Below are 72089 nucleotides of genomic sequence, written 5' to 3'. Positions count from 1 at the left end.
TAAGCTCGCACCCTCTCCTCTTCATCTTTTTCCCCCACTTCTCCGCTGTCTTGTTTCTTCACGTTAGGCCGCGTTGTTTTCGCTTTCCCCTCCCACCTTCCCAATAAGATTAACTTGTGAGAAACGATCCATTTCCACGTTTTCCTGCGAAGCCCGGAGGAGACTGTGGCCTGACCTAAATTTACATGTTAGTGAGGGAATCTAGATGACAGCACACGGAGGAGAGAAGGAGGGAGGGAGAGAGAAAGAGAGAGAGAGAGAGACCAAGAGATGAGGACTGTGCGTCTGTCCATCAGGGACTTGGACAGTAAGATAAGTTAAATTAATGTTTATTATCAGATGGGGGACATGGAGACAGAAAATTATCATATATTCCAAGTTATAGTTTTAATTATTTTAGAGATTCAACTATTAGACTACATGTATTGCAATACAGACGGAGAAACATAATTAAGAAATTATCAAATTAAGGAAAAATTACAATAGTATTAATTTAGCATGGTTTTTATCTAAATAAATTAATAAATTAAATTGTTTAATATTTGTTTAATAAGAATTTATAATAAAATAATGATTCTGTTTTGTGACCACAAAAAAAAAAAATTAGTTTGAGGAAGCTGGCATCCCAGTTATTAATATAAGGCAAGAAACTGTGGAACAAAATTAAATGTCGGAGGATAAATACGAGACATTTTATTTCTTTTTGTAGATTTTAAGTGTCCTCTGTGTTTTACTGTCCGCCCGCCGCCACATTTAACTCAACACTAGTTGTTTTGAGATGTTTGAGGGATCGTCTGCTGCATTTGATTGTATATTTGTTTATCTGGAACGGCAGATTAAAATAAAAGAAAATACACAACATCAGCACAAGACTACTTAGGAGAAAGTTAAAACCTTTATGCAACTGCAAACCAAACCATCTGTGTAAAATGAGATCATGTCTTAAGTTTGTATACATTCTTGCTAAATTTCATTGTTAATATTACGGTACACTACAACATAGTAATGCGTAATTTAGTTAAATGTATTATACGATAAAACAATGCACTCTCAGTCAAAGTGGCAAAAGAACCTCTGAATGTTTATACATTAAAAAAAAAAAAAAAAAAGCTTTTCCAACTTTGTGCTGAACCTGTTGCTCTGCAGCTGAACAGAAGAACTGCTCACTAAGAAAACAAAATATATTCATTAATTAATTTTAATATCGGTTGGCTTAGGGCACATACATTATCCATAAATAAATATACCCCAGCTCCGGTAAACTCCATCAGTGAAAGAAAATCCATATTCATAATGGATACATATTTATTACTGCCTGCAACAATAACATGAATGGATTCTGAGTGACAGGAGAACTGAAAAACAAATTAAGTACTAATCTCAGCATATGTACTGTATGTATGTGGGACATAACGGTTGTGATGCTTACTTCTAGTGGAAATGTTTTTGTTGGGTGATTTTCTCCTCATTTTTTTCAATGCATTATATTGTTATTGGAAATTATTCACAGGAAATTATTATTCAAATAATATACAGTAATTATATATTGTATATTCAGAATAGTGCAGGGTAACATGAATTTTTATGTGGTGTTTGTTTGATAGTTTTTTCCCTCCTCAGTTGTGAGGTGTCGTGTGTACATAAAGAGAGAATAATTCGGAAGTCAAAGTTTATCCAGGAACTATGTCTCTGTTTGGCTTAATCTGTTCATCTCGGGCTCTCCCTCCTTCTCTATTTTTGTCTGCCATGTGTTCTCCACAGAGAACAGAGGAGGAAGACTGCTTCCGCATGCATGGGTGTAAAGGGAAGATTCAACACCCCTTCGCTCACTGAGACACACATGGATGGCTTAGTTTTGGTGTGTGCAAAAAAAAAAAAAAAAAAAAAAACTCTCAAGCAGTGGCACAAGACAGTTTGTCCCAGAGTCTTGGCAGAAGGATATGGGCCTTCCTCTTTCTCTGTGTTCACTATTTGCTAGCATGGAACTGCTTGTGCATTTATGTGTATATGTGTTGTTTTGTTTTTTTTTTCTGTTTCAGCGTGGTGCCATGAATAAGGCCTCTGCGTTCGCCAGTGTTCCCGTATGTGGGATGGTAGCAGCTTGCGTGATCAGAACAAAGCAAGAGAGCATGACAGAAAATCCCTCAATACCCGGCCTTTAAAAAATGCAGGAGGCAAACGCACGCAGAAGCAAGTAAGGTAAATGTATAAATTATGGACCAAAAAAGTCTGCTTCAAAAAGAGGGAGAGATCCCCCACATGAGGCAACAAACTTTATTGCATGTGAAGACAGAGCAGCGACAGCTGCTGAGTGCTTGCTGGACTTCCTTCACTCCGTCCTGCTAAATAATGAGCCAGCACCTTTCTAATAAATGAACCGTGTAAAGTTCCGCTAGCAAAATTTTGGCAAGAAGCCAGTATTGTTCACGTACGGCCTGCAAAAAAATGTTGGAATAGTAGGTAAGTATTTTTACTTTTTAAACTTATTTTGAAACATGTCTTGGATATTTAGTCTTAATTAATTATCTTATGTGCATTGTTTTATCAGCAGGAAGGCACAAATGTGAATGAGTACAATAGTTGAGTAAATTATTATGCCATTTTACTGCGCCGAAATAATATGTTTTATAAATAAAAGCTAAGTAAAATAGAGTCTAAAATAGGTATTGAAACAAAAATAAAACTGTGTGCAATTTATTTCTGTTTATTAGTACTTTTTTTATATTTTATATATTTGTTTTGCTACTCATTTAATGTCTGTTTTATCATTTTTTTTACTCAAAAGTATCACTAGTACTTAGTATGATATGTCTGAACAGAGGTCCAGCATCACTAAAAAAAAAAAAAAAATGTTTTTAAGAATATAGTAACGAGACAAGATATTTTTTTCTTTCTTTAAGTTCATTTGTTTATTTGAATATGCTGCTATACTAACATAAATGAGTTTAATATTAGCACAAGTCAATATGAAATAGGATGAGTGATTTTCCATACTATTCTGGTTTCAGAAAAAAAAAACTTTAAATAATGCTTTCATAAATTTATCTGAAGTTTTTTTTTTTTTTTTTTTAAATGTTCCCTGTTCCTGGCCTACCCTAATTACCTTAACCACCAATTTACCAGGATCAGTGCTTTTAGAAAACGTTTTGTGCATTAACTGGAGGTTAGGCATGTGTGTTTTAACAAGGTTTGTACCTCGTTTATTACACTATTAAAAACCAGAACAGGAAACAAAGTTGTGAGAAAGAAGCTTTGAATTTTTTTTTCTTTTTAAAAAAATAAATAAATAAAAAATCATAATTTAGACGTGTGATTCTTTTTAAATTTATGTAAAATATCACTAAACTTAAAAGTGAAGAATCTTCACAAACAACAACCATCAACCATTGTGTGTTGGCTTACAGCGCGACACACATTTTAAAAGCCATCTCATAAATAAAACAGCGCAGTACATGATGATAATAATAAAACATGCTATTTAATTTAGAGCCTGTAATTTTTCAGGTTTTGTTCCCAAAATGTCATGAGTTTGAGTTGTATTTTTAAAAAAATAATAATCAGAAACAGTTAAAAAAAACGGCTCTAAAGTCACCATATAGCTGCAACACACGCCGAATGTATCATGTCAGACTACCGAATGATCTGCTTTCCTTTTATGCACTCAGGGTCTGTGTGTTCTTGTGTGCAAGCGTGCAAAAAAAGTGTGAGTCTTCCGCGTTTCTGTGGTGCGCGCATGCGCTTTGTGCAGGCTTCCCGGAGTCCTCTTTAAACTGTGCATCAAAGCATGACTAATAAGTCAGCACACGAGTCAGTCCTCGCCCGCCATGACATTGCGGCGTCATCGCTGGGATTTAGATGCCGCCTATCATCGCTCGGGCAGCGTCTGAAAATCTTCACCGCACAGCGTTTGCGTGTATTGTAGCAATTCACTTTGTCATTGTTACTGGAGGTGATGAGAATGCTGATCCCAGCAGCTGGTCAGCCCAAGTCAAACTCCATTTGTTTCACTTCCAGATAGTAAACACACTTTATGTAACTGGGCTATGCTTTGAAGAGCACAAAAAATGTAGTGCAAGCCTCCAGTAGATGTACAAATGTGTTAAAAAACACAATATGCAATATAGACAGAAGCCACAGTGGTTTGACATGAGCCTATACATAAAGAATGTTGCTGGATAGTATGCAGATTAAAAACAAAAATAAACAATTGTTCCCGACGCCATCTTCCACAGTACTGAATATTTGTCACTAGTTCTCCCTTCACCTATTTGTAGGTGCAAGTTGCAAAAATATTTGTTTGATAGGAAAGTCAGTGAATTATTCAGGGTTTATTTAATAATGCAGAGAAGCGAGGGGGAGACTCAAAACCATGGCACTGAAAACTGCTCAGCCTGGCTGCCTGCGAGCTCTTGCCACAGATTCAGAACACAGCATATGCATTGCCCTGTTTGTTTCTAATTGGCAGCCATACCTAGTCTTCCCAGATGCACAGCCGTCATCCGCACTTCATTTTGCGCTCTTATAGTCTCCTGCACATGTCCCATTACTGAGCAAAGTGGAGGAAATGCAAATGCACTCATTTGCATTTCCCATAAACTGGACGTCCCCTGGATGCACCCGGAATAACACATAACTCAGTAACTAAGTGCACAGATTCTGTTCAAGTGTGTGTGTTTGTGTGTCTGTGTTTGCATTAATGTGGGGATCCTGCAGACTTCAGTTTGATGACAAGTGCTATCGTTAGAAAACAGCTGTACTTGACAGCAAACAGAAAAGGGCCCAGAAAAGTAGAACTGAAGCCGAGATGATATAACATTCCCACACACACTCGCGCGCACACTGGCCTGATCTGTTTAGGTGAGTCACCACTTCTTAAAGCAGCAGTGGGTGGTTATGGCAGCTGCTTTAAATAGATGCCATACAGCACGGAGTCATTCGGTAGAGTAACAGAGACTGACAGAGAGAGCGAGACCGAGCAAGAGAGAGGGAATAAGACAGGGAACACAGGAAAAATGTGAGATTGGGAGAGTGTATTTGAGTTGTGCTGAGTGTGTCGTGCTGAGCTGGAGGGCTAGGAATCATCTCACATCCGTCATGGAGGCTGGTTGCAGGGTCAAACTCGGTACTGTGGCGAATGGCCCTGTTATCACACAGCTTTACATTCGCTGCGCTGCCTTTTCTCAAAGGCAGCAAAACAGGGCTGGAAGACAACCAAAAATAGAGACGCCCAATTAGAACTGTTCCCAAAGCTTTGATGGAATTAGCAGTGAAAGGGGGCTTGCATAACCCACCCTCCCAGAAAACGACAAAATGTGCAGACAGCATATGCAACGCTTGTCCTATTTACTGGAAACGAGTCCTGGGTCAATTTTCTGGTGCCGTGAAAATTACGTAAACAAACTTCTTCTTTCTCGTCATTTATTTGTGTAAGGCGCGTTTTTGCCCTTTATTTTGTTAAGTTTCTCCCCATGTGAAATCGTCCAGGAGTTTGTGTGTACCCTTCATATGTGAAGGTATGGATCCTGGTGTACTGTATAGCCCTCCCATCAGCAGAAGACTGCCAGCTTGCCCCAAGCGATATAGCCTCACACTGCACAAGGAAGGAGCTTAAACATATTTCATCAGGTAACTTTATATATAGCGCTTCTTACCAGCCACTGACAGGCACAACTGTTGGAGAAATCCGATTTATGAATATTAAAAATAAATACTGGAAGTGCGCGATGAGGGCCTTAAAATTTTAGTTAAAGGATTAAAATGAAAACTGACTATGACTCGCATGAAATGTGGTCCACGGTGCAAGACTATTTGTGAATAATAAAAAGTTTTCAAGATGGCATTGTCAGCATGTAAATGCTAATACTAGACTTGAATGGTTGTTTACAAGTTTGACTTTGACTTGAGCATTTTTTTAAAATGTTTTTCTCTTGTTGTTGGTTTGAATTTGTATTTTTCTTACTTCCTAGAACAATAAGATACTTGATTTACTAGATGGTAAATCTAGTATTCTTTAGAGTTGTGATGTTCGCTAACGAACCGAGTCTATTGACCGGCTCTTTAAAACAAATGATGGGAGCCGTTCGTTTTTTTTTTTTTTTTTTCTTGTTGTTGTTTGTTTTGTTGTGTTTTTTTTTGCTGTATTTCACACAGATGCGCACAAAGAACCTGCTTTGCTGCTCCACTGAGTGAGATGGTGTTGGTGATGGAGATGGTATAGTGGTGAGCACGGCAGTGGACCAGGGATTGATTCCTAGTCAGAGAAAAAAATAAAAGATAAGTGAAGAATGTGTCTTTTTTTACGTCTCTTTGAAAGGAACGGATCCACAAGATACGGCTCCCTTCAAAGAGCCACAAATCCCATCTCTAGTATTCTTCTAGCTTAGTATATAGACACACACAAACACAGAAACACACTCAGACACTGGTACTGGTGTGGAGACGTCCAAGACTGGATCGTATCTCGAGGGCCAGCAGCTCAGCTGCTGACTGGACTGATATCAACCGTAGAAACACATCAGCAGTCCAGCTGCACTGGAAACAACAAACACGCCTATCATCGCTTGAGACTTTCCAGGACTTCATCGCAGACAGAATGATGAATGTGAAACAATGTATGAATCAATATTTTACATCATCTGTTAGCATTTTACTGCAACAGAAACATTTGTGGCTTTGAAGAGCTGCCATATTATTATAATTCTTTTTTACATCATAGTTCAGTTACAGTTTCAAATCAAACAGTATTTGCAGTGGGTTTAAAAAGCATGGATGTAACTTTTTCAACTCATGGTAAAGAAATTAGAACAAGACATACCTCTGATTTTCAGCTGTGTCAGATGTGATCGTGAAGCTTCTTGTATATGGCTGTGATTATTATTTGATGTACTGGGGATTTTTTATTTTTTTTGGAATATTATTTTACTGTCAGCTCCAGTATTCTGGTCTACGCCACCACATCGCTCACCCGTGACTTCGCACGGCATCTGCTAACAGAAACACACAACCAATCGCATGGCTGGCTGGGAGAGAAAATATAGAGCTCAGCTAATGTAAGCTTTTCAGGCCATCCAACATGATTAATTCTGATAACATAGCTAATGTGAAAGAGGCTAATATTAATGAACCGTATATATATGTGTGCTCATATTAACTTGCGGGGTTGAGGAAAACACCTGATAGGCCCGGGCCGAGACCAGAGACAGAGACAGAGCGAATAATGGGTTAATTTGAAAGGGCAACTCCCCTCCTGCTCCCTACCCAAGCAGAGAGAGGGGCAGAGAGAGAGTGGAGATTTTTCGTCGTCCTCCCCTTCTCACTAAGTAAGGAGTCGGACGGGGGTGGCGGGGTGGAGCAACTCAGGGGGTGGCGGAGAGCGCCACCAAGCATGCCTAATCGAACAGGACAGTTCCTGCTTATTATAGAACCAAGCACAGATAATAAAATCTGAATCAAACTGCCAGCTGAGAGCCGCGAGAGGACCTCCTCTTCTTCAATTTTTAAAGTTATGGAAGCGCTTGACACTGAGGTGGATCCGATAACACCGCTTTGCGTGCAAATACTTACTTAGTAAGCCAGCGCGGCCCAAATGAGCACAGTCGACACGCAGGTGAATGTAGGTGCCAGAGCTCCAGCTAGCTACACCACGGCCCCCACGGCACTCCACGGCACAGCCGCTCGCCCGCCACTTCCCCGGCCCCCCTCCAACTGTCACAGTCACCTCCTCGAGTGGGCACAGTTTATTTCTTTCCATTAGCTTGTCATGAGAGCAGTAAGCGCGATGACAAATTCATGTTTTGGCTGCTGGGAACTGGTAGCAATCACGGAAACACGGAAACACCCAAACATTCAGGAGAGAGACACAGAGAAGAGCAGGAAAAGAGAGAGCAGCAGGCACATCCATATTTTTCACTCCACACTGGTTACGGACCTTTAAAGACTCACGTGTTTTGCACTAAACTGAAATACAGTGCAACACACGTAAAAATCAACCAAAATGCCACAATACCAGTGTATTAATAAACGGGCATGACAATCGGTCTTTCCTGCAGATTTCAGTACAGGCATCTTTTCTGGACCACATACATTGTGTTTAAACACACACAGCACATACAGTATTTTCCATGCATGAACATATACAAGAACTGCAACTCATTGGGACTGTTTTCCTGCAGGAGGCTACATCCTAGGCATCCAGCACACTCCTCAGTTCAGCTTTTGCTAACGGCTAACGTTTTTAGAGCTCGTGTGGGGACTTTGGGATCTTCAGCCTTGACTTTGATCCAGAATGTAGACGGAGATATATTATGCAAAACATGGCGTCCGGCCCACCATCATTTGCAGGCTCAATGAGCTGATATTCTTGTTGCACTGGACATTTCACCGGGTCAATCGCAAATGGCTCACGGATCCATTCCTTTGCATTTCTTGGCTCGTCTGCCATTTGAGGTGGTGGTCAAATTCTGTCTACAGCTACACTAGGCAATGACGGACCAGCCTCAATGTCTGACAAAATCCCAGCTAATGTTCAGAAAGTTGTGAAATACGCTCCTGTCCACTTGCAGTCTTCACTGTTCTAGTTTCGGGCTTTGAATGCGTACACTTTATCTGCCAACTTGAAGAGAGTTCCCCCAAAGATTTCACAAAGGTAAGCGAGTTTTGCTGCCAGCTCTCCTTGACTGAAATCTCAATAGAAGTTCAGAAACCCTCAGAGTGGAGTAGTTTAACCTATCGCCTCGCTGCAGTGATGCACTTCATCACTCTTCAGTGTGATTACAGGACAACACAATCAGAGAAACTGATCAGTGGCCAGAGGAAAGGCACACTTCTCCCTTCCAAACAGAAGACAGCTAAAGATTGATTTTGAGTTGGTCTATATATTTATGAAGTTTTAATAATTTTATATTTTCCAATTTAGCATTTGTATCAATGTCCAGGTCAGAAAGAAGTCCCTAAAATCAACATCTCTAACCAGCCTATGTGAGTTGATAATTACCCCCAAATGTAATAGATATTGTGTTATGTGGTGAATGTCTGTTTGTTTTAACCACTATATCACCAACTCTGCAATCTATACATCCACCCCGTATGATGTTGATTAAACTTTGCAGGTATGTTGTGGGGGAATAGTTAGTACTTGAAATTAAACCTTGTAAATCTGTAAGACCCACTAACCAGACCACAGGTATTTACATTAGATCATTTAGATTAGATTATTTCCGCACCAGTGGAGTGTGGAAACAATCACGCATCACCAACTTCTGAAATGTTTACATTTTGAAGTGAACACCTGATCCGCATGGGTTGATTAGGGTCAATGTTGAGAGAATTTAACCGCTCCAATAAAAACTGAGCCGAGGGTTTGGTGCATATTATTGCCTTGAGGGCTTTCTAGCTTGATTTCTGATGCACGGTGAAAGATGAAAAAACAGTTATCATGAAAAGAACACCATGGTACATTGAATCCATTTCCACTTAATTTAATGCAAAATAGTAAAAAAAAAAAAAAAAGGAGTACATAATGAGTACATAATGAGTGCAGCAAGTGTCACAGAAAAAGTGTAGATACAAAGTATGGCATATGCACGTGCAGCAACTAGATGTATTTTAATTTCTGTTGGTCTTACAATATTCATAGTTTATTTGCATAAGGCTGCACGGTCGTGCATAAATTTGACAGCAGACAAAGCTGCCCAGTTTTGTTAAAATACCATCTGATGCACCAACACAACTGTATGTGAAAGAGTGTTGAGGGGACAAGGACAAATATAATGAATGTGCGTCCTATGTAACAAGCCAAGGATAGTAATATGAATAAATTCAGTATTTATATGGACCTGAATAGCAAATCACAGCTGCTACAACTCTTCACTAACTGCTTGGAATACATCCTGCACACTATGTCTTTATCCATACATTGAATGCACTTTGGATGGAAACAAATTTAACCTTAACAAGTAAAATGCTAACAACATGTTTAATGGGGAGTTCTGTTTGCGTGCTGTTTATAAGAAACAGTCACTATTAATTTTCTGAGTGCAATTTGTTGCCTCCATTACATCTATACTTCTCAATTGCATTCAGACAAACTCAGCCTTTACCTGCCTGACAGTAGGTATACCATCTGTGGCCGATGCAACCAACTGTAGTGGTTAGTCAGCCCAAAACCATGTGTTTGTTCACTGCTCTGTCCGTTTTCCGCATCTGATTCCACTCACTGCATGTTTTTCATCGAGTATTGCAGGATTTTAGGCCAACGACAGCTGCCAAAACGCACATAAGCTTTGGTGCCAGATCTTACCAATCACCCCTATCTGAGCTGGTAGTTTTGTGGATTTCATTTTGAGTCGCGCAGCTGTGGTGTTTGTTTTGAAAGGTTTGAAGATGAGAAGGGCTTTCGGTGACTCTTGTCACGTTTGCGCCATTTATAACAATAATGATAAATTTACATATCTAAAAGATAGACCTCCTTTCCTCGTGTCCTGCAAAATTCAAGATAAGACTGGAAAAACAAAACAAAAAAAGCTGGCAAACAAACAACAAACCAGACGGGTCATAAGGTGCAAATACAAGCCTTTCAACCAAGGACCCAGTATGTACTATAATGAAAACAGAGGTTCAGTCTGAAAGAGACACACAAATGTTTTTAACTAAATAATAGCAATAAAATAAATCCTATCAATCCATTCATTAAGAACAATGAAGTCTACTGAATAGCTCTCGACTCTCTAATACGAAAGGCTATTTTGTTTATTCGCAAATTGAACAAATAGGTTATGTATTATCAAGCTGCACTTGACAAAATATAACCTAATTAATATTTATGAGTCATGATTCATTTACATAACACAGCGATTAAACTCAACAGGGGCTGAGATGAAGAGTTGCAAGTTCCAACTCTGTTCAGCCTGCTGGCAGCAGACTGCTCCACGATACACTGCCATAACAATCCAAGTCCCATGCATACCGACGCATACCGACACACACAGGGACGTATTGTATGAACACACTCGCATTGTGTCATGTGGTTTCAGGAGCAATTTAGCGGGCTGTGATGACATCTGGCAGGACGGACTTGACAGGATAATGACGAGCATGAGCCATACACAGTCCAGAAATGTAAAGAGAGAAAGAAAAGAAAAAAAAAAAAAAAGTGTGTACGTGTACAGACAGACAGAGGGGGCTGTTAATTACTGTGAAAGAGAGAGTGAGAACGCTTCTCACATCAGCCCCAAGGTGGTATTGACAATAGGAACTGATTTACATGAAGGATATGATGGCAGGACATGGATTGCTCATCAGGTGATTATGCCTTGAAAAGCTTGTGTGTGCGTGCGTGCGTGCGTGTTTCCTACTGGATGTGATGCTAACCTGTCTTTGTAATGGTGTTTCTAACATTTCATTATGAAAAACATGGAATAAAACACATTGATTTGCACTTTGGTTATCAAGCTAAACCGTGAATCAAAATTTGAATAAAAACAGAAAGAGCCTGCCCGGTCTGTGAAGCATTACATTTAACTGAAAGTCTCCATATACGAAAAAAAATAAACATTGAATTAATCATTTAATTCAATTATAGTTTGTGCCTGGCTTTATGGTACAGTATATGGCTTTGAGTTTATCTCGCTCCAACAGGATCTCTCTACATGTTATGGGAAAGAGGAACTATGACAAACAACAATAACAAGAAAGAGAAAATCAACTGGAAAGAATTTAGATTGGAGACGATATAGCGTGAGATCAGGGAGCAGGAATCAAATCGTGTGCGAGATAAGATGACATGATCACATGACAAGTGAGCCGAGATGAGACGAGACAAAGTTTGAGCGATAAAACGGATGGAAACCAAACAGAACCCTGAATCAAGATTAGACGGGAGAAGGGGAAAGTTGAGACCATGCAAAGTGCGCGAGATGGAGTGAGATAAGATTGTATGAAATGAGGCAACATGAATCACAAGATTAAACATGACACCATATGAAATGTGTGAGACACGAGGAGATGAGATGGGGCAACAGGAATCATGATGAGACACGGCAGATTAAAATAAGATGAAGCAGGAAAATAAAAACGGGGGTCACCAAAATGTGACACAGCAAGATTTAAATAAATGAGAACAGATTTAATGAGAACAAATTAAGCAAGATGGTTGGATTGGTTCCTTCGTCTGTGTATCATGTTATTTGTTTCATATTTTTCTCTTTAGTCTTTGGCATGTTTTCGGACTCTTACTTCACACTAACACAACGCAAAATTAATCAAGAAGGATGCAGCTCTGGTGTTTCTTTCCCAGACGTTCACTGGCAATTTGTAAATCCCATGTGAGGGGGCCGAAGGGGTCAAGGCAGAATTAGACTGGATGAGAGGCGACAACTCAAGAAGAGTCAGAACGAGATGAAATGAGATCAGATCAAAGAGCAAAAGAGCACAGAAAGTGTCCTGCAGGGTCACTGATCTCTTAACCGAGATGACAAAATGAAACTAGATTAAACAAGGTAAAATGAAAAAGACAGACACTCTCCAAAAAGAAGGCGCTGCATGGAGATAGTCTTTTCACTCTCCTAATAACAGAGCGGCCTCCAAGAAGCCGGCAGATCCTTATCGACAAACCGCGTCCTGTCCCCCTAATCACCGCAGATGTGATAACTGAATTATCCGTCTCCTCTGATCTTTCCTTCTGATAGAAAAACTGCACTTCCTTCTCTCCGGGGCACAATTCAACTCCGGTGAACTGCCACCATTTCCCAGCCTCGCATCTGCACCCCAGCTCTGATCATATCTCCACAGTTCAGCGGGAGGAACAGGAGAGATCACACAGAGTCAATTGCCTGCCATGATACATTGGTCGGAAGCTAGCCGTGAAGAGCAATGGCTGTAATGTATGTCATGGCTCATGAGCGGCACACATTTAAATCTGAGCTTCGCAGCGGTAAACGGTCGGAGGAGATCAACGTAGCGAGCAGGAAAGGCATAAACAAGCTTTCGAATAATTTCAGGTCATAAGTAACAATAAAACAGAAACATTTTACATGTTAAATGAGACGATGGCCACCTATAAAGTTTAGTATCTAAGATAAGGATGAGAATAGTTAGGAAATAAAATGAAAACAGTTACTTGACACATGAGTCAGTGACCGGACATGACAGGGGAGACTTGTTTTCCTACAGCTGAGCCAAAGAACTCATAGTCGTAGCATCAGAAAGTGATTAAAGTTGAGTTAGCTACAGTAAAACAATATGAAAGTGCTAAGTCGTCATTCGTGAAGCCTCTGGAAGACCAACACAAACTGTTTGAAAACACATTTGATAACTTTATAATATACCTTTTACATTTTTGAGAGTTGAGGTTGATTCCCTCATTGGTGTTTGTTTGCATACCTCTCCATCTACAGTGAAGGATTATGGGAATTCAGGCAAATGTGGTCAGCAACGGAGACGCATTTGTGTGCAGTCCAACAAACAAACATCACACGGTGTTGATGCCATGTGAAGGTCGAAAGGTTGGCTTGAACCAGACAGGGAAAGACGACAGCAGAGTCCAGCACGGGAAGAACAAAGAAAAAGAAATAGAACAAAGAGGGCAAGTAATAGGTCATTACTTTGCAACGTCAGTCTATATTAAAACTTGGTTTTGCTGCTCTACAAAGAAATTCTTTGACCAGACTTTCCTGCGACAGGGGCAAAGAAAAGGCTCACAAACACCAACAACAGAAGAGTATATTTTTCTGAGTTTATTGTCCCACATAGTTGTGCCGCCAAGTGGTAGCGGACAGCTCTAGAAAGCCATAACACAACACCGTGCTGGAGCCTTCAGTCTGAGAGAAAATGTTACCTTTCCCACCTCCAGTTGGGGAGATTATAGGGCCCTGTGGAAGAGCTGAGGTACGGTGGACAGAGCGGTACGATACAGTGGACGAAAAGTGACAATGGAACACAGTATGTACTATCAGGGAATGTGAAGAAATGTGCACGCTTAATCTTTTATCGTTGATCTTTTATTTGACAAAATATTACTCTTTGCTATAAAAAATACATGCATTATCTTTGGACCTGAAACAGTGCTGAACCTTGGTCTTTTAAACAATGTTCTCAAAGACACTTGCCGATATGGGAAGGAGGATACAGTGACTGACCCATTAGTCCTGTGATCTGTGATTAAAGACATACATTTACTTCTTGAGGAAGAGATTTAGTCGAGTTTAGCTGTTTCAATAAACCTGGTCTTTCAGTAAAACTTTGGGGTGTACTGCTGTGTATGTCCACTTTGGCAGGAAACTTAACAACAAAATTACAAATAAAACAAAAACTAGAGCAAGAATTCAAGAGTCCACCTTTGGAAGTTGGGCAAAGCTGGGTAAAGGCTAGTATCAATTTTGCACAACATATTTATTCAAACTACAAGTTTTAACCAATCCTTATGCACAACCGTACTACTACTGCTTCTATGCAGATCAAGCTACCCAGATCCAGGTGACAATTCCAATATAGTTTACTCAAACATGATGACTGTCCTCAATCTTGACATAATTTTAACATATTTTTAATTTACCCCAACCCTGTAATACCTAAAACATTTTATCTTATGTTAACATTTTTTATTTTTTTCAAAATAAATGACGAATTATCGTTATTGTATGCATTTCTTTAGTTTTCTCACTGACAACATACAGAACCCTGTCTTCAAAACAGACCACAAACCACCTCAAACCCTTCAATTTCTTTCAAGCCTCTCTTTGTGTTTAGCTTGTTTTTTTTTTCTGTGCTCAGTGTGATTGATTCGGCGAACAAGAAAAAAAGTACATGGCAAGTGTGCAACAAATTAAGAAACAAAATATTTAGAAAGTAAAACATACTCTTGGTTTGTGCGAGGCAGGTTTTGTCAGCATGAGACCTCAGATTATTACCATTATTATTATTAGCGAAATAAAGCCAACATCAGCACAACCATTTGGTTTGCATTATCTTCCATGACTCAGGCCCAAATAGCTGAATCCAATCAGACATTCTGTCTCGTTCCACTGAACCTTTGATGCCAGCTCCTTACTTCTGTAAACAGGGTCTTAAACGATGAACTTTTATTGCTGTATATTCTATAATGTAAAGAGCAGCAGTTACGTCTAGATGTTTTCTTGTGTACTACTTGATCCAATCAGAGGTCAGTCCTCACTTTGGCACCAGTGTGAGTTGAGATTCGGTCTATTTACAGGTGAAACAGACATGGTCAGGGTTTACCAGTTACAATGCAATCATAGACTGTATATAAATATGGACAATGAGTCCCCACAATGATTCCCAGCGGTACGAGCAGCGCCATCTTGCGACAGTGGAGTTAGAGTCTGCACAGTACGGTCCAAGAGTGGAGCCGAGTGGAGCCACGCGGAGCCACAATGGCGATGAAACGACCACACTTCCGCCAGACTCACTCGCGTTTTCGTTCAATTAATACTGCGCTCTGCTCTACCTCCACCAGTTACAAAGAAATGCTGGATCATACACTGTACTATTTTTTTTTTTTACAACTGCACGGCCCCACAGGACTGCTTTATGGAGCGGTTGGCATGGCAACTGGTAGTCGCCATTATGTCACAACCTGTTTCTAAAGCGTCAAATAACTAAAACAAAAGTTATCCAAAATGACACTTGAACATGCATCAACATTACATTAACTACCTAAAATGACAGAAACCTTCCTTGGAAAATTTTTTATTTGATATGTATTTTGGTGTTTTAGTTTGGCGCAAGTCCCATCCACTAACATAGAAGGGGTGGAGCTTATACTATACTGCAGCCAGCCATCAGGGGGAGCTCTACTTGCTTTGGCTACTTCATACCGTCTATGGTTACAACCAATGTGTCTTGTCATGGTGCAGCATTGAAATATTTTGTGTAGACCTGTCACCATGGAGATCTGTCAGTGTGAGACTGAGTGATTTTAATAATCTCTTTGAGCAATATCATACAACGCTATTAAAACTATATAAGTTTTTTTATAATAAAAAAAAAAACAAAAAAAAAACTGATGAGTTGTGAATAATTTTCTGTCAATTAAGAGTTTATAGCTGTGGCTGACCGGTGTCATTTCAAAGCACTGCGACCCTCTGACCTGCTTTGAGATCCAGAAGTTTGCTTTATTGAATATTATTCTGCTCAGCGTGATAAAAATGCCACCGTTGTGTTGGGGGGGGGGGAATTGATTATTGCCACAGAAACCCTCCACCTCTCACATCCCCTTCAAAAGAGAGATGCAGAATGATAACAAATCGCCAGTAAATGAAGCATGAATGATTAAAGAGCCCCACAGGGAGAGGTTGTCAAACACTGCACACAGCAAACCTTTTTTTTTTTTTTTATCCAGCCATCCTCTGTTCACTTTCAGCTGGGGGCAAAGAGAAAAAAATAGAAAGGAAGGGAGACGTTATACCACAGGGTGAACTTGAAGGGGACCCGACTCATTTGTAAATAGATAAACAACCCGAAATAAAGTTTTTTGTCTCTATAAACTCCCAGCTATTGGGCACAAAAAAACAATGTTATTAATTGCACTGGCATAATTAAAAAGGCTTTGAAAAGTGACCTGTTCTAATATGAATTCAGAGTGGTATCGTCTTTGCTTAATACGGACCATAACACTCCTCTACACACACACACACACACACACACACACTGTTAACCTAACACAACCCTCAAGCACACACCTACAGTGACTCAGCTTTGCAACCCTGCAACTTCCCCTTTATTTCAAGCCTCTCCATCCTTCCTTTGATCAGGAAACCTTCATAAACGGGAGCAGGATTTACATCAGTGGCGGCAAGCTGCTCTCATCACTTTGCTGTGCCAAGGCTTTTTCTCTCAGCGAAGCATTTGAGGCACCCAACGTGGAGGAGAATTACATCAGCTCTTAGGGTGCAGCATTTCTGTCAGCTAGACTATGAGTCTTTCTCAGAGCTGGTAAATAATCCCTAAGTGCTCCTTATTTGACCTCAGATTGATTCGCTGGAAATAAATCTCATTGCTGTGGGCACGCAAAGTGAAACGCTGTAATGAAAGTGTGAAAAAGCGGTGTTGTAGCTTAGTAAGTTATTTTATGTCTACAAATCAAATGTCAAAAAACAATCAAACGCAAACACCAGATAATAAGTTACTAAAATATGCTATGTAGTTTAATTTTAAATAGAACTCTACGCGATTCCCTGTGATGTACAAAAGAATTTAAACAACAAAGAAAAAGAAACTTTATAGTCCAGTGCCAAGAGGCCATAGGGGGTTGGGTGCCTTGCTCAAGAGCACTTCAGCCACGGAGGCTGATGGGAAAGCGCAGCCCTTTCACTCCACCCTCGCACATTTCGTCCCATCAGTCCTGGGAATCGAACCTTTGACCCTCCAGCCAGTAACGGGCCCGCTAACAGTAGCATCCAGATCAAACTAGTTCTGTTCATACAGCGTGGCATGTGGGTGTTAATTTAAAGCTTCTTTCCTCAGTCTTTATGCTCTTATTCCCTTTGAAAACTGATCAAACATGCAGACTTGTGATCTGTCTTTGTAAACAAGACAGTTCTGGCAGGGGGAAACTAAACTTTTTCTTTTTGCTTTGGGTTTAATGTGTGCTGTTTTGTTGTTTTCTAAGTACCACCCATCCATGCATCAGTTCTTTCTTTTTCCCGTTGATTTAAAGTTAGGTGCACACACAGAAACAAACATTTGAAATGCACTCCTGCATGTACGCCCTCTGTACTTAAGAGACTGCTTTGTCATTAGCCAGTGTATCTTGGGAGTTTTCAGATTGATTGTTCAAATAAATAAGCTATCTCACAACAGCTGGGCTGCCTTTGCTGGACAGATCATCTTTTCACCTCCCCCTTACAGTTGGAGGGGGTCACACTGTGTGCCGATGGATGAGTATAAGTACATCTTTAAAAGTGGTGGAAAACTTCACATTAATAAGAAATACCCAATCAGTTGTCTGTATCACCTCGACAACCATCTCGTACAGTATATGTCAGTCATGTTGAAACTTTCCCCAAAAGTGGATTTTTGGCTATTCAACTCCTAATACTGTACATGTGCTACTACTGTTATATAAATAATATTCCGTATGTGTTCTTAGCGGAGCAGATGGTTGCAATTCTGCCGGCGCTAACTAGCGCTGAGCGATTATGTGCGATGATAAGTTGCTTCTCAGTTGAAAGCCTATCATTAGTGCTTTAATTAAAGCAGTAGCCAGGGCGGGTGACATGTCTGCCACGGATTCCTTGTGCCCACGAGGGGGAGAGGGGCGTCTCACACTCAGTTTCTTTCTGTCAGAGCCACGTGGTGCACATGTGTGCCACATGAATCTCTTTTTCCTTTTGTGTAAGTGGCTTGGGTATACACAGACTCAGAAGCTCACACACAGATGGCAGCGTCTAAGACTGGGGCCAACCAGTGTCGCCTTGTGTGGTCGAACGTCTAGACTGAGCACATGCCCTTTGGCATTTATAAAGAAGATGGCTGGGGAGAGGGCAACGAGGAATCCGATGAACTAAAGGAGCTCCTCACTGTTGTTTGTGCACACAGGTCCCTGTAATTACAAAACGACATAGGCACACTGGGAGAATGTGCACTCAAACAGTGACATTCAATGTCATATTCTATCTGTCGCGATGTTTTCCCATCCCTTGTCACCCTGAAAGACAATTTATTACAGACGATAGAGTAGTGCCCAGTGCATTTAACAATATAAAGAAAGTACAAAGAAAAAAATGTATTACCATCTATACAAAAGACAAGTGGATAGTCTGGGCTCTGTGTGACTGGCCTAGTTTTTGGGGGATGCAGATGGATTAATAAAACATGACTGGGAATAGATGTCATATCCTAGACCTGATTGAAGATTCAGAGGAGGACAGAGTCGCCTTTGGGCACGACTAATGTCTTGGCTAAGGACTCTTAGGTACTTAAGATCCCCATACCACCCAGTGTAAACAGATTAAAGCCCCCACGGTAACTCATCAAGTACTTAATTTCTCTGAATTTCATATTTTTTTTTTTACCTGACCAATGTGAAGACAAAACTGAAGGCGTGGCAGCACATGACCAAGACACGGCATATTTACTGATGCCTGGTGGTAAAACTTTATCCATCACAAAGGATCTACAGAACAGACTGAGTTTTCTTCCCATTTATGTCAGCTATATCAAATTGACAGAATGTGGATTTTAATTGAAGCTGTCAGAAAGCACTTCGCCCTCAAAGGTATTGTTTCATTACAGCTCTAATCTATAAAAATGTGTCACTGTCACAAATCCTGTTTGCCTGGTGAAAAAAGCCAGCACACTTCACTTACTTCTGACCTTCTTAGAGTCTCCCTCTCCTTCTGTGCATCTCAGTGTTTCATGAGACCACTTTGAAAGCATCCATCTCTAGCCAGAACCCCTATTAAGAAGAATATACAGTTAAATCAAGTGCCTTCAATACCACTGAACAACAAAAGCTGCATAAAGCACTTATTAATGTCCACGAGAGGCTGGTCATTGACTGCTGCTGGAACAAGCTGATCTAAATCCTTCTCTGTATTTTTTTTTTTATTTGTAGCCGTCAGTGCTTATGCAGACTCGAAAAAGAGCTCTTTTTTCATTTTAACTGATGTTCTGCTATCCCATTAATATATTAAAATGCTCTGCCGCTCCCAGTTTAGTACAATTAAATGCAAATGTTACTGAACCACGTACAATTGTAGGCTAACAGTAAAACAGTTCAGAAAAATAAACATAAATTGAGCAGGAATTAAGTTCTGTTATTGCAAGTTTTAGCAAGTAAAATATGAAGGGTCCTCTCTGCGGTTTCTCTGGATCCCTGGAATAATTTCCAAAAGGCCTGTCTGCACATTTTATGAAGCCGAAGAATGCGATCTCCGAAAGTTCAATCGCAGTAAGTGATAACATAAGTTACAGTAACCCGACCCCTTATTGAAACAAAGTTTGACTGATGGGTGTCATTTCAGACGACTTGGGTGTGTTTGAATGGCGCGAGCTATCCAAACACCTCGAGCTGTTGGAATTAATGTCGCGCAGCACAATAACCACCGGTGGAAAATGAAGATGGATGAGACGGCTACGAAAAACATTCCCGTGTCAAAGGTCACACATCGCCCCACGAGCAGGCCTGTCAAGCCATAACCCAGTCATGTTAAGTTTAAAGAGCTACAACTGGTAATGCCAGATTGTACAACATCCAAAAGTTGGTGTCAAAAATGACTGCACACCAATTTAAAATGCAGTTAAAGCTTGTTTGCCCCAAAGGCAGAAGAAAGCTTTATTTACTTGCATCTCATGGGAGGTAAACAAAATATCTAAAATGTTTTCAATCCAATTGCACGTAATGCAGTCATGATCATCATCTCTGCCATTACCGCTGCTGCTCCTGAAATGTAATCTCAGAGTCATCCTGTCCCCTATTAGCCGTGAATTACATTGCATCCTAGGGGAAGGTCAAGCCAACGTGTGTAGACTTGTTCAGCTCCGCTCCTTGACACGTGGAATTAATTCTTCACAAGTTGCAATTTCCTGTATTATTTCTGGACAACATGCTGCCGGGGACTTGTTCTCCTTCTGCCACTACTCTTTCTTAATTTCTCCCTGTTATCCCTCTTGTCTCTTTCTCTGGCTAAATGCAGTAGGGTCAATTATTGCCTGATGACAAGAAGCCTAGAAATGTTCCTCTGAGTATGAATTTGTTTTCCAAATGGCCAAGATATTACTGCTATTTCCTGGCTTTTAGTAAAGTGTTTCATATTTGCAGTGCACTTCCATGGCTAAATGAGGAAATCTTGTTCTAGTTACTGTCCAGACTATTACTATAAATTGCAGTAGCTTGGGCGGCATCATTTAAAAGTAGGGTTATTGTACAGTAAGTGCAGAGCATGGCTGAAAGGCACCATCTTTTTTTTTTTTTTCTGTTGCAGCATATGGACTTGAGGCTTCCATACCTGCTCTCCTATACGGGGTTTTCATATTTCCTGCAGCAAGGAGGAGACTTCTAAAGTATTTCTTTACAGTCAGAGCCTCACATTTCTCCCTTGTAGCTCCACACACAAAGATAAACCTAAATAATTCATGTGCTACATTTGTATTGAAGGTGCATAAACGGTCGGTTTGCTCTCCAAATCTGCTAAAATTGTTTTGTCGGTACAGCCGGGTCGGACACAAAGTGCTTACGTCTGCATATAGCTCCACCCGGCCGAGAGTCTCCCTGTTAAACAAAACAAACACCCCGCCCCTCCCTCACATGTCTGTTCATCATCCCAAATAGCTTTCCATCACAAGAACGGGAAGCACATCATGCGCTGCTCGAGTTATGGCCTACGGTGTGAATACAGAGTGTCCTGCAAAAGATATTCAGTGGAAAGAAATAATAATAAAATGGAGGCTGTTTTGCTGACACATCTGCAGCGCGTTACTATGCTGCCAACTGGCAGCAATGACGATGATGACATATTGACAGAGGCTCCACAGGGATACTCTCAGCTCTATCAGTTTGCTGTGCTTAGGGCAGGAGATTTCTGCTTTTGGGGTTTCATCGGGGGAAATTTGGACGGGGTTGATGACGCCTGCGAGCCTCTTGGATGAGGATGGATGAGGACATTTGGCTGTCAGCGCAGAGGAGGACTATCTGGCTCTGTCAGAGGTCCACAAGGGAATGAGAAAACACTTGGGGCCCGGTCTCAATAGGCAAATGCAGCCTTCCTCTCATGCACTTCTCATCATCCTCATCTTTCACAGGATGGAATTTGCGGGTCGTGCTAGAATACCAGGATATATTTCTTTAAGAGAAATTAACCTTTCTTCACTCTTGCTACAAAGTTGCATTGCATTCCTGAAACGAAACTGTCTTTAACAAATCACGCTTTTTTTCCAAGCGTAGCTAGGTGCAAATCGAAGTGCCAAGGGAGCCACTTTGGATGATTGGGGAGAACTTATAAGAGCCCTTTGAGAGACAGCCATTGATTTCACCGTCTTTCTCTGGCTGCCTGTCTCTGCCCGTTGTTCAGGGCCTTTAGGCGGCTGTCTGGTATCCACAACAAACACACTATGGGGGGTGAGCAAGCTACAGCCCAATCCGCAGGGTGCTTCATCAATCAATATGACCTTCTAGAGCACTGATTCTCCTCTTCTCTTTTGCCTAAACCCTCCAGCGTGCCCACCGGGTGATGTAGATTTTTAGCACCCACAGAGCTGATGCAATCGGGGCTCATTACTTGGTGTCCTTTAGAAAGATAGCGGCAGGTTAACATAATGATGTAAAGTAGCCCGGCTTGTCTGCAGGCTTCAGCACAGCCAGGAGTGCAGTATATCTGCAACCCACTAGCATGACATTGAGTTGTTGAGTCACTCCTTGGCGAACCATTAAAATCGCTTCTAGAAAATCTCAGGAAGACGGTGAAACGAGAAATGGATTTAATAAACGAATACAGCCACCTTGGGAGTTCGAGTCCGGAATGTTTTCATTTTCTCCGACTGAGGACTGGTTCGCTAATTGGGTTACGTGGGCTCGGCGAGGAAGTTGTCAAGCTTCAGGGGTTTTTATTTGTGCCTGGCCGTCAAATCACAGCCCGGGCCAGTGACCCTCATGGTGATGCCCCCACGAGGCCCTTTAAGGTACAGCTGTCTGATGAGTCAGCCCGGGAGCCCCGCTTTCCCAGAAAACCCCAGGTTCTGAGGTGATAGGGTGACAGGAGGCAAGAGGCCACACAGCTTGATATTATGAGAGAGTTTTACGGCTCCTTACAGATCTGCTCAGTGGCTGCTGAGGAGAAGTAGCAGCCCCACTTGGTATGTCCTCAAAAAAAAAATAAAAAAAGCTGATGATTGTACTGTGGGTCTAAAACAGTCTCAACATCCATGTACACACCTGGACACGTCTGGACTCGGCATTTGAATATTGTAGTGTTCTTGTGTTAAACACTTAGATAGTTTATTCAATGCGGGCTTTAGCTAATTATGCTACACTGACTTAATGGAAAGGGTTAGCACACAAAAGCTCGAAAAACGTATCGAGTCAAAAGTAATAATACGGTTTGACACAGATTTTTTCCTTGCAATTCTCAGCCAAGTCTCTGGCACTTAGGAGGCCGCCCTACCAGCCCAGATGTTGGGACTGCACCAGATGTGGTCCACCTGCTGATACAAGGACACAGACTCACGAGCAGCAGGCGAGAGCCACTTTCTTTTCCACCCTCCGCCTCGGAGAGAAAGCAGCTGAGGTGCAAAGCGGACGCGCAAGCCACAGCTGCTAACGACGTACAAATGGACGGCCACCGATGACACAGAGAGATACGATGTGGGTGTGTTCGCAGCTGGTCTTACAGTAAATTTGATACATGAAGCCAACGATAATTAGCACTCCCACAGATTCAAATATAGTGCACACCTGAATAGAAAAAAACGTTTATTACTTTTGTCTTGTATTGTGAATACAGGTCATTCAGGTAATAAAAAAGTTTAACAAATAACTTCAGGTGATGGACATGAAGTGTAATATTTAGATCACTGCCCAAACACACCCCTCCTTCCACTCAATGGCAGCTATTACATGGCTAAGTGGGAGTACCAAATGAGTTCAATATGTTATGAATAAAAATCTCTTTTAAATACACCAGTCAGCCACAACATTATGACCACTGACAGGAGAAGTAAATAACATTGACCAACTTATGACAATACAGTGTTTTGCTGGGAAACCTTTGGACCTGGCATTCATGTGGATGTTTCTTAGACATGTACCACCCACCTAGACCAGATCAGGCACTAGTAAACTAGTAAAAGCCTATATTTTAGCAAGGCATCTAAACACAACGCTCATTAAAATAAGAACAAAAGGACTGTCGTCTCTACTCAGTCAAGCAATTGTCAGCAATGGAGCCCAGCATCACTCTGCGACAGGTCAGGGAAAAAGGGCCCACACCTGAATTCCATCCCCTTTTACATGCTGCTCATCAACCTGCCGATATCAAGCTCCTCCACACTCCTCCACTTTCAAAACGTATGCTTTCTTCACCGCTCCTCACATCAATACATATATGTGGGAATTGGTGCATGTCTGCATGTGTGTGCCTGTCTAAAGCTAGCTGCGGCGGTAGTGGCTTCCAGGGGAATTGAAATTAATGAGTGTAATCAGAAGCAAACAGCGAGCCAGGCAAGGGCAATTAATACAAGCATAGCGAGCAGAGCTGCTGGTTTGCTCGGCCAGGCATGGCTGGAGCTGGAGAGATGGAGGATTAAGATGCAACCGCAGACAAACTCTTTAAACAGCTTTAGTGCACACAGCAGATGTCCACGCGGAGGGTAGGCACCGGGAGCCTGGCATCGACGCGCATCCACCAATCGGCCACTTGGTCAGCAAGGCCCAACGCAGGCTGACAACCTCCTGGCAGCATTCAGATAACACCATCTTCTCTGTTTAGACTGAGAGCCAAGGGAAGGAACTCACAGGAGCCCCCGCACTGCATACGAAAGGGACTCATTGCAAAGCTGCACAGTGGAGCCACTATGTGTGAAAGAGAGCGATAGAGGGACATAAAGAGATAAAGAGAGAGAAGGGGGGGAAGGGCATTGTGTGCGAGCTCAAGTACATCTCAATGTGAGGGACATTTTGGTTACCCCATGTTTTTCCGATTGAAACATCCTTGAATGCATGCATTCCTTCAAGCTTGCATATTTGCCCCAGTATAAATAAACACGTCGGATGCAGCTGGCTTCAGAAACGGCTCTGCTTGTTGTTTTCTTTAATTGACGCTAAACGAGAGTGTCACCGCCCAGGATCTTTTCACTCAGCCCCCGCTTTGTTGCCCTGAATGGCGCTTCGTTCCCCCGACGCTCTCGCGTTTCCACTGTTTACGTGAGATAATGATGCATGTGTAAGGATACACCGCCAGGCTGAGAGAGGGGCTGATATGAACTGTGACGGCAGCTTCGTCGGTCCAAAACAATTTGTGTTTAAGTGCAGCAATGATGTCAGCGGAGGGCGTGGGGAATGTAATAAAGACAGATGCTACAGGGGTCATCAGAGATGCTCACAGAAAATGAAGTACACTCCCAGCAAGGCCTGAAAGATCATAAGGTCAAACAAACATGGTTCTAGAGATACCACTTAAAGTCCTTGAAATGTAAATTGTTTCACTTTGTTTGTATCTTGAGTCTAAATGGAGTCAAGTTTAGAGGCACAACATTGGAACTATTCAAGTAAAAGCTTTGCGATAGGTCGTAACAGCTCCATAAACCCAACAGAAAATGAAAACGGAACCACTTCTCAGAAAAAAAGAGAACGTATTAGGTTGGAGAACTGTGGATTGCGGCTTTAACACCAAACACTATTGACCTCATTTCCTCCTCCACAAGTTATGTGCTTGTTGCACTGCAGTTTTAGGGTGTAGGGGTTTATGAAACACTACTAGGTTGGAGGGCAAGACCAACAAAATGACCATAACAACTCTGTCAAACTTTGATTGAATTCTCCTCTGACATGTTTTGTCAGCGCGAGAAATATCAGAGCCTATTGATCGATTCGCCTCCCATTCATAAATCCTGCTCCGTGTTGTCGTGGGGATGCAGAGCAGAATATTGTTTTAAAGCGCTCCCTGACACCTTCACCAGCACAGATGAATTACCGACACTTCAATAACTTGTGAAATACGTGCTCTTGTGCCTATGAAAGCCAACAGTTTAACGTGCCTCTCTTTTAGAACCCCATTACTTTAATGGAGGACAATTCAGGCTTGAAAAATTTACAGTTTTCCTCACGGATGTGGCCAGATAGAAATTGCTCGGTAACATCAGCTCACTCAGATTGCTCTTATAAATTGATGAGTTTCCTCAATAGTGTTAAAAGGATTTTTTTTTCTTTTCTTCATGAACGGGATTTAATTCTGTCTTCTTTCTGATGCAGCTTGTCTGCCCTCTACTGGCGCTATGTTGTCATGAGGTCCAGTCGCGGCGACTTAAAACTGTCCAAAATACCAATTAATGAATGAGAGAGAATAATACTCTCTGTACAAAGAAAATGTCATTCCAAATCAGACTGCAAAAGAATAAATAACAATGTCTAAACTCTAAAAACAAATCTATATGTAGCCACTTATAATAGTATTTAGTATATATCTGTACTAAGGTGGAAGTCTTTGTAAAACCCTTCCTCATCGCACTCTGTACATATTCTACTCATGTAAGACTCTATTAAGATGAGACTTATTACTTATTTGGCAAAAAAACACTGTCTGGAACCACTTCAAGGACTCCTTGAACTGAAGGCGAACGCCCTTGTATAGTTTTAAAGCTCTAAAAACACACACTTTAGCATCAATAGATCTGTAAAGCCATCAGACTGTCAGCATGAAGCGTGAAGTGTTTAATAAAGTCATCTTTGATAACTAATGAGCCTGTTTCTTGGTGCACAACGGACATCCACTCAGTCACAAAGTAAGTGCACAGTGGAAAAAATGGATTTACAATTAAAGCAGCAGTTTCCACGGTTCACCACCCATACGCTATATCAAAGAGTCAAGGATCTAAGTTTTAGCATGTTTCTATATGAGAAACACACTTCCCTATTAGAGAAAGGGAAAGAAAGAAAAAAAAAAGAAAAAGAAAGGACTCTCTGGAGTCAAAACCATCACCAGACGCCACTGCAGCGGTATTTTTGAACCAGTGCGTCAGAGCTGCGCCCGTGGCCAAACCGCTTATTAAAACGCAGGGAAGCCAAATGCCATAAAGACAGAAGGCGAGCAGCTTGTTATTATTCTTTCTGAGAGGTGAACAGGCTGAGATCAATGGCTGAAGTGGTTTCCCCTCGCCACAACTATGGGTCTGTAAAGCACAAAGGGCCACGCGGCTCCGACCCATGCAGTCACCGATATTAACTATTCCAGGAGCCTTTGAAAGGGGCTGCCAAGAATAATTTCCCACATGCAACATTTCCCACCAAAGCCACAGAGTCATGCTGGTGAAGTATGTGCGCCACCAGGCTGTACATGCCCCGACTAGGATGGCAGAATGGAATCAGCGCACAGCCAGATTCACTTAACAAAGAGCCAGCTTGGAGCTTAGGCAATGTAGATATATTAGTTGTTTACTTTAGGCACGTACTGCGCAGAACATAATTACAAATAATGTATTGTGAAGCTGAAATGTGGCTAAAAACTTGAGCTAGAGAAAGACAAAGCTGCTATGAGGATGTCTGTGAAGGTTCTCAGTCATCCAGGTCATGGTATATCCAACAAAGGTTCAAAAAAGGCAACTGGACTTGTAGAGTTTTTTGGAGAAGACGTTTCACCACTCATCCAAGTAGCTTCTTCAGTTCTAGGGGACTGTTTTTTGACTGAGTTTTGCTATGAGGATCAAGCCAATGATGTCCTCTTATTGGTTGCTGGAGTTTACCTTACTTTGAGGTTGTATGTTAATGATGAAGAAGCTGGAACCTATGTCCCATTTACATCTGGACATTAATGTATGACCTGGATCATACCAGATGTGTTTAAAAGTCAACAAACCCTGCACTGATACAGGTTACATTTTAATACAAGAGAAAACAGGGGCAATATACTCACAATGAGCTTATTTATAGATGATCCTGTACTTCCTGTATGACGCATGTAGTAAGGAGTGACCCGCTGTCGTCAGCTGTGTTTGGAACGGGAACAGACTCATACATATGCATGTCATATACCAAGTCACGCATGATGCAGTGGAGCTTTTCTTCCTGACCACAGCAAGTACTTATTTTTATCAGACGTCTGACCAACGGGTGAAGTCCTTCCAGCGTGGTTGTGCAGGTTGCCAACCTGTAACGTCACTGGCAATTAAACCAGCCTATAGGGCATAAAATGGTAAAATATAAATTTTGGACTTAAAATAGTGTCTGGTCCTGTCCATTCATTTGGAGAAGAGGCTGCTATTTAGTCAGGACGCCCAGAGCTGCATGTTTCTGGCTAGCAGAAGCCCAAGATGTTGTCATTAAACGCATGCTGTATATGCTTGGCCTCTTCTGACATTTACAGGTGGAAATGACAGAAAATTAAACAGAAATGTATAATATACATCACAACAATATTCAGCTAGGAGAGCCAGCTAGATTTTAGGACACTGACACATTAATTGTTGTTTACTAAAACAAATATATAATGAATACTTGCTTCAAGTGCAGAACCTGGCATTGAACTCATACGATTGAAAAAAAATAAATCATATGACACATAAGGAATTGCAAAAAATTTACTTAAAGCCCATATTTATTTGGACAAATTAACAATCATAAAAAAACTGCAGATCTTTAATAGTTTGTTGAGTCCTTTGGAAGCAATAACCATTAGTCTGAAAACAATGGACATTAAAAAACAATGGGTTTCCTGCCTACCTTCTGCAGTGTTCTTCACTTGGCTGGATGTGGTGAAGGGGCTTTACTTTACCATGGAAAGGACCCTGAAATCATCCAGCACTGTTGTCTTCCAACATCCAGGCCGTTCTCCGTCGCAGAACTCACCAGTCAATACACAATCGCAATCACTCCGAGTGATATAATTTGGTAAACGGATAAATAACCAAAATTGTGCCAGCGTGATTGTAGAGATAACTGAAATGGTCAGTTTAAAGGGCACAAATTAAACAAACAGCCATGTCTACCCAAACCACATGGGTTTATGTTCTTTTATTAATCCTACATGTACATAACCATGTAAGTAAGAGAAACAAAGCTGACATACCAGAAAGAACAACTTTTTAGATCTGGGACTTAATATAAGGTCTAAATATTAGACATCAAGTGCACTCACTTTTGCTCGTTTGCCAGAATACTAACCAGATATACCTGTAAATGATGTGGGCTAAAGGGCTCTTAAATTCTATTTGAAACCAAGTTTACTTGACTTTGTACTGTTATATGAAGTCACAACGTTTCCTCAGTTTGCAAGTAATGACCTACTTGTCATTAGATCATACACTGTATGTCACTAGAATGTTTGTACATACATACATACATACATATATATATATATTTGTTTTACATATCAACAAGGTTATATTCATATTCATAATTTACATAAGGCACAGGCTGCTAAAGTACAACGTGCTTTGCAGTAAGGTACAGAAGTCTAACCTTTTACCAAAATGTTTCCACACCACAAAGCAGTAGAAACTTTATTTATTTTCAAGTAAGCTGACAAACCCTGGGGGAACCTTTTCTGAATTTCCACATGCATTGAGCTGAATTAATGATGTAGCAAATAAAATAAATCAACCAGTGTCTACATACCTGTACCATACATACCTGGTTTGTGAAAGTAAAGTTGCAAGATCCCAATATCTGACAATCTATTAATTGTCTGTATAATGTGTGCAGTGAGTACAAGAATGCATGCACAATCAAAAGTGCCCGGGGACAATAGAGTGAAAGAAGAAAAATCTTCATCTTGATTGTCATCAACTGCAGAGAAGTTGGAGTTCACTGGAGTTGTAGCTCAAAGCAGGTGCTGCCACCTCCGTCCCACCCAGAGCATCCTGTCCTCTGATCTTTAGATTGACAAACTTTATCTTCCAGCTGTTGTTCTCCAGCGGGGAGCGGATAAGGCCGAATATTAGTTCAAAGACGCCCAGACAGGCCGCGTCTCTGTGGATGGTCCCAGCCACGGCCACGAGCACCAAGCCGTGGGGGGAGGCCAGGGCCCTGAGACCATCAGGCTCCAGGTTGGGACTGAAGAGGAGGCGCTCCTCCCTGGTCAGGGCCAAGAGACGAAGGCTAACCAGTTCCGCACCCAGGAACTCCTCCATCTGTTCACTGCCAGCTCTGAGAAAGACACACCTCTGTCATCAGAGTTTGTTTTGGGGTTCTGATTCTCTTTTCAAGCCACTTTGTAACAAACTAGCCTCTTGAAAATGTATGACTCCAGATCCAAGTTCGTCCAGACTCGGATATCCAGTAAGGCTCAGAGGTATATCATATGATTTTGTAAAGACACAACCCTAACTATATTTCAATAGCTTGCTGTTGCATTAAAGCAGTGCCTGTGTTTGTATTCTTTCTCTCGCACACTCTCCACACAGCCCCTTACTGTTTCTCCCACTGGATCTGCAAACAGATCCGGAACCAGTTAATCTGCAACACGGAGAGAGGCACGTTGTAGTATGGACCACTGCAGTGTCTCCCTCTCTTAGCTGCGTATGCTGCAGTAACTCAGCAGGGAGCTGAGACTTATCTGCACCCACTGTGAGAAACCCTGGATACGTGTATTATTTTAATATTTGAAATGAATTTTCATATTCATATTTTACAGCTGTATGTTTTCAAACAGGAAAGGGAAACTGTCTGGGACACAGTCTCTTTTAATAAAAGCGTTGTAAAAGGGACATTAGGTACCCCCATTCAGCCTAAAAATACAAAAGATGATTTTTGATATGTAGCAAAGACTATGACGGAACAAGTATTAGGAGTAAATTATTACCTTATTGACATGTATGATCCCATTTTGAATATTGTCCACGCTGTTGATTATTTTTAAAGAACTATAGACAGTGGTATTTTTATAACATGGTTCAATGAATCTTATCTGAACCACAATATTAGAAAAAACAAAAAACCTACTTTTAATTTGTGAGAATTTCTTCATAATTATCATTTCTATTCTTATGGCTAAATGTGAGTTGAGAGGTCACTGTGACCTCTGAATCCAAACCCTAAACTCAGCATCGTTTTGTTTCCACATTACAAAAAGTGGGACGGATGGAGTTACAGTTTAATCTCGCTGTTAATGGTGTTATTACCTGGACAGGAGGCGTAGCTTCACATCTGGCCAGAAGTGCTGTGGTCCCCAATCTTGAGGCGGTTGGCCCAGTGAGAGGTTCTGACTGTTCAAGAGCTGGAAGAACCACTGGCAGAACTGGTGACCGAGCACCAGCGGGTCAAAGCCCATGCCAGCCTTCATATCCGTGGAATCAGAAGATGTTTCTGTGGTCTGTTGCAGTCTAGACTCATTAAACTCTCCTGGAATGCTTTTGCCATCAGCAGCCTTGAAGGAATGAGAGGTTTTAGGAATGAGAACATTTTACATGGACTGCATACTTCATACTCCAGTGGCTACAGCTTGACATTTTTCCCTGAAGGAAAACAACCGTGCATTAAAGCACTGATGCACTGCTTTGAAAGCTGGACTCTTCCAGCAATCACTTTATTGTACAGATGTTGTTTCGTTCCTGCAAGAATCTTAAATGGCTCAACGTGCTGTTTTCAGCGGCCTGGCAGAAAACCAAAGTGGACAAAGCTTAGGGCCTGTGGAGTGATCTGCCTGAGGAATACAAGTCTGCTGACTTTGTGATTTCCTTTAAATCTCACCATAAAACAGAAGTTTTGTATGTTTTATTATTTTAATTAACTTTGTTTGAGGTACCCGTTTCTAAAACTGCATTTGTTTTTGTTGAGTACTTTGTAATGTTGATTTGAAAAGTGCTATAGGAATGAAGATTATTCTTATTAAAACATTAGATCAATATTATGTGGAAGGTCACTTGATTGGTGACACAGCATCAGCTGGTGTCTACATTGAAATTAAAAGTATTTTGTTAATGACACTTTCTTAACGACAAAAGAACTAGTCATGGCACAACACTTCATCTAATGAAGAAGCCACACATGAAGATAGCTTTGACTATGATCAGTTACAGAAAGAATAAAGTCTTCTGTGACCTTTTTATTAAAATGATCTTTCCAACATAGTTTGTAGAGAACATCATGACCAATATACTCTAATCATCTCAGGAAATCAAGTGTCCATTAGTTAAATTACAGCTATCTTATACAAACTGAGCAGTAGGCATGGAACTGTGTCCTTAAGATTCAAGCCGCATGTGATCTACTAGTAATATATACCACTTCACAACGAGGGCCGCTTTTCAATCCCAGCATCTCATTGTTGATTCATTCTAACATTATTAGCCATAAGAACAACTAGCTCTTGGAACTTTTTGCAAATTAGTTCAAATGTGCTGCAATATGGCAGATGCATACACATGATTGAAGAAATTGTGGTTTTAATGGTATTCCAATCAGCTTCCAAGTTGTTCTTATTATTCTCTATGTCACATTACGGTTATGTGTGAGTCTACTGCCAAAAACTTTATGCTCCTCGTTTTTCTTTCATATACAGATTCGTGTCAGTATGTTAGAGACTACTGTCTGAACCTCCTGTACCTACCCTCACTGAGGCCCAAAGCTCCAGCGTCCTTCTCACCAGCTGGTGTTTCTCGCTGCTCGGGGGCATCACCACGCCTTCCTTGGCCAGATACTTGAATATGAGGTCACGGTGAACCTTCTTCCTTCTCAGGAGCTCCTCGGCATTTTTAGTGAACGACAGGATCGTTTCCGTAGCCTCTACATTGACAGACGTACATGATGTGGAAAACAAATCAATGATTTAATTCTCTGAACGTGATGCACTTAGCTAGGCCAAAGTGAAATAACAGCTTTGCATTCCTGTGTTGGTGTCCCTGGTGTCAGCCCATGCCCAAATCTTGACTGTTTCTTTTTTATTTATTGGTAAATGTAAGCAATGAATTGTTAGTTTACGGCTTGAAGATGCACTTTAGCCTCCTAGTTTACCTGACTTCCTGGTTGCTATTTGGTACAGAATGACCGCTTACCTGCCATATTTTCCACAACTATCATCTTATTTGTGACCGTGTCACTAAGTGACAGTAAGTCTCTTTTTGTCATTAAGCTCAGTATCTTTGTAAATCCAGCACGCTCTTTTTCTGATAGCCCTGACATCTTCGCAAAACAAATGTTGAACCGTTTTCGTCCGTTCGTGTCCAGCTAGAAATGTGTCCGTGCGGAAACAACAAGTAGAGCTAAACCGGTCCGCGCAAAGCCGTGGTTGCTATGGTGTTACTGCTGCGTTCCCTACTACTCGGAAGTTCTCCCAGCCTCTGAAAAAAAAAAGGTATGCTACATATGTTTCAGTCTCCCATGTCAGTCATTCATCCGTTGTGTTCCTTCATCCTAAATAAGCTCTTCAGATGTTCCAGATATCCGCATGTTGTCAGCCATATGAGGACAACCTTCTCGCAGGAACCCAAGTTAATTATTTAGTTAGGACTCGTCATTAAACTTAAATATCCAGCCGCCGAGGTGACTCGAACGCATCATCGAAAGTTCATTGCTGCTTTTAAGGTTGTACAAATTGTGTGTTTCGTAAGTTGACACTTACTTACTATACATCTCTGTTCACACAAACAATTCACCACCATTTTCAAAGTATTAATGGTGGGAAATTGTCACTTGTTGATACAGATTCAATATTAATAAAAATAATTTAGTTATAATTAAACACGAAAATAACTCACAACACACAAATTATGTGAATCTTACCAAAATACTATAAAATGTGGACAACTGAGACTTGCTTCTTGTCTTGATTGCTTTAGGTTTTACTGGATCACTTTGCTGTCAGGCCACATCAAGGCTGTCAATTTACTGTGTAACCAATATATTGTCATAGAGTATGTTGCAGTGAGTGTTATTGTTCTGGTGTAATCAGGTGACAAATGTCACAATGGAAAGGCGAGTACAGCTCTGGCTTGAGAGCAGACTGGCAGCTAACAGTGGTGGCAGAGTTCCAGGGCTGCAGGGCACTGGGTCAGAGAACTGGATCATCCAGGGGCGCAAACAGCATAATACCTTCTGCAGTGTCTTTAAGGATACACAGGTGCTGTCAACTGTCATAGAATTACAAGGTAATTGCTTAAGACTCTGTAAAATACAGTTTTTATTAAAGTTTTAAATGTAGAATAGGGTGTAGAAAGGCTATGATTTGTGATTATAATGAAACACGGCTTAAGAACAGACAGTATCTGCAGTGGTAATGTGATTCAAGGGTAACAGCAAGATAATACAACTTTTTTGCTGAGCACCTGAAGGCATCACAAGACAAGCCAGCTAGCTTAAATACGGCTAATGTGGGCTAGCCTGCGCAGTGGTGATGCACCGTCAGCTGGTTCGTTTACCTGCAAGATAAGCCTTTTCAGATGGTGCGTAACTTATTTATTTCTTACTATGTTTTAGTTGACGGGACTAAGAGGGTCAGCTCTGCAGTTTAACATTGTACTTCCGAGTCAGGCAAGGGAGCCAAACCGCGAAAGGTAATTTGCTAATATTATCCTCAGTTTGTTATTCAATAATGTAGCCTAGCTAGTATACGGTTAATGCTATGTAAAGCGTTAAATAGTGACACTAAAGTGTAATGACTGTTGTTAATTTTGTCGGTTATATGTCTGTCCACGTGTGGTTTCTACATAAAATAACATTCTGCGTAATTTAATATAGCACCGCGTGTTTAAATCTAAATCAGTAAGCACCATATGCTACAAATAGGGATTATCATTTGAACTTAATTCCAAATATAACCACTTAATGTTTATTTATAGTCATATTATATCCAAATCTCTTTATTGCTTTTTTAAAAATATATATATTCCAAGTACAGGTGACTGTGTTGATATAATATCACGCAGAGAACAACTGGTTTGTGTTCAGTCCTCATGCAGGTGAATGTGCGAGGTCACTATTAACTGCTTGTGTCCTCAACTGAAATGACAAAACTAGGACTTTGGCCCGTGGTTAAGGTCGGTAGGGTGGGTAAAAGCTGGTATCAACATGAAATGTGGAATGTGATAGTTGATAAACTAATATTGACTGACTTTTACCCTAAAAGCTGAGTCAGAGTGAATGAGGAACTCTGTTGTTGGCAAACCCAGTAAAAAAAATAATAAAAATCAGTCCATTTCACATCACACTGGTGTGTTTTCAACACAAGGAAATACACCACCCTGCCCTGCTTTCCACACAAGGAAGTGTTTAGTAATGAACGGGAAGGCAACTCCATCAGTGACTAAGTATATAACCAGTTCACGTTTGTAAAAGAGGAGGGGCTGTGAGATTACTGGTTTAAGTCCCTGAACTGGCCAAGAGATCCAGCCATCTATCAGCTATTGTCTGAGTAGGTCAATAATGTTTGGTCAACTGTTTTTCTATTAAACTTTTATTCAAAAATAATCATACCGTGCCGCCTGCCGCTGTATTATTCATCGGCATGAAGCTGTTTGCACCGAGCCTATCGTTGTTTGGCTTTATAGCTATATATGCACAAAAAACAACTCTTTCCAACTCGTAAATACACTGGAAAGCTGCGCCGCTAGTGTTTAGCATTGCTCCAGAGAGTATCTGTTCAGTTCTTGTCCCAAAAAATTAATGAGGGCACAATGACAACTCTCAGGCACCCAAGAATCAAACAAAACTCGGTGTAATGGTCCAAATACTGTTGCTGTTGTATCATCGTTTTCTCTGTTTAATGAATGCCCACGCTATCCAGGGCATTCCTGGCAGCAAGAGCCATCATAATTGGGGATGTATGTAAACATTACGGCACGTCAATGTATTCTACGTAAATTGATATCGACTACACCATGGAGGACATTAACAACAGTTTGCAGCCTTTATCCCGTATGATTCATATTTAAATGGAGACTTGCACTGAATAAGTTACCTACTGTGTTATCCCCTCTTGTTCAGTAGCCAAGAACAGAAACAGGAAACATTTCTCAAACTGTATGCACGTTGTTCCTTTGTCTTTCCACTACTGCTGCAGATGGAGGAGTCTGAGAGCAGCGCGCTAGGCAGAGTAACCGTGTACTCCATCCAGGGGTGCCCGCACTGCATGCAGGCTAAGGCCACCCTCGGGCGCTTGGGAGTACCAGTATGCGACGTGGACATTGGTAAACACTCGGAGCTGAGAGCGAGGGTGAAGGAGCTGACAGGACGCAGCACAGTCCCTCAGATCTTCTTTAACAACGTTCACGTCGGGGGTAACGACGACCTGCAGAAATTGGTGAGGAAGAACTCATTAAAGATATAACTTCTACCTTTTGACCAGTAAACATAGTGTGAATGTTTTTGAACATTGTCAAGGAATATAACTGCATCCACTGTTATTTAAAACAAAAATTCGCAGCCTCCTGAAGAACTTCAGAGACTGGTGAATCTGGTCAAGGACGAGCCTCTACGAGCAGACGCTCCACCTTTACCAGAGACAAGTCAGTTGGAGGAGACGGCCGCGGAGAACGATGGTGGTGAGTTTCTGCTTTCATCAGTTTACTATGCTGCAACAGTTATGCAAGAATAGACTGTCTTCTGCTGTGACCTTTGGCCACAATTTACCACTCATGACGTGTTGAAGTATTATTGTTCAGTGCCTTCTGGTATTTTGCCGCTTTAATTCCAAAAAGTTTCAAAAATGTCTTGGAAACAAGGTTGGTTTTGTCTTCTCTGGAATTGGTTGTAAAAGGCTAGTTCTCACGCAGTCAACTTTGTTTGAGGATGAGCTAAGAGTGGTTACGAAATAGTGCTGGTTAATGTGGACATGGTGTTATGTTTAGGTGTGTGTGTGTGTGTGTGTGTGTGTGTGTGTGTGTGTGTGTGTGTGTGCGTGCGTTCGTGCTCATCTCCTGTTGCATATGCCAACACAGACAGTTGATAGAGGAAACCCGATCCTGTGGATGAACCCAGCAGCACCAGGCTGCCCCAGGCTGCCTCATTATACGTGATTATTAAGCTGCCTACTGTGTAAACAGTCTTTTCGCTGGGGAACATGAACAGATGCTTGTGGAGAAATATTTCTATTTAGCTTTGATGTAGTAGAACCAACACCATCACTAGTCGGTTAGCAGGAAGTTATGTATTGGTGCAGAGTTTTGGGAAAGCTTTCATTCCACTGGTTGTCGCCTCTTTGCCAGTCTTGCTTATACCCTTTAATGATACTACAATGGGTGTTGTTAAAGCAGTAGTGGGACGCACATAGAAGGTAAAATAACTTTCAATACAGTGTAAAAAGTTTTACACTGTATTGAAAGTTGTTTTACCTTCTGAGCAATGCTATTTTCATATATCTTGAGGCCCACATCAACCCAACCAAATAAAAGAATTACCGGCAACAAAGGCAGACTGTGACGTCACCTCATGTCACCTGTGTGGGGACAAAGAGTTGCAGTTGAACACACTGCAGAGACCAAGAAATAACTCTTCATACCAGCAGGTGGCAGTGTCTGTATTTGTTAGTCAAAAGGGGGAAACCAGAAGTGCTCCTATTAGCTGTAAGGCTAGGAAGCCAGAAAGGGCTACACCCTGTGGTAGATGATTGTGTCGTGAAAATATTTGCGTACTTGAACGTTCAGATTAGATGAAGGTGAAAAACAAGAAACGCCTTCAACATATTGAATCTGCTCAACAGTTGCCATCATTGGTCTGACTAGTGGACACAGTGCAGGACATAGAAAATAAAGTTTGATTTATCTGATCTATGTTGGCTTGTCAGGCATCTAATAATAAACTTGTTTTCTGTTAGTCAAAAGGAGCTAGTTGCATTTTGAAAATTAGGCCTTGATACATATTTTTTCTCAAGTAGAAGTACTTCAGAAACAACGGGAAGCAGCTATGTCCTGACCCATTTCAGGCAATACCTATTCCACCAGCCAGATGTTTTTTTTCACACTGCACCATACTCTTTCTTCCATGTGAGTTGGAACATGATGACTTCTGAGTGTTTTATACGTGTCTGGCTTGAAATATCCCTTCCCTCGCAGAGTTTAAGTGTGAGAGAGATGAGTTGGCAGACCTGGTAGAGGACCTCAAACATGGCGGTGTGATTGGCAGTCATAGGAAGGGACTGACTTCATACAAAAAGTGCTTCTCAGGCAGCCAACTGGTTGAGTGGCTGCAAAAAGAGAAGGGCATGGGTAAGTACGGCTGTAGAACTCGCTCGGCTATCTCAGAGCCCTGATTCATTCGAGACATCAAACTCAGCTCTGTCAACACTTGACTGTGGCCGTATGTGTGCTAGCCAGGGATGCGGCCCTGAACACTGGCCAGGCTTTGTTGCAGAAGAAGTACATGGTCAGTGTGAATGGCTGTGGGCAGCAGGATGGAAGTTTTGGTGATGGAAAAGACACCATGGAGAAGATGTACAGGCTGCTGGAGGACGACCCTCACTCAGCCCTCAACGTAGGAAAGACAGCAACCTGCAGTCCCATACAGGGTAGGTCGGGATTGGACCAGGCTCGGACACATTGCTTTTTCCGATTCATGCTGACCACTAATGTCTTGAAACGCTCTTTAACACCTCTCTTTTCTTGGCTGCTGGCTTGGTATATGATGCTTTTGGTTTGGCTTGGGTTTGTGTATTATAACAGTGAAGTTTTGGATGTTACGAGCTGAGGTGGAGGTTAATGGTATACTTAATAATGGCCTCAGACAAAACAACTGCAGTCGTTTTGTTTATTATTATTATTATTATTTATGTATTTATTTTTTTTCATTTCAGAAATCTAAACTGAAAAAAATTGTCCAGAAAGTGTACAGTATATCATTGAAGCCCTTGTTTCAAAATGTTCTGCTTTGCTGCATCTGGGCTTGGTTGGTTTAAGTGTCTTCTAAAATGTCTCTTTAGTTCTGTGGTGGTGGTGAGGCATAGTGATGTGTGTTGCTGTGTTTGTGCTCACTGTTGCACAGTCCCAGAGGCTTACTAACAGCTACTCCACGCTGTACAGCACAGAAGTGATTATAACGAGCGCTTGATAAAGTCTTGTTATGCCATCGTCTTCTTGAATTTGTCACAGTGTTCTTTTCTGATCACGATTTGCTTTGAACTACATATAAGTTAGCCCCTTTTAATTTGGATGTTCTTGTTTTTTTTGTTTGTTTTTTTTAATGTCGTGAAAATGAATTATGCACCTGATATTTTAGCTCATGTTTAACGTTGGAAATTTGGATGTTATCAAAAAAGTTTAAGAGTTAGATTAAAGATTCAGTAAAATGTTCTGATTCAACACCTTTGTTCTTTATACAGTACGTGTTTGTACTAGCTATTGATCATATCAGACATTAACCAGCTGTCTCTGACTTTGTCTCTGTCCATCTCTCACAGCTGCTGAGCTCTCTTTGCTTTTACGGGAGTTGATTCTGAAATTGTTCTCGGAGCATCTCTCTGCTGATGGCAAGGTAATCTCGTCACTGACACGATGCTTGTGTCCTCCTCTGAACATGTCGCTATTTTGTAACTGCAAGGGTGTGTATGGCAATGTATAGTGTACTGTCATATGAAGCTTCACTTCAGTGCACAGTACACAATTCAGAGAGGTTTTTGTATCCAGAGTATATATGGAGAAAATGAGTGTATGTGCTCTCTCGCTCCCACAGTCAGTGGACTACAAAGGCATGTCAGTGAACCCTGCGTTCAAGCGTTACTGTGACCTAGCCATTCAGCTGCAGAGGGTGGAGCTGCTTTCGCTGAGCCGAGAGGAGAAGCTGGCCTTCTTCATCAACATCTACAATGCCTTAGTCATCCATGGGTACCTACGACTGGGGGCCCCCACCAACATTTTTCAAAGATACAGGGTAGGATTGCACTGCTGCACTTAGCAAAGCTACAGTGTTTCCCAGTAACCTCAGGGGCCACGTCATGAAACCTTTCTACTGATATAGAGTTACATGGTTGACTTGCAGGTGTTCCTTTAAGACCCTGTGCATTGCCAGAAACTAATATTATTTATTGTTAGTCAGCTTGTTTGAATGGGATGGAAAAATCAAATATATCATCTTATTATTTTGCATTCACATAGAAATATTAAAGTCCCCAAGAAATCATGTGAAAGTGTTTTTATATCTAGCCAGTACCAATCTAGCAAAAATGAATTTTTTTTAACGATGTTTAAGAGTTTGTCATTTTCTGGAATACGATTCAAAAATGCTGACGAGTCATCCTGCACTTGGGGGCGTGTACAAATTTAGCATCCAATGAAGTTTAAACTTTAAAAGTTTTTAAACTTTAAACTTTTTGCTAGCCATTCCATGAGGACTTTTTCAAAATTATGAATGATGAACAGACATGTTGTCTTAATTTAATTAAAAAAAAAAAAAAAAAAAAAAAAAAATGTTAGTTTACATTCATTCTTATCTACATGTACCTAGGCACGAATGTGTGACATTACATTAAAATTAATTGTTTCTTTCCCATTTTGTAGTTCTTCAATTACGTGAGTTACCTGATTGGAGGAGAAGTGTTCACATTACAGGACATAGAGAACGGTGTACTTAGAGGAAACAGAAAAGGAGTCGCACAGCTTCGAAGGCCCTTCTCCAAAACAGACCCACGACTTCAAGTATTCAGACATCATGTTAAATCACAGTCACTCACTGGACGACAGGATTTTTTGGAGTAACTAAGTGTACTTTCTCTTGTCATCCACTAGATGGCGCTTCCTGATGCCGAGCCACTCATTCACTTTGCCTTGAACTGTGGCGCAAAGGGCTGCCCACCTATTAAAACATATAGTCCACAGGTAGGCAGTTCTAGTGTTGCCTTTTTATGGCGTAATTAGTCACAAGTGCTGCTAGTATGCTCGGCAGTGAACTATATTAACATTTATTGTTCAAAGCATGAGCACAAATGGTTAGAAATCAATTCTGATCTACTCATCCCTCTCAGGACATTGACAGCCAACTCCGCACAGCAGCTGAGGCCTTCCTGGAGAACGACGATGCCTGTGTGGTGGATTCTGGGAAAAGAGAAGTGCGACTCAGTCAGATATTCAAGTGGTACAAGGCTGACTTTGGAGGCACAGATGAGAAGGTAGTTTTGATTCCAGCTTGCTTTACGTCCGTCAGAGACACTGACTTAACACATGCAGCACTTCTGGTCTTATTTTACAAACTCTCACCTCTTCTACCTTCTCTCTCGTAGCTGCTGAAATGGGTGCTGGAGCACATGGGAGACTCTCCGAAGAAGACAAGCCTGCAGGACGTCCTTTCTGCCGGGAAGACCAAAGTCAGCTTCCTTCCTTATGACTGGAGCTCCAACAGCTCCCACTGAGCGTGCTCACACAAACACACCTGGGTTGGTGATAGGAATGCATACCAAATGAAGTCTGCTGGTTCCCAGCCATGCAAATGTTCTTTATGCAAAACACAATAAGTCACAGTGGTGAGAGGGGCACATTTGCACTGTATCTTCAAATCATACTTCTCCTGTAGGCTTATTCCATTACGCTTTAAAGTCATCTGTGGGCGTCTTACATATACATTCTGAGTAATACATCATGTTTTATGGGTTGGAAGTAATAAACACAGAAAACAATTTGCACACACAAAAGCTTCGTTCTCCAGCAGCTTAATTAATAAAATAAACTTCACATTTAATATTTCATTGTGTAATTTAATCAACTTTATGGCCTCCGTGCACTCTAATCTGTGTCCGTGTCAGCAACTCAGGAGTCATAGATTATCGTCATCCCCTCCAGTCCACAACACCCTTTATTAATTTGGAGCATTTAATTAGATTGGAACCCAGGCTCACCACCTGAACAAGCCATATCAAAACCTTTTGAACTTACAAACCCATTCATTCATGTGTAGCAGATTCTCCACAAATCTGGTCCATCGTTTCAACACTTTGAACCCACAGATGTAAACACGTTTGATGTTGTGCTCTAGTGGGAAAGATTTAACACTTAATTGAAATGAACATTACTGTACACACTGATATTATATACTACGTTTGTGGCAGTAGATTAACAGATGTTAGCTTTTGAAGAAATAAGTAAAGAAATTCTTTTCTTTCATTAACATCTATAATCCAGGGCTGTGCACAGTTATAACTATTCTAAAGCTCACTGGGTTGACTGTAAGTCTGATTCAGTCCCTGAACTATAAAGTATAGTTAGTGTGTGTGTGCTACTTTAGAACGCACAGACAGATGCAGTGCTTGATCAGTTCTTAATCGATTTTATTCTTTGTGGCTTCTCAACCTTGTTTTAGATCCAGGTCTTCCACTGTACATCGGAAAAGTGCTATTGCTGTGTTTTAAGCGCAGATATTTAGTAAAAGTTCAAAATATTTATCGAGACTACTCCCATTTGTGGGGGGGCACTCTGACACTTTGCATGTTTACTGCCAACTTTGAACGCTATCGAGAACTATTTGTACGTTTTTTTTCACAAACGTTCACTGTTGGTCCATATGTGAATAATGTGCTGCGTTTATACGACAGCTTCATGTGCATGTGTGCAGAAAACCGAGGAAAATCTATCAGTCTAGTCCTGTCTAGATTTTACATTAATAAATCAGTTGATCGTTAATCCAATTAAATATGTAAGTTTTAAATTTATTTGAAGTTTTTGTAGGTTTTCAATGTGATTCGATTCCACCTGATAAGGTTTTCAAAAAATAACTGAAATTAGTTTTTTTTTTTACCTGTACTTAAAATGTTTTTAAGATGTTTTCATTTTCCAGTGTGATGCCCACACATTCAATTTATATGATGGGGGTTTTATAACATAGGATTTACTTACCTCAGGTCAAAGCAAAATTGGAGGGGAACTAACATCGAGGTTGTCTGATGTCATCAAAGCACTGTACGCTGCACGTTGATTTCCTGTCTTAGCCATTTCATCTCATTCTGTGTGGTCCGTTTGCAAAATAGTCTTGTGTTTGAATCTTGCACACTGCAAGTGTTTATTTTTCTTAAAGCTACAAGCGGCACCAAAGCAAACGGTTCCATTAGCATGTGTCAGGGCTGGAATGCATCGCTGCATGAGATACTGGGACAACCCCACCATCTTCAGTGCTGGCCTGTAGCAGGGACTGCCTCTGTTGCTGCTTTGTTCCTAGCCTCTAAGCTTAGCCAGAAGATATATTAATAGGACCTCAAGTGTCATTTAAGCTTGATATTAAAATACAAGAGTACAAATCCATGTTTGGTTGTACTGCGCTTAACTCCGTTACTAAGTGACTGAGAGTAAGACACTTTGTGGACTGAAGGTAACAGAAAACTGTATTAATGGTCCCAATACTTCCTTCACAAAATGACCTCATGTTTCAGGTAAATGTGATGCAAAAACTTTTTTTTAAAACAAACTGTTCGAACATGATCCCTATTTCTTGGGGCAAACAAAGCAATATGTTAATAAATAGTAAATATGCAATGCTGAACTGAATCTATTTGTTGAGTCTGCTTTCTCTTTTATTCTATCATCTCCTTAAAACTTACACGAGACACTAAAGGAAAACTGTCCAGTTATCATTTCTGAGTAAAACATATTACGAACCAATGTAACTCAACATCCAGAACAACAGGTGTTTCTTTTCATCATTTGTTTATTCAAACAAATTTAAATCACCTTTTCTTTAAGAAAAATAGATGGGGAATTATTACCATTACAAATCCAGTCTATTGACATTTGTACATATAAATTAGCAGGTTTAAGTGCACAGTCCCATAAAAACATGACATTAAAAAGTTCAACCATCTGGAAAGTTTATACATGACAACCAGTGAGGTGTACTACATTATGAAACACACAATCATTGAGCTAAACCTTTGAGATTCAAAGCGAACGGGTGCTGATTTTAATGCTTGTCTTTTTACAGTTCAAACACTGACTCAGTCTTGGCACTAATGAAACTGAATGATTCTTATGCTGTACAGAGAATTAGTTTGACAGTATGAAGGCAGAGTTACATGGTTTCAGACACTGTGATCAATAAGTGACCAATGCGGTGTGACTACAGAATCCAGCCCACACATGATTATAGTGAAACACCTTTTACAGTTTGAAATGTTGCTGTAAGTGATAAAGGTTTTATTCCAAATTTAACAGCGTAGAAATGTAGGAAGAGGGCACAGTTACCAGACATCCACTATTTCTGAATACACCTAATCAACTTTATTATTATTTTATAAATCTTTCTACACTGCCAACACTCTGAGCGGTGCAGTGTTTTTGGAAGACTATCTGTGCGAATCAGACATAGAAATACGATCTCTTTGAATATGACAGGACTCTGCCACCAAGAGCTTTGGAGAAAGAAAGGAAAACAATTCAATGCTAGATCCTTGACCCCAACTCGTGTTTTGTAAAATATATTTATGAATAGTAAAATAAATTATCCATGTCCATGAAAGAATTCATGTTTAAAGTAGATTATTTAAAGTTTACTGACGCCAGATTAGGTTCATGTTGACAATGTTTATAAAATGTAACATCAGGCCTCAGTGTATTTTTATAACAGACATTCTAGTGTTAACAGGTCAAACCAAAACAAAAATAAATAAAATGTATCATCACATAAAAGAAATGATTTAAAGACAAGTATAAAGTTCTTAAGGGGATGTAGTGTCTCAAATGGAGATCTCAGGTATTTTATTGACCTCATTAATGTTCATGGTTTCTTTTGAGTCTTTACTGTGTTCTGTTGTAACCGTCACACTAGTTTATTTCCTTTTCGCTGTGGTGTCTGTGTGGAGACATAGAGCAGATAAGTGTATGGCAGGTGGCTAGTGCTGCGTTCATAGTGCCTGTGAAAAAACTACAGGCTGTAGATCTTAAGGCGTTTCTCAAAAAGCAACAGGCTAGAAGTCTTCCGCGTTTCTCCAATGATTGGATCTGTTATTGCTCCTCCTGTATTGTCCAAACTATCAGTACTGAGAAACACCCTTTTTTTGTTGATGCTTGCGATATGACACTGCAAACTGACCTGACAATCGTTAGGAAATGTTAGCTACAATAACTGCAGCAGCCTCGATAGTGCGAACTTATTTGTTAAAGCACACCACGCCAGGCTAGAGAAGACTCCACTTGCTAAGGACACTTTTCTCCTTCTAAGTGCAGGGAGCACTCCTGAGGTCCTTCTATAGCTCTGTGGTTGCATCAACTACACTATATCGCCAAAAGTATTCACTCATCTGCCTTTACACGCATATGAACTTAGGTGAAGTCCCGGTCTTAATCCATAGGGTTTAATATGCCGTCGGCCCACCCTTTGCAGCTATAACAGCTTCAACTCTTCCAGAAAGGCTTTCCACAAGGTTTAGGAATGTGTTTATGGGAATTTTTGACCATTCTTCCAGAAGTGCATTTGTGAGGTCAGACACTGATGTTGGGCCAGAAGGTCTGGCTCACAGTCTTCGCTTCAATTCATCCCAAAGGTGTTCTATCGCTTGAGGTCAGGACTCTGTGCAGGCCAGTCAAGTTGTTCCACACCAAAGTCGCTCATCCATGTCTTCATGGACCTTGCTTTGTGCACTGGTGCTCAGTCATGTTGGAACAGGAAGGGGCTATCCCCAAACTGTTCCCACAAAGTTGGGAGCATGAAATTGTCCAAAATCTCTTGGTATGCTGAAGCACTACTAAGGGGCCAAGCCCAGCTCCTGAAAAACAACCCCACACCATAACTGACTCTGCAGAAAGTTGGCGCTCTCTGCGCACTACACTGACCGCGGCCTGTCATTTTACACGGCCTGTCACTTCGTGGCTGAGTTGCTGTCGTTCCCAATCATTTCCATTTTGTTATAATACCACTGACAGTTGACTGTGGAATATTTAGTAGAGAGGAAATTTCACCAATGGAGGTGGCATCCTATCACAGTAACACGCTGGAATTCACTGAGCTCCTCAGAGTGACCTATTCATTCACAAATGTTTGTAGAAGCAGTCTGCATGCCTAGGTGCTTGATTTTATACACCTGTGGACATGGAAGTGATTGGAACACCTGAATTTGGATGGGTGAGTGAATACTTTCGGCAATATAGTGTATCTTCTATGGAGTGGTATGCTGGAGTGGCAGACACAAAGAGACTAAACGGACTGGTGAAGAAGGCCGGCTCTGTTCTGGGCTGCCCTCTTGAGCCTGTGGAGGTGGTGGGTGATCGGAAGATTATAGCAAACCTGTCATCCCTGATGGAAAACCAATCCCCCCCCCCCCTTGGTGCTATAATGGCACTGGGCAGCACCTTCAGTAACTGACTGAAGGAGCGTTACCGCAGGTCCTTTGTTTCTGCTGCTGCGAGGCTGTACAACCAAGCTTGCAATAAAGGATTATCTTATGGCACTATCAACCTACCATACACTAGCAGTTCTCCTACTGATAACGTTGCAGCTGCACCCCACAGACATGCATAGGAAGACAGGCAAAAAAAAAGTCATAGAATAACAATTATTATTAACCAGCTGTCTAAAATTTCCATTGTAGAAAACAATAAAATGAAACAAAATAAAAATATAGGAGCCATCTCAGGAAAAAAAAGTATAAAACAAAATTCTTTGTGAACTGAGCTAAATTAGTGACCCCTAAAATAGGAGAACTGTGTCCACAAGTTTTTTAAGGCTGTATGTAACTATTTGTAAACAGCACACACCAATATAGTGATGGGAGCATTTGATTTTTTTTGTTTGTTTTGTTTTTTTTAACTCTATGGAAGTTATTTTGGCCCCAATGCAGATTTATGATCTATTAATGTATACGAACATGTGTTCAAAACTACTTACAGGTGTCAGAATTATTGCTTCCAAAGTTCTATGACTTATTATCCAATTACATATTTTGGCACATACCCCACCTTCATATTCAGTTGTAACAGTGTTAAGAAAGGGTTCCAGTGTTCCATTAGGACGAAGGTGTAGAGAAGGTGGCAGAGGATTATTCCAGTTGCAGCTCCGTTTCACAACTAACCTTAAAATTAAAATAGCAAAAAGAAATGATTACCAACTGTTCGAATGGGTTCAAAATATCTGTGCAGTAATGGCTCAGCACATTTTATAATCAGCGAGTCATGCACACTTACTTTCATCGTCCGAATCGAAGCCAAAGAGTGCAGAGCAAGTGTTAAGGGCTCTGTGTTTCTGTAACTCTTCTGAGCTGCTGAAGGAAGAAAGACATTTGTCACAGCGTTGCCTGACTTTGTGCTCAGGAGCCACATCATTGACCTGCTCCTTTTGTGAGACAGAGTCTTTATGTTTCTTATGACTCCAGTTAATTGTTTTTTTGGGGGCAGCCTCATCAATGGACCTCCTCTTCCGCATCGAGAGCAAAGATTCATCCAGGTAGGTGGAGGGTGGCGGCCGGATAAAGGGGGCTTTGACAAAAGTTGCGTAGGAGGGATCTTCTGGTTTGAAGGTTTTATGCTCGGCAATGTGTGGCTCTTCCAGTTTCTGCTGAACTCCCTCGGCTATAGTGGCCATATCCTCAAGATCTTTGACATTTAACGGGTCCAACTTGATGGCTGGTCTTTTCCGACTCCTCTTACTCGGTGTGGTTACGGCAGCACCCTTTTGCGATTTCTCCGACACATTTATCGTCCCGTCCTCGTATCCATTGACGGTGGGTTTGATATTGTCCATGTGCTCACAACTGACATTCTCTAAACAATTTTCAGATTTAATCACATTTTGAATATTGTCTGGAACATTTATTTCACATTGCTGATCATTAGTTTGGACTTTTGCCTTGACATCCGCAAAACTAGAGGCTTCAGGAGTGGGACTCTCCCGCTGCCCTTTCTTTTGTAGCCATATCTCTTCAACCTTCACTCTCTGCTTCCAAGGAGCTTCGACACTTTGCTCTGTCTGTCTGCTGGGCCCCAATTCTGGCTCCTCTCTCTGAGGTACTGGAACATAATGTCTCCATTCATGGTCATAGAGACCCTGAAGATTTGGGAAAAGGTTCTCGCATTCTGTGAATGGACACTGAGGTCTGAAGGGCTTGTGGGTATTGACATGCTCCTTTAATTCCGGCTGCGTCAAGAAGCGCTGGTTACACTCTATATGGTAGCAGAAGTGCGGGAGTGGAGAACTGTGGAGCTTCATGTGGTCTTTGTAATGCTGGAGAGATTGTATCTGCCTGTTGAGAAGAAGGACAATCAGCACAGTTGGTTTTTAGAACAAAGTATGGTGTAAAGAATATTTAGCAAGAACCACACCTGAGACACAAAATAAGAATAAACTAGAGCTTTGTGAAGTCAAAGGTTGTAAAGAATTGTAAATTTGCTACCAAGACAACTAGAACAAAAAAACAGTCCCCCTCCACTGAAACATGCAGGATTACGTTATTTACATCTTAAATGTGTTACAATTGAACACAACACATTTTAATGATAGCTTAGATACACGTTGACTCTATTTCTTACCTGAGGCAGAGGGTGCATTTATGCTTTGACCAAACAAAAGTCTTCTCCAGCACATTCTCTTCATTAATGTGGCATTTGATAGCATGCTTCATCAGTGTGCTGCTGAGCTTCAAGAACACCCTATCACAGGACTCTGATGGGCACAAGTGATATGTGATGTCCAAATTGAAGCCATTTTCTCCTGCTGGCGTGTCTGTCCTCTCCACTTTTTCCTCCTTCACCACCAAAGATGGATCGCTTACTATCACCAGCCCATCCTTAATGACCACCTGCTCATCCTTGAAGTGTACCTGCCTGAATATATTAGAGTCGGTTTTTTTGCATTTCGTGTGAAGCACAGATGTCTTTTTGATGAGTGTGCGGAGGTTCCTGATGATTCGTTCTTCTCTCCTGAGGCTCGACACTTTAGTTTTACTTCCCCGTTTTTGTTCAGGAGTCTGGCACCGACCTTCCCCGTTATCTACAATTCCATTAGCAGCTGGAGCGTCCGGCTTTTTGTCAGGGGGTTTTTGTTTGCACATTGTCTCAATGTGTTCCAGAACATGTTTTTTGGCAAATGAGAGCTGTTTAAAGCGTTTTCCACAAAGTATGCATCTTAGTTTTTTAGTCTTGAGATGTGACAGAGCATGCCTCATAACATTCAAGCCCTTGTAGACTTTGTGGCAGACGTTGCAGTGGTACTCCAAATGCCCATACTGTTGAGTACGGAGTACTCTTTCCCTCCATGTGCTCTTGGCTTTCACCTAGATAGAAGACAACAAACCAAAGAATTATATTTCTAAAGTACTTAAACCACTTCACATCTTTGAGATATGTAGTGTCCGTCCAGGTCTCCTGAACTACTTTCCTCACAAGTGTGTATGTGTACACTGATACCACTACAGTATAGTTTATTCTAAGTAAAATGCTAATAATACGAAGAATAAAATTATAATTTTTTATTGCTATTTTTTTTTTTATCCCTCACGGGGAAATTATTTCTCTGCACTAACCCATCCATTCATTCACACAGCAGTGTGCATACTTGGAGCAGTGAGCTGCCACCTGTGTGGTCCCAGGAAGCAGTTTGGGGGTTATTAGCATGCTCAAGGCACCTCAGCCATGGGGAAGGGATACAAACCAGTGACCTTATGGTCATGAAGCTGCTTCCCTAACCACTACTTCACAGCTACTGTTAAATTGAACACATAACAGGGCGTTTGGGATACACATGCCTAGGAATTAGACTTACACTATAAAATCAAAGTAATTGAAGACAAATTACTGACCTCAGTTTTTGAGACTTTTGTTTCCTCTGTTGGTTGGTCCTCCTGTTCTGGTTCTGAGTTGCCATTAAGTTCACCAGATACTGAAGATTCTGAAGGTTTTTCACTGTCAAGCATTTTGGATTTAAGGGTGTAACTGTGCAACTGTTCTACTGGACACTCCAGTAACTCTAATGGTGGACCGTCAAGATCAGGATTTGCTTCAACCGCAGGAGAAGCAAGTATACCATCACTAGGACCGTGGCAAAGCTTGGACCCTAACTGTGTCTGAGATTCCTCTTGGGTTTCGTCACCAAGACTGCTTCCACAGACCATGTGGGTATGTTCTTCTTCAAGGTCATTCATTTGCCCAAGTTTGATTTCTTTCTTTTCACTGTCAATGTTTAGTTCACGTTCTAAATGAGGCATCTCCTGCTCTTTGTCTTCTGTGTCTGTTTTGTCCACAAAACCTGACTCCTCTTCAGCATAGGGTATTTCATTGTCAGGGTAAGAGAGTTCCAGTTTTGGTAAAAGCTTCCATCCCGGTTTTCTCCCTCTGACTTTGGCATTTTTCTCTTTAACTGCAGGTACAGGTTCCAGCCTTGGAAGACCCTGCAGCCATCTTTTCTTCCGACCTTTTCTTTTTAAAATTTGGCTCTTAACACATCTAGACAAGTATTCTCTCTTGCGGTTTATAGGGAGCTTTGCGGAGGCAGAATTTTCCTTGTTAGTGTGATTGCGTCTTAGAGAGTACACTGGCTTATTACCCTTTGAAGTTGATTTGACATTGTACTTGAACTCTGGATCGTCACGGAGATCCAACTCATCATCAGACACAGATAGTTGTCTCCTTCTCAGCTTTCTCCTCCATCTCCTGCTATTCAGAGGCGGTGCAACAACACGCTTTCTTGCCTCTTCATCTATCATTTCCTCTTCTGGAAGGTCTTGGTTCACAAATGCAACTCCAGTGCAGTGGCATGAATGAGTGCATGAGTCAGTTACACAATTACTTGTTGATAGCTCTTCACCGTATTCCTTCTCTTCTTCCTCCTTCATCTCACTGAGAACAGCAGCCTTCATGACATTGTCACTTATCAACTCCAAGCAATGGGTCCTGAGGGTGAGGAGGTTCCAAAATTCGGGGTCAAAACACAGGCGCTCCTTGAGCATCTGGAAACACACAGTAGAAACAAATAATAACATGGTTATAGCCCAATTAGCATTACATCATACAATGTTAAAGACACTGTGTATCTCTTCATTCTCTCCAACCTGCAGGATATGGAATCGAACACACGTCCGGACAGGGCTGTTGTGGGGATGCTGGTCCTGGTCAGGATGCATGTAAAGTAGGCAGACAGTTCGGTATGCCTCCAGACTTCGTTCCTGGCAGAAGACGAGCAGGGCACATGCTCGACAGATCTCTAGGTCGTGAGGGAGCAGGAAGGCGATGGTCTTGCAGACCAGTGACTGGGTTACACAGTCAGACTGCGAGTCACACAGCTGCAATGCCCTGGCACAAATCTCCACACAGACCTGGACTCCTTCACCACCAAGCTATGCAAAAGAAAAAAAAAACATCAGTAAATAGAAAATAAAACTGTGGAATGGGAAATATAATGACTCGAGCCCAGATGGGAAAAAAACATTTAGTTAAACAGCCAACTTTTGTCAAACAATTCTGCACTGCTAACACTTACTTTGTTAGACAGAGAGGAATTAATATTTGGCAATAGTTAAAAAGGTTTTGTTTCTACTTTTTCTTCCAAATATGATTACTGGCACCAGTTTAAAGCTTTGTTTTCCGGAGGGAGTGATGGCAAAGTAAAGCTGTGTACCAACAATGTACTTTTTCATCCAAAATGTTATTCAGGTATCAGAACTGAATCAGGCATCTGCTTGTTACGTCATGTTTCAAACACAAGCTTCATACAATGTGCAGATAGTTTTCTTATTGCTTGTCCTGAATGCACAACACTGGGTGTATGGGCGATGCTGTAATGGGACTTTTACCTCTGCAGTGACCAGTTTGATGAAGGGGAAGATGGCTCTGACATTGGTGGCAGAGGAAGCCAGCTGCAAGCACTCAGCCAAGAAGCCTTGTCTGGAGGGATGGGCCCTAAGATACAACCTGCTCCAGATGAACACCAGATCCCTGCAAGAAGCCAGAGAAATGACAAGTCAAACACACAAAGCTCAGGTCAGTCAGCTCAGTCAATACAGAGAGGGGTATTGTACCAGTTCATAAAATAATGTAAAGCACTATGTGAACTATTTCCCTTACTGAAGCACTGATGTATAAACCCTGTACACATTGAGCCAACAATGCAAGACATATAGAATCCTAATGCTGCACCAAGATATTTCAATATAATATTAATGGGGTTTATGTTTACCAGATTGATAAAGTACTCAGATTCCTTCCCTTTTTGAACACTTTACTGTTTTGAAGATTTTATAGTAAATGGATAAAACTGCCATTTGGTAAAACTTGAACCCCTTATTTTGGTGGATGTCAGGCTCTGGTCATATACTCGGTAATACCAGATTTAACAGAACATTACTGCAATTCACAAAACCCTCCAATTTAATCAGATGCAGCTTGAGAAGATCTGCCAGGAAGAATTAGATAAACTGCCCAAACCCAAGCTTGTCTGTAGAGACTTACCTAAGTAATAAAAGTGGTAATTAAGGGAATGAATGAATGATCTGTAATTCACTTTCAAAAATACCTCATACATGTTTGTAGAGTGATGCTCAAAATTTTAACTATTTAAAACTAAATCGACAATACAAAGTGTGCAGTCAAGTGAAAGGGTCTGAATACCTTCTGAATCCACTGTATATGTAAGAAAGTGACACTCACCAAATGTAATACATGTCTCCATTGTGTAGCTGCTGGGTAAGGAAAGCTTTACACAGCGACAATAAAAGCTCATCTTTTTCAACACTCTCTGTGTTGCAGATAATCTCCACTGCATCACGGCCGTCAATCTCTGCCATCTGAGAAAGAAGATATAGGACAGATATAGATTGTAACATCATTAAAAACACAACAGCTTACTACGTAATAAAAGGCTCCACTCTACCAAACAACTGCTATTTTATTTCTTTTCATAGTAATTTTTGAGATTTCCTACTACTTACCAGCTTTGAGTTTTTTTGGTTTACTTAAAAATAGACTAGTTTGTCAGTTCAATTCATTCTAATGAAACAGTCCCGCGCTAAATCCTAGCTTCACAGAGGTTCTGGTATTCAGCATTTGTTTACAATAATGTAGTGAGCTACTGATTCATTCAATAGCTCATCAATTGTGCTCAAGCTATTGTGTTTTCATTTTGGGGGCTGTGGTTTGTAGTAGTATTGAACTGTATTGTGCTGTACCGACACGTTTCTTTTATGTTCACAACCCCGTTTTAGTCAGTGGACTGAGATAAATAGCAGAAACACTTTTGTGGTTAATTCAATCTAGTTTAACAGCACCACAAATTACACAATCCAAATTGGTCATACAGTTGAATTACCTTATTTCTGCTTCAACATAACCTGAACATTCGAACAGTCATGAAGGGGGATTTAGTGAAGGACTGTTATATTAGGACGTTTCCACTCCGGTATCGAATGCTTTGGCAAGTGATTGTAGATTACTTATTAGGCCAACAAATAAAACAGAACGAAGAATGAAATTTCACCCATCTCCACCAAGTGAACACTGAAATGTCCTCATGTACAAAACCCCAAAATATCTCATGTCACTAGTCTTTTCTACTTTGCTTGTGTTTAATTTATCTCTTACCTTCTTGTGAAGGTTTTCATGCAGCGAGGCCTTGTAGAGGCAGGTCAGGTAGGCCTGATGGAAGAACAGATGCTTTCCAGCCTCACGATTTTCCATGCAGCTTTTAGCCAGGGCCATGGCCTCCTTTATTCGTTCACAGGCCTGCAGATACCGAATCCGCAGTTCCAAGAATACCGGCAATTCTGAGCTCAAGTAGTCCTCAACTGTAAAGGAGGGAATAGTATTTGATTAAGTATGATGTATGTTTGGATGTATGATGAATTGGGCTGTGGGTAATGTCAAAATAACACTGATGGTGTAGTCATTAGAATTCTAAACCAAACATTAAGTTTAGACATTTTTTAAAGATCTGAAACATTTTTCTAACTTCTGGCAAAATATACAGTTAATCATCTTGAAACTGGTGAAGTCGGCAGCCAACCTGAAACACCGGCAAATTTAACATCACCCCGACACTTGGGGATCCAATGCTGGAATCATGTTTGTGCACCAGATTCGTGTGAAGTACAACTCAACATAACAATTGAAAAGAACTGAACAGTGTAGATTAAAAGTGGAAAAGTGATTACTGAATAATGGGTGAGGTGTGAGCGTGGAGATTCTCACCACTCTTTTTCCGCATGTACAAACCGACTATGTTTGTTGATGACAAAAAACCGAGTGACACTACAGTCCTTCTGGTTTCAGGGTCCTATTCGACAATGCAGCGTTCTGTTTGGAGGCAACATTTGCTATAACAATGTTCATGAGCCTACCTTCGTTTGGTGGCAAATTTTCCTCCTTCAAGATTCCTTGCAGAGGTGGACTCTCCCATGGGCCTCCTGCCTTGATAATCTGCTTTACATGATGAAGGTAGATGTTCCTGTGCCTCAGGAGTCTGGAGTGGCACGCCTGCAATGTTAATTCAGAATCTCCCTTAAAAATATGCTACTTTTTTGTGCAAGTCGTGCAAGTTTGAAGGTGAGCTGGTCAACCACCAGCAATCATTATAACAAGAGCAGATATAGAGTAGTGGAAGCAAACATTGGAGCAGTTGTTATTTTGATGGTAAAACTTTGGTATTAGTCCTAACAGGCTGTTACACAGTGCTTTCAGCAACTTTAGAACATTTAATGCAGGTGTCGTGTGAATTAAAAAAAGAGAAGTTTAGTTCACAGTTTTGCGTTACCTGAAAAGAATCAAGGATGTCTTTTAAAGGTTCTTCCAGAAATTCCTCCTTGCTGAAAAACAGCATCAATTCGAAAAAGCTCCTGAAAGACAACGAGTGGGATGTCAGCTTGCCAAAACAAATCTCATAGTAAAAGTGAGCCAAAATCAGTAAATTGAGCTCATCAAGCCCTTTGCTGTTTTTCCACACAAGTGTTACGTTTGAAGAGTAGACACTTCCCCACTGTATTGCTACTGCCTAGCAGATGACTCACGTAAAAACCTCATTAGTTGTATTTCAAATGTTTTTTGCTAAAACAGTCAAAAACTGTAGCACTGCGGTTGGACAATGTAACCAAAGGTTTGAGCAAAGTTTGCATTGTGACTGTAGTGTATGGTTTCATGTAGAATTCTCTAACAATTATTTTAGCTCTTATAAAAGAACTAATTATTAAACTGCATAAGCCAGGCCTATAACATACATCATTAAATTAAACAGTTTAATATGCAAGTCACTCATGCTAAAATGCTTTCAAACATGGTTCCGAAAGGCAGCTTCTATGCTGAAGATTACATGTCATGCTTTTCAGTAATGGTTGATACCATAAACAAAAGTTCACAGTATACCTGTTCATCAACAGAAAAATATATGATTTTCAAGTAACACACTACTTACAGGGCCATACTGCTGAGAACATAGTGGATGTGTTGACAGTCATCTGGGAAGGCAGCAGTGGCTTTGGTAAAATTACAGAGCGCAGTCCGCAGCACCTTCAGCTGAGGGAGAGGAACGTGCCATTGCCCTGTGTACTCCTCAACTAACTGTGCAGGAGAAAACAGTGCACCACACAGTTAACCACTGAAATGCAACGAGAGTTAATATAATGTTCCTTTATAATCATGAAAGAGAGAGACTGAAAACAATGACTTCTTCAAAAGGCTGATGCCACTATTCTTGTAGATGAAAGCAGTGCCATTTAGCAGGAATTGCATTGCATTCATTAATCAATACTATTTAGACATAGTGCACATTGGGTGCTGGGATTGTTAAAGAAACGTTACTACTGTGGCTGAAAGTTAAGTTTGTAACATAAAACTTTTTAGTATTATCCTAAACGGACAATTAATTTAAACTATTAACACTTAGAGAATACCAAGCTAAAACCTTGGTTAACCTCATACCGTTGGGTTAATTAGCTTAGCTTGACTGGCTAGTTATAAAGCTACGCACAATTAAATGTCAGACAGAACACGTTACTGCTGCATAGTTATTCAGCCAAAAGCACAGCTGCAACTACCAAAATGTGGGTAACTGTTTCTGTTGTGTCTGTGATGGGCTATGTCCTAGCTACACTACTACAAATGGAGCTAGCTTGGAGGCTAACGTTAGCAAGCGAAGCTAGTAGCGTTAGCAATAAACAAACGCCGCATCGGTAGGTCACCTAACAAAATGAATTTAACATACCCCACAAAACTCAGAGCAGTATTCCTTGCTCTTCAGAGACAACTCGTCGCTGCAGTGTCTAACACATAGCGTGTCCAGGGCTAATTCAAGCCCGTCTGTTTCCAAATCACTCTCGTTGTCCGCCATACTGTCTGCTGTATCCAGCGCATAGCCAAAGTTGCCAGGTTTGTGAGACGGCATCCTCCTATCCCCAACGACAAGGCACTGGATAGCTGGCAACCGTGCATTTATAAAGGGATAGAAAATGTTTTGTCATTTTCACGGTAACAGAAACTTTGATGAAACGTGGATTGTGCGATTGTGCATAGGGTAGTAACTCAAATGTGTTATGGGTGTATGAGCGTCTGTCAGCTTTACTTTTTAGAAACAATTTGTCAGATATGGACTGTGGACTTGGAACAGATGTGACAGTTTTATAGTAAGACAATATTTTCATGAATGATAATAATTAAAAAAAAAACATCCTAAAAGCCATTAGAGCATTGTTGTCTAAATAGAAAGACAGCAGAATAATGATTTTATGCACAAAAAATGCTAATAGTACTGATAGAATTTTAATAGTAGTCCACAATTTTTAATTTTACTGTGGACCTTTGGAAACAACAACTGTTCTGTTAACAGATGGATAATAGCAGGACCCTGAAGCTGAACTGAAGCAGTTGTCATACATTAATTATTTATATTTGAGCTGTTCCTAATGTTACATGTGGAAATTTTGCTTTTATATATCAAATTCCGACGGCTGGGATAGGCTCCAGCAGACCCCGCGACCCTTAACAGGAATAAGCGGGCACAGAAGATGAATGAATGAATGAATGAATGAATATATCAAATTCCTTTATACTTGCTTTTTTCCTCCTCTTACCATTGCTTTTTTAAAATGTTCTGTTTTCCTCTCTTCCCGGCCGCCTCAAGCACATGGGTCCCACCCACATGAGCTGGGTTCTGCTCAAGGTTTCTTCCTGTTAAAAAAAAAATCTTCCTTGTCGATGTCACCTTGTCCCTAACTTGTTTATGTTCTGTAAAGTGTCTTGAAACGATTTTTATTGTTATTGAAGCTATATCAATAAAAAACGGTTATTAAAAGTTTAAAGCATTTTCCAAACCGTCATTTTAACATGGCCAACAAGTGTCTATTAAATTCTTGTCCATTAAAAAGCTTTTTGTAATGTCAGTATCAGGACACAGCATGAGCGGGCTGTGCACAGCATCCCTCTACCTTTTAGTGGTTTACTCCTGGTGAGAATGACTTAGGGCAAACACTAGCCTGGAGAAACTTAAGAAAGATAAAAGGTTTTGCCTTGTCTCTGTTTCGTCCCTGTGCTGTTATTTCCTGGGTAGTATTCTGAAGCAGCTGCCCATGTGCTATGGATTCAAGCTGGGCAGCAATCTCTGGTCACAACAGATGTGGACTTTGTGGGTTAGTGGGCACAGCCTCACAAGCCTGTGTGCACATAGAAACGGAGCATATGTTATTTTATTATTTAACTTTTATATTACAACATCAAACCATACATTGGACGTTGTCCAGACTATAATGGGTGTTGAAGTATAACAGTTGCCAATCATTAGTGAGACTGGTGCTATCTCTGGCAGCGTACCTCTGTAGTGGTTGCTTGTTCCAGTGAACACATGGCAGGACTCATGGTTTTGTTGTCCCAGTTTTCTTCTTTAACACCCACATGTACAGTTTATTGTAGTAGTGAAATAATCTCTAAGGGATTGTGTCAGTTTATGTCACACAGTATCCCTTACTGATGCCCTTCACTGATGTGAGATGCATAAAAGTGTATCAAAGAAATTGCTTTGCTGTCTTCACATGCCACACAACGTTCCCATGTTTGGAACGAGAGCTGGGTATTTCAAACTAGAGAGAAGAGGTGAGAATGAAACTGACATTTACCTCCCTCTAGAGCTGAACATGGACTTCATGTGGTCATCACAAACAGTATGTCATCATGAACAGTAAATCTGGCAAGTAGTAGGATATCTTAGAAAATTTTTTCTATAGCAAAGACAGTATTTTCCATCAACGTTTGAGAGAGGAATTGCACATTAACATTGATCTTAAATTGCTTTTATTTGTTTGATAAATGATGCAGAACAGACAATATTATATTTCCAGGTTTGTTCATCTCTTTGCTGCAGTTGTGAAAGTGACAATTCAGATTATCACGACCAACTGGAAAGTCTGCCAGTCTTTCCGAAAGCCACAAGAGGGCACCAACATCTTGTCTCTTCGTATTAAACAGACAGGATAGCATAATAACATCCATTTACATATACATCTTATCAGTGTGTAATCATTTCAATTACCTCTGCTGCCACTCTAACCACACATACAGGGAAATGCTAAATATCCTTCTCATCTCACTTAACTTTCCAGATACTGGCTCGTAAATGACTTAACTCAGAGAAGAACAGGACCATCATCTCAGTTGTGGACCCTTTATTATTGATTATTTCAACAGTGAAAGACAGAGAAAGAAACTGTTTACTAGTCATACTGTCAGAGACATATATAAGTACTGTATATGACACTTCTCATCGCTTTTCACCGGCATACAGTTCACCCTCACACTTGACTCATCCACAATATTTTCATCAACAAATCATGTGCCAGTAAAGAAAATAGTAGTTCTATTCCCAGTATTTGAGGGGGAGTAATGTAATGAGGATTTCTCCACCAGTGACTCTCACATTAATTAACCTTGTGCTGTTTATGGTGTGGGAGTGAGGCAGGGTAGGGTTTTTAATGGCTCCAGGAAAGATAAATTAATACATACCTTAAGAAATGACAGGAATGAACAAAGACTGCTCAAAAATGTCAGTTAAAGCGGGAGTGATTATGCATGACCCGTTACCTCAATATTATAGACCATCTCAGGGTTCTGTGGTTTTCAAGTAATCTGAGAGACACATGTTTTACTCTAGCTAGTTTGCTAACACAGATTATCACTGGTGTGGTTTTACTTGTTGGAGATTGAAAGCAGAGAGGGGCCAGAGGGCAGACAGGGATGTTTTCTTACTGCACTTTAACAGGTATTTTACATATTTGTAATATATTATGTGGCTAGTATATGCATAAAGGCCTACGGTGTTGGAAGTGAGGACATGTGTATGTTTGTAACTGAGCCTTGGATTTCCAGAGCTAGTTGAAGACCATGTTTTGTATCTGGATCTGCAGCCTTTCTTGGATGCTTCCTATGGTTGCTTCCTATTTCATTCAACCTGTCTGACAGACACAGTGTATTGAAAGAATCTCAGTTACATTCATATCTTGTTTTTCTGCCAAGGGCACCTGTCCTCCTGGTCACTGTTGGCCACTCCATCTCTGTCACTATAGTTGCTTCCCTCTTCCACTATGGCAAAGCAGTCATTGCTGGAAAACATCAAAACAAATCACCACTGCCGCACCAGTGCAGGGATGTGAGCACAGACACCAGATTTAACACTCCAGGATACTGCGAAACACAGGGAGATTTACTTGGCACTGATAGACTTAATCAGCATTATGTGAGCTCATCTGGAAAAGGCTTGAATGTAACAGACATTCATTTATGTGTTAAACTGATAGAATATAGTGTAAAGGTCCAGAAAAAAAAATAATTAACTAGTAAATTACCATTACCATCAACCTAACGAGAAGCTTAAACCCTACATATGTACTTATTAGTTGGAATGCTTTGCAATTAATACATACCACTGTCAACAACTAGTTCTGGTAACAATCCTTGCAACAGTCAGATAAAAGTCGCTGTTGGTGACATCATAGCCACATAAAGTAACACCTTGCCAGGCTGTGGCATTTCACTGTATTTTAGCCAGCTGTGTGGAACGAAGGGAGGTCATTAAATGAAACAGACATAATGGTCAGCTATTTCAAGACCTTTAAATGGGGCTGACCACCAGTGCTCAGAACCGAGACCTCAAAAGGTCAGCGATGGCCCATTTCCTCAAAACCAACATGTCACTGTCCCTTCAAACACGCAAATTAACATCAAGGAGTTCTCAGGCTTTTCTATTATTAGCAGGATGGATTTCAATGAGGAACACTGCTGCAAAGCTCAATGCTGACCTGGTGCCATTTGGGCTCTTGGAGTGGCTGATGGAGTGTCTGGAAATGGGTGTCAATCCTTTCTCTCTTTGAGAATGTACTTTCTCAGGCACACTGAGTGAGTATTGAGTATTCTCAGACTGAAACCACTTGTTTTGTTCCCTCTCTGTGATAGTGGCACATATGACAGTGTATGGGTTTGATTATGCATAACGAACCATCAGAGGTAATGACTGCACCTTACAAGTCTTTGGAATGCTTTTTTGAAGTCTTCATTAAAGATGGTGTAGATGAGGGGGTTGATCAGAGAGTTAACGTAACCCAACCATGTCAGAAAGTCAGCCATTTCCATCGAAGTACTGCAAGAACCGCAGGTGTTGACGATCACCTCCTTGACAAAAAATGGCAGCCAACAGATGACAAAGGCCCCTATTATCAGACCCAGTGTGGATGCTGCTTTGCGTTCCCGCGAGCCTGAGATGCGGGGTCCTTGGTAGAGCTGGCTCCGACGTGACTCACTACGTGACTCATGCCGCCGTGACTTGCACTGGAACGCTTTAACTGAGACACGCACCCGTTCACGTGGAGGTTCCTCAGTTGAGGGTTCAGAGAAAGACTTTTCTGGTGGGCTTATGGGCTGCGGACTTCGAGGCCCACCATCAACATCGCCATCTCCAGCAGGGTAGGACGAAGGGATCATGCTCCCATTGGTCATGCATGAGTGACGGCTAGCCCGGCTAGCCTCTCTGCGCATATACAGGGTCTGAGCGGCCAGGTAGATCTTATAGTAGAGGATGAGGATGAGCAGCAGGGGAATGTAAAATGCTCCGAGTGTGGAATAAAGGGTGAAGGCCATGTGATGGTGGATGATGATGCACTGGTCTTCATGCTCTGCATCCCCGCTGTAGTGCCGCCACAGCAGAGGAGGAAGTGAGATGAGGATGGACAAGAGCCACACCACCGCCACCATTGCACCAGCCCTGGCCCCCGTGCGCTTGCGAGAGTACTCCACCGCATCAGTAATGGCCCTGTAGCGGTCAACGGCGATCGCGGCAAGGTGCAGGATGGAGCACGTGCAACAGGTGACATCCACACTTAACCAGATGGTGCACACCACCTGACCCATGATCCAGGTCTCTTTCTGGATGTACATGATACTGAAGGGCATGACCAGCACAGCCACCAGCAGGTCGGTCACTGCTAAGGAGCAGATGAGGTAGTTGGCTGGGTGGTGCAACTTGCGAGTGACTGCAATAGCCGTGATCACCAGGCAGTTGAAGAATGTAGTCAGGATGGCCACCACAGACAGGGTTAGGGTGAGCAAGATTTTACTGGGAGGGAGTTTAGTGGTGTCAAGTGAGTCGTAACTACTGCTGCTTGTGGCAAACGCCCCTTCAGTGCAATTGGGAAAATCCATTCTGCAAGCAAAATGGAAGGAGAGTTGTACATTAAACTTCAAAGCAGATTAAGGAATTTGTATTTCCAAAACTCCTTTTCAAGAAAAGACACATTTTTTAGATTCTCCATTAATTTTGTAACTGCATATTACTTGTTATGGAATGATCAGGGATGCAAAATTGTTGAATTCTTCTTCTTCATTTAAGCATTCATTTTCAATGATTTTGGCTTTTTGTAATGTGGATAATAGGAATGTGTAAATCAAAAACGCCTCTGTATACATAATGAACTTTAAAGACTGTATTCAAGGTCTTCCATTTTGTTCAACATGTCTTGGTTGACAAAGCTCTGATCTTGTTGTGCCCACAAAAGTTTGCCAAAAGCCCTCGGAAGCTAAATATAGTAATCCAGTCGTACCTGTCAAGGCTCTAACCTGTTGAACCCAGTTTGTTCAGTGTGCAGCAAAGAGCCTTCTCTGGTTTGTCCTGCTTGCCAGCTCTGCCATCACAGCCCCTCTGTCACTCATCAACACCTGGGAGAGGCAGAGAGTGAGAGGGAACGAGACGGAGAAATTGCGAGAAAGAGACAGAGAAGAAAATGGAGAGGAAGAAGATTGAACAGAGGGGGGAAAAAAAATTAAAAGCAACAAAGATACAACCAAGGACAGGGACTCTTATACAACACTAAAAGCACTGCAGATGGTGTGAATAGTTTTTCAAAAGCTAATGTTTGTTGTTGGGATTCCATTTAAATGCATCGAGTAAATGTGAATCACTCTATCTGGACTTGGACCTGTGCGTCACATTTGATCTACTGGAGTATTTAGTGACTAATGGACTCTAACTATTCTCAGCATAGTCATTTATTTCATGTTAGTCACTAATATGATCAACCTTCTCATCTAATTCCTCTGATATAATGTGCTATTTTAAATGTTTTTTTCAGAGGCTTTTCAAGTTTTCAAAGTCTAAGACACACCTACACAAAATTAAAAACTGAATTTCTGTCAATGGTATGCTTTAACCCAGAGATTGCCATCCTGTCAACAACCAATTCAGCAAGAGCCTCTAAGATTAAATCATAATATTCAGATAGGGCCGTCATTGCAGCTCTCCTTCACTCACTTCGTTGCTCAGTATCCTGAAGACATGAGTGGAAGCTGTTGCTATAGAAACACAAGGAGTACAGTACTTTTATTCAATGTGGTGATCGAGCAGAGGCAGCCAGAGTCTGACTGTCAGGTCTCTGCTGAGACGGTTCGATTCCCTGGCGGTGGGTCCGGGGCTAAATGGGAGGGCGAGCAGGGCGGTGAGGCCACATGACAGCTGAACGATGAAAGATAAGGGATTTCAGTCGGCTTAACCCTAACATACAGCAAAGTGCCTGATACAATTTACTCAGTCTGTTATGTGCCGTGACATAATGTCCCATGATGAAGGTAGCAACAGATGCAAAACCTTGGCGATATCACGGTTACAATGATATAATATGTAGTTGAAATTCACCCAGAACAGTGCAGAGGCATGTGACAAGTATTGTTCCAATACTTCTTCATTCACGGTGTGGGCACTGGCCATCCCTTCGCAGACTGAGTCACTTGGGCTCTGGGCTCTGCGTAGTGCAATAGTTTTAGTGTATGAGAGAAATCAGATTTCTTTTAATAAAGCAGGCGGAAACAAACACTCATTTGGATTATTGTTTATTTTTATCAAATTATGTAGCCTCACCCACACCCTCACCCATTTTTTGTTTATTTGCTATACAGAAAATGTAACTTACGCAATATAACATCTCAACAGTGATTGATGGGGTGTTAACAAAGGTTTTATAATTTATATAAGGGGAAGTTTCACCAGAAACTTTCACAAAGCTGACTCTTTGCTAGAGATGTCAAGCACAAATGTAATCCTCAGTGCATTTCTTTGCTACTGTGTAGAGGAACAATGAACAATACTTTCAGCCTTTTAAGACAATAAAATCGTTTTTCTCTGCCTTACGATGGAGCTCTGGAGAAGTTTGCAAGAAAACCTGACAGTAGTTAATATGCAGATTACTTTGTGCAGATAGATAAATGATAATTACTGCTGCACTTCTGTTGCACTCTGTGCCGCTGATGTACTCTCAGCTGTGCATCCCAAAATAGTTTTGTGTTGTTTTTTTTGTTTTTTTTTTATCAGATGTGTTTACGTGCTTGTGCACAAATGCATATTTAGGCATGCAGTACGGGCATAGCTAGGTGGGTTTTCAGCGTGCCCGCGTGTCCGTGCATACAGTATGTAGTATATGCAGTGACTGACGCATGTGTCAACAGCGTCAGCCTGTCATTATGTGCAACAAAGAAATCATCTGCCTTTGTCCTGAAACGTTCTAAAACATAGACTTTCTTTTCAAGGCCATCTGAAGATAAGCTTCAGTGAGCTGCTGTGAATCTGCTCTGCTCTGCTCTATTCTTGAAAAAAAAAAACAGTGCCTCCGCATGAATTCTGCAAACTGGAAAAACAGCCTCATTTACCAACTGATGGTCACATTGTTTCAGAAATTACACAATAACGTTCTAGCTTGTCTTTTCTGCATTGCCTCGTTATTTTCACTATTCAGCATTTATCTGCTCAATATGGATATGGTGTGATAAGATAAATGAGCCACCAGCACTGCTAAGTAACTCTGAATGGGCTCTATATTCTCCAATATAAGCAGATTTTATAAGCATTCTTCAAATTAAAATAATGAAAAAAAAAGAGCTGCAAGTTTATTATGTGACTGTAATCTCTACAGGTCTACAAGCTTCCGATTTGGGATGTGCTGATTACAACCAGGCTCACAAAGCAGGGACATATTGAAATACTTTCAGAGATGATGCTGTAGAGTTTAGCTTAATCCATTTTATCTCCCCGACAGCTCAAAAACATGTGCCAAAGGGAACGAACCCACAAAGCAGCGCGCATGCAATGTGTAAACACAAACAACTTCACTCCAAAAGTATGGCAATCGCGAAAAAAGAGTGTCAACCCTCTGACATTCAATCCCTTTTCTTCTCCCTCTCTGTTCCTCCTCCTACAAGAGCGGGGAAAGTGTATCTGTCACGTGCGGCGGCAATCTCTGAAATGCAAACAGTTTGGCCCAGGCAGGACATCAAGCTGCCAAGTGTCGCTGCGAAGGAGGAGAGTTGTGAAAAAGCCGACTGATAGCGTGACTGACAGCTCTGGAATGTGGTAAACCAACTACTGCACGATACAAGGGCACAAGCGAATATCATTCATTTTCTCGTACGTGTTTATCGGCTTTCATTTGTTCAGTTTTCGTGGAGGAGGGAAATGACAAAGTTGGCCAGTAAAATGCCGGAGGTGAAATGCAGTTTTTTGTCTGGTTTGTTTTGAAGAACAAACAAGTATCATACAAAAATGAAAGACTGTCGCCTTTAAAATATTATAGTGATAAAGAAACACAGTTTATTGTATTTTAATGATATGGTAATGGATGATATGATTAAGCTGGATGTAGGCTAAAGATTTCCCTAAGTGTTCTTTTTTTCTCTCAACTGTGTTTCATTTTTAATCACAGCTCAACAGTATTTAATAAAGATTAAAAAGTACTGGAGGGTAAACACCGCTCCGTGTCGAGTATTCTGGAAAATAATGACAACAGACTAAAAGATGTGCTAATTACTAATGCGTGTCAAATTTACTGACTCACACTCGCCGACTTGCATTCAACAAAAGGGTATTATCAGTCCCATTATTCCGAGAGGGCTACGTTTCTCCCAGGTACACTTCGCAGCAGTCACAGTTCTCATCCGTTGACCTGTGTCCTCGTTTCATGCTTCACTGTCTCGCTTGATGCATGTCACAGCTGGGGTTTCTCTGCGCAAGCGGATGCACAATATGTCGGCTCGCTCTACCTGCTTCATGCAGATAGAAGTATTAGCTGGCGAGAAGCCCCCCTCCCCGTGGGCTGAATCTGATGGAACAGGTTCAAGCGCTCCCCAGACGCAGACAGAGCCGCTGTATTGTTTTGTATTTTTTATGTTGTTACTGTTTTCATTCAATACAACAGGTAATGGAATATTGGATATTGGGTGTTGGGTCTCTGTCACCTCCAGACATGTTTAAGAAACACATATACTGCTGGTTGTTGTTACTATTGCTTTGCTACACTTATTCATTGCAATTAAACGCTCTTGAAAACTTTTCTCACTTAAAAAAGGTCAGTTGGTTGAATAGGGTCTGTTTGTTGTGTTACATCTGTTTTTTTCTAATCCATGTGCAGTTAGTCTATGCGGACATATTGGAAGCTAAAGATTTCTTTAGTTAAATGAACATAAACATGTATTATGTACTCCTCTGCACTTTTCAAAAAGGGCTAATATTGCTGGACATTGGTTTGAAGTGATTCATTTGAATGAAACCACATTCACAGAGTCTACATTATAAGTGAATCTGGTCAGAAGTAACAAGTTAGTGTAAGGGACTTGTCCAGACTGTCTGGATACAGCTCAGTGTGAAGAGTGAAAACTGCTGCAGTTACATGAGCACTAGTACTAATACTAGTAGTAATAATAGTCACGTGAACACCTCAATCAGACATCAAAAATTTTGGATATGTCCCGATGCATCATCTTTTGAGGAAAAAAGTGTATTGTTCTTCTGTTGACAGCAGAAGTGAATAACATTGACCTTCTTGTGACAACACAATGTTCTGCTGGGAAGCCTTTGGACCTGGCATTCATGTGGATGTTACTTAGATATGTAGCACCCACCTAGACCAGACCAGGCACCCCCACCCCATAGCAATGACACTCCTTGATGGCAGCAGCCATCCCCAGCAGGATGCAGCCTGACACAGACACACACACAAAAACAGTTTAGGAACAACTCAAAAAACATGAATAACAGCACAATGTGTTGACCTGGCCTCCAAATTCACTAGATCCCAGACTGATCAAGTATCTGTGGGATGATCCACAGAGGCCCCTCCCCTCAACCCATAGGACCCAAAGGCCCCCACTAACAACATTCTGTTGCCAGACACCACAGGACACCCTCAGAAGGCCAATGTCCATTCTCTGATGAGTCACAACTGTTTTGGAGGCACACGGGAGACCTACACAATATTAGGAAGGTGGTCATAAGAGTCACAAAGAACCTTCTTCTGACTGATGTTTTTGGCAATGTAAACACATGCATCTATTTTAACCAGATTGAAGAAATACCTCCATATAATTGTAGTCATTTTTTCATCTTTCTGCTGGTCAGTTTTTAACCAAAAAACAGGAATTAGCCTCTGGTTTAGATACTGAGAATTACTGTACAGCAGGGGTGTCAAACATACGGCCAGGGGGCCAAAACCGGCCCGCCAGATGGTCCAATCTGGCACGCGGGATGAATTTTATAAAGTGCAAAATTACATTGAAGATATTAACTGCAATTTTTCAATAAAAGTAACTGTTATTCCTAGGGTTTACACTGTTTTAGTAAGAGTTATGGACATAACACAACACTAAGACCTAGAACTAAACAGAAATTGTACTTCTTATTCTTAAGAAATGTCCTGTTGCTCATTACATGTTTTGTAATAGTACAGTACAGTACATTTTCATAACGTCACTGTTCTTCTTTGCACTAAAACAAAGGGAAACGTTTGGAGTTGTCATTATTTATAGGTTAATTCGCTATTGTGTTACTGGTCCGGCCCCATTGAGATCAAATTGCGCTGTATGTGGCCCCTGAACTACAATAAGTTTGACACCCCTGCTCTACAGAATCACTATAGTTAAGCCTAAGGGAAGATTGTGGTTTCAGGCAAATGTTCACAAGTATGTTTTATGCCTCAAACCATTGTGGATCTTTTCTGTATCAAACCTATGATCTTTCCCTGATCTCCATCGTGTGCCGTGCGCTCAAACAGACACAAACATGCACACAAACAAAAAAACTGTTCAACATTTTTTGCAAAGTTCCCAGCACATACATAATTAGGACTAGATTGATTGTTTTGGAGTGAGTGATTTGTGGTCGCAAATTAATGTATAAATATGAAGTATGTTTGCTTATAAGACTCGTAGATGGACACTCTAAGCCTGGTATGTTTTTTTTTTTTTTTTTTTTTTTTTTCATTACAGTAATTGCACTACAAATACACTGGTGATTTTACAAGGGAGCATAAATACTGTATGATGTGTTACAGCAGTTACAAAATGTGAAAAAAAAAACAGTGATTAACTGCAATTCAATTAAAGTAACTGTTATTCCCAGGGTTTACACTGTTTTAGTAAGAGTTATGGACATAACACAACACTAAGAAATGGCACTTCTTATTCTTAAGAAATGTCCTGTTACTCATTACATGTTTTGTAATAGTACAGTACAGTACATTTTCATAACGGGTGTTGGGTATTCGGGGTTTATTTACTGCTTTCTATTTAATCCGTGTACATGTATGTCTGACAGTGCTGTATGCGATGAAGATGTCAATTTCCCTGCAGGAACTTCCCAAAGGGATCAGTAAAGTTATCTATCTATCTATCTATCTATCTAGACAATCTCTGTAACTATAGGAAACACCTTCATGTAGTGAGCAGAGCATTAGAGAGAATCTCTGACCAAATTCACATCAAAAATACATGTTTAATGTGGTTATATACAGTATGCCAATATAAATGTCAACAGGGTTTAAAATTACTGGTCAATTGTTCCCAGTGTCTGTTTGCGCCTGTTTCTTCTAGACTGCATGAAGGCTTACTGGGTAACATGTTGGAGCTGCAGTCTTTGGTGTGAAAGTGCTGAATTAAAGCTCATTGTCTTTAAACATGCTAATTTAATGTTTACCTGGATTAAAGCCCCTATAGGATTTTACCATTTTGGACGTTGTGACACTACACCCACACAAGCATCTGGGAGATGGTGACATTGTGTGTGAAGCACTGGGCAGACACAGTTGCATGAAAATTCATTTTCCTCTCAACATCACTGAACATCCAGACAACATAAGTATCCAACAGAAAGCCTTTCTCTGCCTGCATCCAAATTACCAGGAAACAGCCAGATATACAATAATTATCGTATTTATACGATATAAAATAGCAAATATACAATAGTTTAGCCATTTGACTGACAATGAATAAATCAGTCGTTTCATTCAAATGGACATGCCTCTGTGTTTATTTCTTTGGTCACTGCAGTTCCATGCACATTAAATAGCTTTGGTTTTAAATGCACTGTTCTAGTGTGGGGGCGGCACAGTGGCATGGTGGTTAGCACTGATGCCTCACAGCAAGAAGGTTCCTTGTTTGAATCCATTGGTGATTCTAAATTGGCTGTAGGTGTGCATGTGAGTGTGAATGGTTGTCTGTCTCTCTGTGTTAGCCCTGCGATAGACTGGCGACCTGTGCAGGGTGTACCCCGCCTCTCGTCTGATGACAGCTGGGATAAGCTTAAAACTTTTATTGATCACTTTGATTTCTTTTCTAGCCACTCCTTTGTTGCCAAGTTGCCATACCAACAGTGGAGGCGAAGGAAGAGAGGGTGAACAACTACCGCCGCAGATGGCTCAGACACCTAAGGTCATTGAGTCAAGTTGCACTGTTTGGCATTGCCAACAAACATTTCCTTTGAAATCTGTGGAAGAAGAGCTTAAAATGGCCAGGATCAAGGAGGTCTTGCAACAACAGCAGTTGGCAGACCCAAAAGTGGCCAAAGATGAGATTGAGGGAAGGACAGGCAGGAAATGGGAAAGAAAGAGAGGGTTTGAGAGTGCCAAATACATATCACATATATAGCCAACCCAAGCAAGGAAGAACATAGGCACCTTTGCAAGAAGATTCAATGGTCGTATTGGAGGCTTACTTCCTCCATGCCCAATGCCCATACAGTAAAGATCCTTGTTCAGGCAGTGTGTGACGTGCTTCCAAATTCTGTTATTCTACACACCTGAGACAAAGTACAGTAGATAATCCAGATTGAGCATGGAACCTTAAAGCACAACCTCTGAGATTACTCAAATGCATTTGCAGATAGCCGTTACCACTGCGAACATAATCAAGTCCAGAAGGAAACTGCACAAACCAGGAATAGAAGCAAACAAGTAACAAGTCCATTCCCGCGGGAAGTTGATCACCTTCATAAATCCACCATGCATCAGAACGCCCAATGAAATTTTGCACTTGCCTTAGGATGGCAGATGGTGGTGGACCTGGGTAGACAACTGCCGACTGCAGTAAGGAATACAAAGGCTAATCACTAAACCAATGCAGACAATCGGGCTGTAGAGAAAAAATGCAGGGATCATTCGCCAGAGATCATCCCCTGCAAAGGTCACCTGGAAGAGGGAGTGTGATGTTGGCAGACCCAAAACTCAAAATGTTCTTGAAGATCCCAAGCACATAACTGAAGATGTGTCCAGCTGGAACATCAGCTGTATGTATTTCCAAAAAAACCCTAAGGTATTTTGGCACGAGTCAGTCCTTGCATTGCTTCAACTACAGTGCATTTGTGTGCCTCTATTACATAACGTGCTGGATAATAATAGGTATCTATTTAATTTCATCCTACACTTTATCGGTTATATCATTACTAGCAGCATATAACTTTGATTTCAAACAGCACGTTTTCAGAAGCATAAGCTTGTCAGAAACACATGAGCGGTGCCATTTACTTAAAAAAAACTGTTTACTTATGGGAACTGCCAGGAAGTTCGGGATAAAAGAACCACTTGGTATTTAGAATTGATGAAGTATTTAATCTGTGCACACATGATAGTCATGTCATGTTGGTATGGTGGGAATGCACGGTCTTAGTGAACTAATTTGGAGAAAAGCCAGATCTGAATCTGATAAATACTGTATATGCGCAGATAAATGTGTTAAAAGTGTGAAATGGCTCTCTGATCTGCGGAGCCCTTTCAACAGAGTGAGAAACACCAAGCACAAGCTGTCATACACAACCACCACCTATCAGCAAACATCTCAATTTGTTTTAGCTAATGTGTCGTGTTGTGTTACAACCCAATGACTGAAGTGTGACAATAACTTTTCATACAGTGTTGCTTTGGTTCTGCCAGCTCTGGATCTTTAGTTATACTGATTCTGTTTACTAAATGCACCAGCAATATGTTTAAAATACATCCCTCATACCCATTTTTTTTTTTTGGCAAAATGTTGTTCATCATAAGCAATTTTATGATTTTGATGCCTCATTATCCTTGTAGTCTTTGTTAAAAACACTTCAAGTAGGTCAAAGTTGAAACCTAATAGCTGAGACATACCGTCTCTACCGTGTCTTGGTAAAGTCTAGGGCTTAACCTTTTAAGCCACACAGACGTCTTCTCTGTGCCTATGAGGTGTCGCAGATGGATGTGACATGTTTTTGGTTCTTCCTGTTTTCTTAAAAATATAATAAATGTAAAGAACATTTGCAGAAAACTATCTGTGACTGTTTCCTTCCCCCCAAAAAAATCTATATAGTTGGAAAGCATGCAAATAAGAACTGGGTGCGGTGTACAGAGGAAAACATTTGTCCTCCTCATAGTCTAGTTTAATTGTCAACAAAATAATATGACATTCAAATCATGAGTTCATAAAATCTCTATGCAAAAATGACAACAGTTAAATTACGAATGAATTCAAATTAGGAGTGGAAGGTCTGGTTGTGTTTCTAATACGAGACAAGTTCTGTATTTGCATCTGTATGAGGCACATCTGCGTCATGAATCTGCATAAGCATAACTCCATTACCTTTTGCCTAAATACAGACATAATCAGCCAACTGAGTTTAAATTCAAGTCATGCATAGTTCCCCAAACCAGCAGGAACTAATAACCCTTGCAAGTGTTCACTTGTTTCCACAACAGTTACACTGTAATGAGAGCACCTTAGTGTAAATTGATTGGATGAGCTCAATGGAGCGTACGGCTAGGCTTATGCGAGATTCATGTGAAAAAATATGGTTATGTAGAAATGTAGAAGTGTCCTCCCTTAAGAAGGTTAATTTCATGTTTTTATTTTTTTTATTAAAAGGTTCGTTTATACGTCACCTATGATATGTCAAATGTCCTTCAATGCATCAGAACTGAGGAAAAAAACACCGTTATGTCATAGCATATCTTCACAACCATATAGCTGTTGCATTTTCGTGACACCCGGGTGATATCAGCGTCATAAGGTCAGACGTCACGCCCTCATTCTGGCAGGAACTGTTCAATTGCAGGACAGGAGTGGACAATACAAAAAAGGAAAGAGCAGTTTCTCGGTGTCCTTTGTGTATGATAATTCCAGGAAAATTCCAGAATTGCTGCGCTGTAGCACGTATTACTAACACTTAGACAGAACAAGTGATAAACCCCCTTGAAAAGGTAATTGGAATTACTGGATTTTTTTTTGATTTCCTGCTGACTTACGCTGCATGCACTCCGCTGCCGGAAACAGATGGGTGATTAGAAGCTGCAAGGTGAGAGAAAAGTGAGAGAGGGTGAGGTGAGAGATAAGTCTGAGTGTGAGTGAAGCAGCAGGTAGCCTTGGAACTGGAACATTAAACAAGAGTGACAGTGCAGGGGTTGAAGAAATTACAAAGAAATAACCAACTGAATTATACGGTCTTTCAGTCCTAAGTTTTCAGCAGGCATTAAGCTGCCTCTTCTTATCACTGTTGGAGTGAATTTCCAAGTTACTTCTGTATCTTGGATTCAGAGGACGACAAGACTTCATGGCTTAAGTGGAAAAACAAAGTATAGAATAAGGGCTTTGAGACAAAACATAAAGCTTATGTATACATATATATATTTTTGCTGCCTTAATTTGAAAGAATTAGGCCTATGAAATTATTAAATGTGAAAGGACACTGAGAGAAGAGAACAGAAATGATTACTGCCCATGACACAAGCCAAAGAGAAGAGCCAAGTACAAAATAATGAAAGTGGACATGTGCTCATGTATGACATAAAGCAAGGCCTTCCAGAAGAGCAGCTGTGTTAAAT

At 41.0% G+C, this 72089-nt stretch overlaps 4 protein-coding genes across 5 annotated transcripts; 1 reads left to right on the top strand and 3 right to left on the bottom strand.

The window, feature by feature from the left end:
- Nucleotides 1–28217: 28217 nt before the first annotated feature.
- On the bottom strand, nt 28218–32951 carry cUnh3orf38 (chromosome Un C3orf38 homolog). The gene is made up of 4 exons (XM_084545329.1): nt 32653–32951; nt 32208–32383; nt 30781–31025; nt 28218–29806 (listed from the first exon to the last, which is right to left on the bottom strand). Exons 1-4 carry the CDS (start codon nt 32777–32779, stop codon nt 29443–29445), a joined length of 912 nt encoding a protein of 303 aa, XP_084401455.1. The 5' UTR covers nt 32780–32951; the 3' UTR covers nt 28218–29442.
- Nucleotides 32952–33941: 990 nt separating this feature from the next.
- On the top strand, nt 33942–43060 carry LOC311488678 (uncharacterized protein). 2 transcript variants are annotated; one of them, XM_084545515.1, is made up of 11 exons: nt 33942–34149; nt 35655–35894; nt 36018–36135; nt 37645–37797; nt 37902–38096; nt 38985–39058; nt 39257–39454; nt 40081–40218; nt 40309–40398; nt 40545–40688; nt 40800–43060. In XM_084545515.1, the coding sequence occupies exons 2-11, from the start codon at nt 35655–35657 to the stop codon at nt 40926–40928; spliced, it is 1479 nt and encodes a 492-aa protein (XP_084401641.1). In that variant the 5' UTR covers nt 33942–34149; the 3' UTR covers nt 40929–43060. The 2 variants fall into 2 exon arrangements, with proteins under 2 accessions (XP_084401641.1, XP_084401640.1); XM_084545514.1 differs by having other exon boundaries at nt 33943–34038.
- A 179-nt stretch (nt 43061–43239) lies between these two features.
- LOC311488240 (zinc finger protein 654-like) lies at nt 43240–56157 on the bottom strand. Its single transcript, XM_084544825.1, has 12 exons — nt 55670–56157; nt 54881–55026; nt 54227–54308; nt 53814–53949; nt 53059–53261; nt 52129–52265; nt 51276–51417; nt 50535–50819; nt 49287–50432; nt 48019–48761; nt 46678–47732; nt 43240–46565 (listed from the first exon to the last, which is right to left on the bottom strand). Exons 1-12 carry the CDS (start codon nt 55847–55849, stop codon nt 46561–46563), a joined length of 4260 nt encoding a protein of 1419 aa, XP_084400951.1. The 5' UTR covers nt 55850–56157; the 3' UTR covers nt 43240–46560.
- Nucleotides 56158–57854: 1697 nt separating this feature from the next.
- On the bottom strand, nt 57855–62071 carry htr1fa (5-hydroxytryptamine (serotonin) receptor 1Fa). The gene has a single exon (XM_084544273.1). The coding sequence runs from the start codon at nt 61141–61143 to the stop codon at nt 59947–59949; it is 1197 nt and encodes a 398-aa protein (XP_084400399.1). The 5' UTR covers nt 61144–62071; the 3' UTR covers nt 57855–59946.
- Between the last annotated feature and the right edge of the window lie 10018 nt (nt 62072–72089).

Source organism: Chelon labrosus (assembly GCF_963514085.1).
Source record: "Chelon labrosus genome assembly, chromosome: 5".
NCBI classification, from domain to species: Eukaryota; Metazoa; Chordata; class Actinopteri; order Mugiliformes; family Mugilidae; genus Chelon; species Chelon labrosus.
This window is presented reverse-complemented; position numbering and strand designations above follow the sequence as displayed.

Bases quoted from the DNA above. Each gene is read 5' to 3' on its own strand.
- htr1fa (XM_084544273.1), bottom strand. From the start codon at position 61,143: ATGGATTTTCCCAATTGCACTGAAGGGGCGTTTGCCACAAGCAGCAGT.
- cUnh3orf38 (XM_084545329.1), bottom strand. From the start codon at position 32,779: ATGTCAGGGCTATCAGAAAAAGAGCGTGCTGGATTTACAAAGATACTG. The intron at 31,026-32,207 runs GTAGGTACAGGA...CATTCCTTCAAG, and splicing joins AGCTTTGGGCCTCAGTGAGG to GCTGCTGATGGCAAAAGCAT. The intron at 29,807-30,780 runs GTAATAACACCA...TGTCTTTCTCAG, and splicing joins AAGCTACGCCTCCTGTCCAG to AGCTGGCAGTGAACAGATGG.
- LOC311488678 (XM_084545514.1), top strand. The intron at 35,895-36,017 runs GTGAGGAAGAAC...AAAAATTCGCAG, and splicing joins ACGACGACCTGCAGAAATTG to CCTCCTGAAGAACTTCAGAG. The intron at 39,455-40,080 runs GTAGGATTGCAC...CCCATTTTGTAG, and splicing joins ACATTTTTCAAAGATACAGG to TTCTTCAATTACGTGAGTTA.
- LOC311488240 (XM_084544825.1), bottom strand. From the start codon at position 55,849: ATGCCGTCTCACAAACCTGGCAACTTTGGCTATGCGCTGGATACAGCA. The intron at 48,762-49,286 runs GTCAGTAATTTG...TCTTCTATCTAG, and splicing joins CAAAAGTCTCAAAAACTGAG to GTGAAAGCCAAGAGCACATG. The intron at 47,733-48,018 runs GTAAGAAATAGA...TCTTCTCAACAG, and splicing joins AAATGCACCCTCTGCCTCAG to GCAGATACAATCTCTCCAGC.